The sequence below is a fragment of the Oncorhynchus tshawytscha genome, linkage group LG07 (assembly GCF_018296145.1).
Source record: "Oncorhynchus tshawytscha isolate Ot180627B linkage group LG07, Otsh_v2.0, whole genome shotgun sequence".
NCBI lineage: Eukaryota > Metazoa > Chordata > Actinopteri > Salmoniformes > Salmonidae > Oncorhynchus > Oncorhynchus tshawytscha.
The window spans coordinates 43644735-43702676 of record NC_056435.1 but is presented as its reverse complement, the minus strand read 5'-3'; the positions used below and the strand labels follow the sequence as shown (position 1 = coordinate 43702676).

The window sequence follows — 57942 nt, the reverse complement described above, 5'->3', positions numbered from 1 at the left end:
GAGGACTAGGAGCTTTCAGGGTGTCTGAAAAAGCATAAAACGAACACATTGAAAATTACAGCAGCTAGACTAAAAGGTGGTCCCCAGATTGTTTGAGAGCGTTTCAAAGATTTTACTGAGTTACGGTTCATATAAGGAAATCGGTCAATTTAAAAAAAAGAATTAGTCCCTAATTTATGGATTTCACATTTTTATTTTATTTCACCTTTATTTAACCAGGTAGGCTAGTTGAGAAGTTCTCATTTGCAACTGCGACCTGGCCAAGATAAAGCATAGTAATTCGACACATACAACAACACAGAGTTACACATGGAATAAACAAAACATTGTCAATAATACAGTAGAACAAAATAAAACAAAAGGTCTATATAATTTTGGATTGGAGATGCTTAATGTGAGTGTGGAAGGAGAGTTTACAGTCGAACCAGACACCTAGGTATTTGTAGTTGTCCACGTATTCTAAGTCAGAGCCGTCCAGAGTAGTAATGCTGGACTGGCGAGCAGGTGCAGGCAGTGATCGGTTGAAAAGCATGCATTTAGTTTTACTTGCATTTAAGAGCAGTTGGAGGCATGACTGGGAATATATTGTAGATATGCATCTGTTGGTAAAATAAAAAGGCAAGGGCGTGGATCCGTTTCTGATGTGACCACCGTTTGTTTGATGCAGCATTGAGTTTATCAGGTTGTTGATTGTGTTGTCCCACTCCTCTTCAATGGCTGTGCGATGTTGCTGGATATTGGCGGGAACTGGAACACACTGTCGTACACGTAGATCCATAGCATCCCAAACATGCTCAATGGGTGACATGTCTGGTGAGTATGCAGGCCACGGAAGAACTGGGACATTTTCAGTTTCCAGGAATTGTGTACAGATCCGCAAATCCTTGCAATGGGGCCGTGCATTAAAATAGCTGAAAATCAAAATCTTGCTGAAATATGAGGTAATTGCGGCAGATGAATGGAACGAAAATGGTACAGCTTATGGTACAGAAATTAACATGCAAATCTCTGGCAACAGCTCTGATGAGCATTCCTGCAGTCCGCATGATAATTACATGCTCCCTCAAACCTTGAGACATCTGTGGCATTGTGTTGTGTGACAAAACCTTTTATTGTCCCCAGCACAAGACTCACCCGTGTAATGAGTATGCTGTTTAATCAGCTTCTTGATATGCCACACCTGTCAGGTGGATGGATTATCTTTGCAAATGAGAAATGCTCACTAACAGGGATGTAAACAAAATTGTTTACAAAATTTGAGAGAAATAAGCGTTCTGTGCGCATGGAAAATTTCTGTCAGGTTGCGTGTTTGAATCGCATCACAAACAACTTTAGCATTTTAGCAACTTTGCAACTATTTACTACTTTTTAGGTACTTTGAAACTACTTAGCTAACCCTTAACATGTTAGCTAACCCTTCCACACACCTTAACCCTTTAACATAACTCCAAAACTTAACCCTAACCTTAATCCTAATCTTAACTCCTAAACCCTAGCCCAGCTAATGCTAGCCACAACAAATAGGAATACGTAACATATCATACAAAATGTCAGTGGTTATATGTTGCCATGGGAATAGCAGAGCCTGGAGAAGCTGGGGGCTGGTTTACTGAGGGGTCTTTGCTGAGGAGGAGGTGTGAAGGGAGGCCTGTTGAGTTTCAACATAAATGTAACTGTACTAGGTCAGCAACAAGATCGTGGTAAAAAAAACGACAGGGCATTTCATGCATAGTATTACACTTATTGAACAGTCAGAATTATTTGTTTGAATTTAGGGGTAGGAGTTTGCTTGTGCATTTACTCTAGTGAATTCCAACTGAAAAATAATACATTATTGTCCTACACTGTAAATTGTGTCACTGCTGATTATTTCAACAGTATCTATTTGTCCTAAGCTGGTAAACCCTGTCCTACATCTACACTCTCTTCTCTTTCTGTCTATCCACTACTCTCATAATATAATGAGTGAAATGTGAAAGTGTCCATCGTGCCCTTTGTTGTGACTGTTTTTCTCTTTTCTTTTACCTGAAGGTCAGATCACCGACTCCGACTTTGAAGTTAAAATGTCACCCCGAGGTTAGAGTATTTGAACTGCATCTTTCCCCCTCTTTCAATGGTATATCAAAGCAATGAGGGGCACCGACCACATACAGTGAACTACAATACTGCTCCACCCACCAGCTAATGGAAATAGAGATGAGCCACCCAAATAACCTCCATTAAGAAAGTTAACATCAATCCTGCACACAAACAAATATATTCATCAATCCTCAACATAATGCTAATTACCTTTTTGGAGGATCAAAACATTCTGGTGGAAGAACAAAATGGTTTTCCTAAATCCAGAGCCTACATACTGTAGATCATATATTTTCGGTCTGTACAATAATTGGAAATTGATCACACGAAGAGAAGCCTACTTTTGCATGTTTCATTGATTTCCAGAAAGCTTTTGATTTTGTAAATAGGGATCTTTTAGCATATAGTTTGTTAAAGACAGGGGTTGAAGGGAAATTTTATCACGCAATCCAGTCTCTTTACAAAGTATCATTTGCTTGTGTGCGTGTTAATGAATATCGTACAGATTGGTTTCCAACACCCTCAGGTGTAAAACAAGAAGACGGCATATCACCGACTTTGTTTGCTATGTTTATAAATTATTTGCCAAAATAAATTAAACAGTTAAATATTGGAGTAAGATATTATGATGAAATGCTGATGATATTATTTTGATGGCAGAAAATGAACAAAACCTGCAGAACATGTTATTATGTGCACACAATTGGTGTAAAAGATGGAGACTCATGATCAACCAGACAAATACACAGATAATGCATTTTAGAAAACCAGGTACTAAGATAAGTGTTTTTCTGTTTTCTTTTTGTGAAGACATTCTTGAGCCTACTAGCAATTATAAATATTTGGCTATTTTTATTGATTAACATACTACTTTTCTATACGGAACATCTGCCCTGGCCAACTCAGCAAGTAGAGCGCTTGGGGGAGTCAGGAAAAACTATAACACTCAACAATACTGGTTATGCTACGTATTCCAAACGGTATCAGACATGTGTGTGTCCTGTTCTGGACTAATCAGCAGTAGTGTGTGGTGCTAAGAGGTATTTTAAAAATGAACTTGTCCATAATAGAGCAGTACGTTACTTTTTAGGAGTCCACAAGTTTGCACTGATTCAATAACTGGGGGCATGGCCTGGGAACCCTGTGAGGTGAGATTGAAGGCATATCCCAGACTGGCCAATAAAAATAAAAGATTAAGATGGGAAAAATAACACAGACACTGGACAGAGATTTGTTTTTTTCATTGCAACTCTGCCTAGAAGGCCAGCATCTCAGAGTTGCCTATTCACTGTTGACATTGAGACTGGTGTATTGCGGGTACTATTTAATGAAGCTGCCAGTTGAGGACTTGTGAGGCACCTGTTTCTCAAACTAGACATTCTAATGTACTTGTCCTCTTGCTCAGTTGTGCAGCGGGGCCTCCCACTCCTCTTTCTATTCTGGTTAGAGCCAGTTTGCGCTGTTCTGTGAAGGGAGTAGTACAGAGCATTGTACGAGATCTTCAGTTTCTTTGCAATTTCTCGCTTGGAATAGCTTTCATTTCTCAGAACAAGAATAGACTGACGAGTTTCAGAAGAAAGTTCTTTGTTTCTGGCAATTTTTAGCCTGTAATCGAACCCACACATGTCGATGCTCCATGTACTCAACTAGTCTAAAGAAGGGCAGTTTAATTGCTTCTTTAATCAGCACAACAGTTTTCAGCTGTGCTAACATAATTGCAAAAGGGTTTTATAATGATCTATTAGCCTTTTAAAATGATAAACTTGGATTAGCTGACACAACGTGCATTTGGAACACAGGAGTGATGGTTGCTGATAATGCGCCTCTGTACACCTATGTAGATATTCCATTCAAAATCTGCCGTTTCCAGCTACAATAGTCATTTACAACATTAAGAATGTCTACGCTGTATTTCTGATCAATTCAATGTTATTTTAATGGACAAAAAAATGTGTTTTTCTTTCAAAAACAAGGACATTTCTAATTGACCCCAAACCTTTGAATGGCAATTGTTTGGATAACCTTATTTACTATTATGTATTGATTTTTAGCTTACATTTTTTCACACTTCATGCGATGCACAATGCAGAGAACATCGGAAGAAGAATTATCATTTAATTATCATAGTGAATTATTGTAATGTTTGTTCATGTGTCAATTAATTCCATAAGGGATGGCTTGCCAATTGGCAAATTTGACACAAAAATAACATTTCATTCATTCATTCATATTTGTTAAACCAATCAATAAACGATTAAGAAGCCAGAAACTAAATAAATAACTTTTATTCTGTACTCTTGCATAAACCATATGTTTTAACAAGGCTGATACCTCAAATTGGCCAGTACTGTTTTGGACAGCTCAAACCATTCTAAATCCCCTCACAATGTGACACCAGAGATAGCAGACGTGAAGGCGTTGTATCAAGTCTCTCAGACAAAGCCACGAGGACAGCTTTTGTCAGTCTGTCCTTGTCCTGCTGCAGAAGGAAAGCAACCCAGGGAGCATAGAGTTAAAAATATGTGGCATGACTTACACCATATCTTTTCTATGTGTACATTGTGTGCTGGACCTGCAAATTAAGTCAATATTGTATCTGAGGTAGAGAACTCTGAGGAGCTGCACTGTAAAATATAATTGGTTTATTACATTCTCCAACCCGCTGCTCCACACCTAATCAACACACATTGTTACTGTATTCCATTTGAAAACACCATTGTATTTTGTTAATTAATCGCAAAAGATACAGTAATCAATAATACCTAATAATCTGTCAGGTTTTATCAAACATAAAACACAGCTACATTTGTAAAACAGCAAATGTAAAAATCTAATTGTATAGAAATGTAATGTAGTGCATCAATTAACAAAAATACTCCTGCCTTAGTTAACTGAACATCTGCCCGTGTCAATTTGAGGGGCACTGTACTATCTAAACGGTAGATAGATGAAAATAAATGTACTTTTCTGACAGGCCAGAAGTAGTTCAGGATTAGTAAGGAAAAGATTGCCTACATCCTAACTGTGGTCACAATAAACCTGGCCTGCTTATGGGAAAACACAGATGATGTGTTCAGGAAAAGCACCAGTGAGAGGGTGTATCTGCCCAGAGGTTTACCTATCAACAACAGGTGGCTGCCCCATAGTGCTTCTTACTTCCTCCGTGCCTCAACCTCACAACCAGGGCACAATTAAAGTACTGTAGCTCATTTATCATCTCTAAAAGTCCCAACTTTCAGTAGTTATATAGTGACCATTCACTCACTGTGTACTATACATCCGTTTAATTATATTTTACAGAGGTGAAGGGGTCAGGAATACTTACATATTTTCAGGCATGTCTTCCTGCACTCCAATATTGGTTTCTATATTCAACAGCTTATGTAAATAAGCTGTCATACATCAATTCTTCAAAAGTAATTGATCTACCAGTATCAGATATTGGACAAGTGTTTGGCTCAATGATTACTTCTGAAAGTCATAAAACCTGATATAGTTTAAAGTAGGCTGAACGAAAGAAAGACGGCTGACAGACTCTAACATCCCCTTTGCTCAAGGGCTTGTTTGGTTTGAAATCCAAAAAGGAAAATCTCAGAATATATAATACATCTGTATTAATAACATACTGACACTATCAATGCATTGTGAAGTAAAAAAAGTAAAGAATTAAATCTCTAAAACGAATTCCCTAACAAACAACCCCAATATCGGCATCACTGACCATATTAACCTGTCAGATACACTGCAGCTACAGTTGTGCCATTTGTCTTTCTCCCCAAAATGCCACAATCCACAGCAAATTATTTGTTGTATACTCTAATAGGAACATGATACAAATAATATAAATTCCATAGCATTGCAGCCTTTACAGAATGGAAAGTGAAGCTGCAAAATGCGATTCCCATTGCACAGCTTTTGATTGTTAAGAATAAAATAATTATGTTAATAGTCCGTGACGTACTGTATACCAGTGTGGTTATGTTACTGTGGTAATTGTTATCCTGGTAACTTTTTGTGTTGATTTTTTACATAAAATAAATCCATAACCTAACTGTCCGATATGATATGGTTGTTTTTAATCTGGTGATGCTCAAGGAACTCTGAGGTCTCCTCTGCAATCTGTCCTGGGATGCGGAAGTCAATGGGTATAGGCTGTGGGGGCTGGGCCCGGGACCGGCAGGCCTCTCCCTTGGGGCTAGAGGTGCTGTGGGAGTCCTGGGGATCCAGGTTGCAGCCAGTGCCCTGGAGGAACTGCAGGAAATTCTCCTCTATGGATCCCTCACGGCTGGGCAGTCGGTCCTCCTCTCCCGTTGCCTGGCGAAACAGGCAAGGCACATGCTTGCCCAGCTCCTCGCGGATCTGCCGGTTCAGACAGCCGTAGAAGAAGGGGTTGGAAGTGAAGCAAAAGTAGCCGATCCAGGTGACGACCTCCTCCAGGGGGACCAGCGTGGCTGGAGGGCTAGAGGCCAGAGCTGAGTACAGGTGAAAGGAGAAGTAGGGCAGCCAACAGCACAGGAACTGTCCTCCCACTGCTGCTAACACCGCTGCCGCCTTACCCCCTCCGAAGGCGCGGTGAGGAGTGTCGCGCCCCGCCCCTGTCCCCGAGTTGGTCACCATGGTGGAGCGGCTGCTGAGCGACTCAGAGCGATGGCGGCGTGGCGTGTCCATCCAGGTCGGCAGGGGCCCATGGTGCATAGCCGCCACTCGCGCCACCTTGAACATGCTGCAGTACACTACCAGGATGACCATCAGTGGACACAGGAAGTACACCAGCGTGAACAGGACCATGAAGGCAACACGGTTTGACCCGCCCCCTGTCCAGTGCAAGGAGCATCGCCTGTGACCCTGAGCAGCAGAGGGTGAGGGTACACCTCCACCCCCTCCCCCAACTCCAGCACCCTCCAGAAGAGGAGTCCTTTCGCCCTGTAAGGCCCAGGCCAGCAGCGGCAGGACAGACATGGACAAAGCTTTGACCCATATCCCCACCAGCACTGAGGCCACCAGGCCCAGGGTCATCTTCACCTCGTAGCGCATGGGGTGGATGATGTAGTAGTAGCGCTCCACGTTGATGGCTGAGATGGAGAGGATGGCGGCGCTGACCAGGCACACACTGAGGAAGAGGTAGCTCCGACACAGGGCCTCGCCAAAGAAGGCCCGGCCTGAGAGCATGCCCAGGGGCATCAGAACCAGGGCCGCCAGCAGGTCCACCAGGCACAGGTGGAAGACAAAGGCAAACTTACGTAGCTGTGGGGCTTTGGCGATGACAGCCATTATGGCCCCGTTGCCCACCACGGCCAGCAGGTCCATGAGCAGCATGGCGAGTAGAGCTATTGACTGGGACAGAGCTCCTCTCTCGGGTGACTCAGAGGACGAGGTGTTGGGTATGGGCAGTGGGAAGGGGAGGGAGGAGTTCCACAATGGCTCCATCGAATGGCGGGACAAGGCGGGCGGGGGGTGTCAATCACAGGCCCATCACCCATCCTTCACAGCCTGGGGCGGGGCCAGGAACCAGAGGCCCAGTCTGGGAGGAGGTCAGACAGCAGCAGCTCTATAGACAGGGGGTGAGATCCTGCGTCACCCTACGAAAAGTCAACTCCCCTCAACCTCCTCAGCAATGCAGGCCTTTTCCTAGGAACAGAGAAAAATAGGATGAAGGACATTAGCTACTGCAGTTTGATTAAGCTGAACCGCGGTGCACCAGGCTATGGCCCGTGACGTGAATGGGCAAAGCACTGACGAAGGAGAGGCGTTTTCAAATCGAACAGTAATCCGTGCTGCTCGTCATGTTGTCAAAAAAGCAGCAGGATGCATCGTTCGGAAACATACAACATCTCTTTCCCATTAAATATATTTTCAATTTTCATTTGGAAGGCAGGTAAAGGGTTTTTATCAAAAGCAGTCACTTTTGCATGTGAAAACACATGAATCCTCTCAGACTCAACTCGAGCACACTCTCAGTCAACCTTAGCCACAAACACAGCCCTCAGCTGTGAAACCTGCTACTAAAACCTGGGGTGTTATCTTTAATCCAAACAGCTGCAAAATGTTCTGTTTTGCAACAAAAACTAGAGTTTCCATTGGACAAGTTTAGGTAGGTCCCCCCTGGTTTCGGGGGGGGACCTACCCCGAAACCAGGGCACAGGAGCTGGCACAGGAGCTCGTGTCTCCATTTGTGATGCTGTTTCTCAGCTGTCCCAATATGCACATTATGCATTTTAAGAGTACACAACACTGAATAAATGTCTTTAGAATTACACTCTATCCTATGTATTCCTGCCCTTTTTCCTTTTTCCTCTTCATCCTCTTCCTTCCCATCTTCCTCACCCCCCGCTCCAATACAATGAGCAGTATGTTAGCATTGCTTTTCTTCCAGACTCTGTGATTCTCTTTTGTCAACAATATCACATTCAGTATAAGCCTGTATGTCTGCTCGTGAGCCACAGCAAACGCCAACACCTCCTTGAAAAGAAAAGGGGCGTAAGATAATGCCATTAGATCTGCCTGGCCTAGTCATTGTGGATTTGCCTCTGCCTGTACCGGGTTAGCCACTATGCTAACCTATTAGACACCAATTCTAGCCTCATTAGTCTCCCACACCAACTCTTCTCTGACTGCACTTATGCCCCTATGCAGCCCCTTAACACACACAACACATACTTCCATTCCACCCTGCCCCTCCTGCTTCTTTCATCCAAATTGAAAGCTATCCACAGGTCACTGTGACTGTCCCTATCTCCTGTCTCAGCACCCAGTCTTTCACCCATCAATCAGAACAAATCAATTACATTCACAGTCTACAGGGACCAACCCCATGCCCAACATTACATAACAACCCCATGTTAATAACCCCATGTAACAACACCATGTTAACAACACCATGTTACAAGACTTGATCACATCATGTATTCTACATGCAAGGAGGATTAGAGAGAACTACAAGTAAAAAGACAGGAAGAGACAGACAGAGACAGAGACATAGACATAGAGATCTATATTGATAGGGAGAGAGACAGACAAAGACAGAGAGGGAGACTGAGAGAGACGTAGCGATATATATTTATAGGGAGAGAGACAAAGAGGGAGACTGACAGAGACAGAAAGAGACACGGAGGGAGACAGAGAGTCAGAGAGAGACATAGAGACAGAAAGAGACATACAGAGATGCATAATGTACCTGGTTTTGGGCAGGTTTTGTGATGCTGTAGCCTGCTGTCTGTCCTACTTTTGAGAATATAAAGCTGGCTGGTTAGTTCCCAGTTCTGGGTTGCATGGTAGACATCAGTCAGCAGCATGTATTGTGTATGATGCTGACTGCTGTTGAGGCACTCCCCTTCTTTATCAGAATGCTCCACTTCCCCTCCTCTGCCTTTGCCTCTTCCTTCTGTTATTTTCTGGATGGCTGTATCTGTTTTCAGAGTGATAGATTTATGGAGATGAAAGAGAAAAAAAGAGAGAGTAAATGGTGTCTCCCTCCTCTTGCTGATGTAAACCGCGCATGCACACATACACACACACAGGCTCACTCTCTCCCTCTGTATCAACACTCACACACAGTGACTGCAGAGCTGGAGAGTGAGGCAGAGGCATAGGATCAGAGCCACTCTCTCTGCTGTGTCTTAGTGCCCCGGTTGTCTTGGCTTTTGTTGTGTTACCTCTCTCTTGGTTTATTGATTCCATTCAAACACATCATTATAGCACAAACCCACACGCACCATAGATATTTAATCAACCTGTCTTGTGAAGTATTTGTTCAATATTTACAAAGGGTAAGGGATTCTGTGTGGAGGTTGCTGTGTCCTTTCACATGGTGGTTTCAACTGAGACAAAGAGACATTGATTAGCTTCGGTCCTCAAGCTTAAGGCATCAGCAGCCATTTCATCCAGACCATCATACTGGTATAACACAGCAGCATTTGTCTCCTGTTGCCACAGTGATCTTCACTGAAATGAGGAAAAGTGGCTGATGAATGTTTTCATATACACTCCTTCTCATTGCACTACCAAATCATCTCCACTCCAGTGTCTATGGGAGACAATGACATGGAAACCATGGAAGGCAATGCTTCTCATTGCACTACCAAATCATCCCCACTCAAGTGTCTATGGGAGACAATGACATGGAAACCATGGAAGGCAATGCTTCTCATTGCACTACCAAATCATCTCCACTCAAGTGTCTATGGGAGACGATGACATGGAAACCATGGAAGGCATTGCTTCTCATTGCACTACCGAATCATCTCCACTCCAGTGTCTATGGGAGACGATGACATGGAAACCATGGAAGGCAATGCTTCTCATTGCACTACCAAATCATCTCCACTCCAGTGTCTATGGGAGACGATGACATGGAAACCATGGAAGGCAATGCTTCTCATTGCACTACCAAATCATCTCCACTCCAGTGTCTATGGGAGACGATGACATGGAAACCATGGAAGGCAATGCTTCTCATTGCACTACCAAATCATCTCCACTCCAGTGTCTATGGGAGACAATGACATGGAAACCATGGAAGGCAATGCTTCTCATTGCACTACCAAATCATCTCCACTCCAGTGTCTATGGGAGACGATGACATGGAAACCATGGAAGGCAATGCTTCTCATTGCACTACCAAATCATCTCCACTCCAGTGTCTATGGGAGACAACATGAAACATGGAAGGCAATGCTTCTCATTGCACTACCAAATCATCTCCACTCCAGTGTCTATGGGAGACGATGACATGGAAACCATGGAAGGCAATTTCTCATTGCACTACCAAATCATCTCCACTCCAGTGTCTATGGGAGACGATGACATGGAAACCATGGAAACCATGGAAGGCAATGCTTCTCATTGCACTACCAAATCATCTCCACTCCAGTGTCTATGGGAGACGATGACATGGAAACCATGGAAGGCAATGCTTCTCATTGCACTACCAAATCATCTCCACTCCAGTGTCTATGGGAGACGATGACATGGATACCATGGAAGGCAATGCTTCTCATTGCACTACCAAATCATCTCCACTCCAGTGTCTATGGGAGACAATGACATGGATACCATGGAAGGCAATGCTTCTCATTGCACTACCAAATCATCTCCACTCCAGTGTCTATGGGAGACAATGACATGGAAACCATGGAAGGCAATGCTTCTCATTGCACTACCAAATCATCTCCACTCCAGTGTCTATGGGAGACAATGACATGGAAACCATGGAAGGCAATGCTTCTCAATGCTGTGAGTCTACAGCTGCTGCTATTGTTTTCTAAGTGCTTTTTATTTGTGTTTAAAAGGATGCAGAGAATTATTCACATGCATTTGCATTGTATGGAAGTCACATCCCAGATTTCAACTCCCGTTAATTTGAATTTGCTAATTGAATTTGACTGGTATAATCATGGCCAGTCCGTTGGTTAGATCATAATGAAATACATTGATATTATTTATGATTGCGCTTGTGTAAAGATTATGTGCTGCTGGGTTCAGAGTTTAGCTGCATTTCGTATGGGCCTACTTGAAAAGGCCCATATGCTGTGTCAGACGATGAAGAGAGATTTCAAAATAAGGCTGTGCTAGAAAAGTGTGTGAAGAAGAGAAAGTGTGCATATGTGTATGTGTGTGTGTGCGTGCCTGCTTGAGTGCATGCGTGTGTGCGGTGTGTACATGGCTGTGCTTTTGTGCATGTGTGTGCACGTTTACATGCATGTGTGTGTACCTTTGTGCATTCTTGTGTGTGTTTGTTTTGTGCGTGTGTCAGGTGTTGACTCATGACAGAAATAACTGATTATTGCTAGCCCAGGAGCACCAATCACTGCCACTGAAAATACAATGGTTTCCACGGCAACATTGAAAATAGACTCCACATTCCCACTCAGAAGTAGCAATGGGCAGCGCGCTAACCCCACAGCGCCCACAGACAATAATAACCATCCATAAATACACCCATACAAATATCAACTGCGCTCATACAGTAAATACAATCTTGCAATCATATTTACCAAAACACAATTAGGGGAGAGTGGGGTACGTTAAGCCATGTAATTTTCATTCAGCATCACTCCATCAAGGGAAATATAGTATTATTTCTAACAAAAATATCTAGATATATTTCAAGACGTTGTGTATCCCTGGACATAATCAGAATTAATGTAAACGTTAACGTTTTGAAAACATAACTTTGAAAACAACTTACGGGGGGGTGGGGGGGGTTAAGTTGAGCCGCGTGACTGGGTAAGTTAAGTCCCCTGCAAATTTCTGTACTGAAATAAATATTACCAGTACTTTTTAAAACCATGTCTATCTTTATTTCCCAAACACAATTCAACACAATCTCAATCTCACTTTTTTGTCTTTTAATAATTTTAAGTACCTTTTAACACTGGCTTAACACCTAACACCTTTTTTAACGCTTCTAAAATAAGCAAGGCCCTGTTGTTACTTCATATCCCAGAGATAATGCCTTGCATTACACCTGGGAAGAAAACACTTCAATTTGCTCAACATGCCATTGGCTCAACCATTGGCTCAACATACTCCATGGCCATTGGCTCAACCATTGGCTCAACCATTGGCTCAACATACTCCATGGCCATTGGCTCAACCATTGGCTCAACATACTCCATGGCCATTGGCTCAACCATTGGCTCAACCATTGGCTCAACATACTCCATGGCCATTGGCTCAACCATTGGCTCAACCATTGGCTCAACATACTCCATGGCCATTGGTTCAACTTATCCCAAGGCAAACATTTAGACTATATTGGCCCACACAGCTACAACAATGCACTTTCAAATCAAATCAAACTTTATTAGTCCCATGCGCCAAATACAACCTTACAGTGAAATGCTTACTTACAAGCCCCTAACCAACAATGCAGTTTAAAATAAATATGGATAAGAATAAGAAATAAAAGTAACAAGTAATTAAAGAGCACCAGTAAAATAACAACAGCGAGACTATTTATTTAACCAGGTAGGCAAGTTGAGAACAAGTTCTCATTTACAATTGCGACCTGGCAAAAGCAAAGCAGTTCGACACATACAACAACACAGAGTTACACATGGAGTAAAACAAACTTACAGTCAATAATACAGTAGAAAAATAAGTCTATGTACAATGTGAGCAAGTGAGGTGAGATAAGGAAGGTAAAGGCAAAAAAGGCCATGGTGGCGAAGTAAATACAATATACAGTAGCAAGTAAAACACTGGAATGGTAGATTTGCAGTGGAAGAATGTGCAAAGTAGAAGTAAAAAATAATGGGGTGCAAAGGAGCTAAATAAATAAATAATAAAATACAGTAGGGAAATAGGAGGTTGTTTGGGCTAAATTATAGATGGGCTATGTACAGGTGCAGTAATCTGTGAGCTGCTCTGACAGCTGGTGCTTAAAGCTAGTGAGGGAGATAAGTGTTTCCAGTTTCAGAGATTTTTGTAGTTCGTTCCAGTCATTGGCAGCAGAGAACAGCAGAGGCGGCCAAAGGAAGAATTGGTTTTGGGGGTGACCCGAGAGATATACCTGCTGGAGTGCGTGCTACAGGTGGGTGCTGCTATGGTGACCAACGCGCTGAGATAAGGGGGGACTTTACCTAGCTGGGTCTTGTTGATGACCTGGAGCCAGTGGGTTTAGCGACGAGTATGAAGCGAGGGCCAGCCAACAAGAGAGTACAGGTCGCAGTGGTGGGTAGTATATGGGGCTTTGGTGACAAAACGGATGGCACTGTGATAGACTGCATCCAATTTATTAAGTAGGGTATTGGAGGCTATTTTGTAAATGACATCGCAGATGTCGAGGATTGGTAGGATGGTCAGTTTTACAAGGGTATGTTTGGCAGCATGAGTGAAGGAGGCTTTGTTATGAAATAGGAAGCCAATTCTAGATGTAACTTTGGATTGGAGATGTTTGATGTGAGTCTGGAAGGAGAGTTTACAGTCTAACCAGACACCTAGGTATTTGTAGTTGTCCACATATTCTAAGTCAGAACCATCCAGAGTAGTGATGCTAGAAGGGCGGGCAGGTGCAGGCAGCGATCGGTTGAAGAGCATGCATTTAGTTTTACTTGTATTTAAGAGCAGTTGGACGCCACGGAAGGAGAGTTGTATTGACTTGACGCTCATCTGGAGGTTTGTTAATACAGTGTCCAAAGAAGGGCCAGAAGTATACGGAATGGTGTCGTCTGTGTAGAGGTGGATCAGAGACTCACCAGCAGCAAGAGCGACATCATTGATGTATACAGAGAAGAGAGTCGGTCCAAGAATTGAACCCTGTGGCACCCCCATAGAGACTGCCAGAGGCCCGGACAACAGAACCTCCGATTTGACACACTGAACTCTATCAGAGAAGTAGTTGGTGAACCAGGCGAGGCAATCATTTGAGAAACCAATGCTGTCGAGTCTGCCTGATGAGGATGTGGTGATTGACAGAGTCGAAAGCCTTGGCCAGGTCAATGAATACGGCTGCACAGTATTGTTTTTTATTGATGGCGGTTATGATATAGTTTAGGACCTTGAGCGTGGCTGAGGTGCACCCATAACAGGCTCTGAAACCAGATTGCATAGGTATGGTGGGATTCGAAATGGTCGGTAATCTGTTTGTTGACTTGGCTTTCGAAGATCTGAGAAAGGCAGGGTAGGATAGATATAGGTCTGTAGCAGTTTGGATCAAGAGTGTATGCCGCCTAGTGGAGGGTAAATGCCGTTTACCCACCTTTTTAAGAAAAATGCGACCGATAAACAGAATTTACCTACCTTTTTTCTTTTTTTACCACTACATCACTGGCTACCGGTAGGCCTATTAGAAGTTCATGGTTATACACATTGTAGCGTGTGTGTTAGGGTGAGCATCCTGTTTTTGCTATTGAGCAACAATCACTGATTAACATAAAGATTGCATGCTAAACGGATGGATGCTAGAATATCGGGTTGAGGCACCTTGAACTTTGTGTTGAATTCCACTGCATGTGTTCTGCTAACATAAGATTTCTGGCCTTTCTGTCCTACTGAAATCCTGGTTTTTGGAAACACAACAATAATTTACTTATAGAATCCTTATTCATTAAAATAGTCTAGATGTAGTGTATAATGTACATTTCAAGTCTTTATGTGAATGACCAGGTGGTGGCAGTGTCTTATAACTCTACAGAAGCTGTTCACTTATTACAGGAGAATGTTATTACAGTCTTATAGAAGATCCAAAGGTCCGATAATGCAGATATTTACACATTTATGACACTCATATGGCGCATACAGTCAGTTATTTTATACTATGTGTGTGTGTGTGTGTGTGTGTGTGTGTGTGTGTGTGTGTGTGTGTGTGTGTGTGTATATATATATATATATATATATATATATATATATATATATATATATATATAATATATAGCTGGTAATGTTATCAGTCAGGAAAACCAATCATTGCACTGAACATAATCTTACAAATGATCAAAAAGCACTCGATGAGTAATTTCATTTCTGTCTCATCTGCCATAAATTATTTTGTCTTTTCCAATAACATTAGCGTGATTCTGTGAACAACAGACACAGAGAGGGGCCAGCGGACCGTATTAATGAATGCATTAAACCTTTAAAGAAAGACAGCTTCCTGGATTGTTGGTAAGATATGTTTTATGAGTGATAACAAACCACGAAACAATTAAAGTGGATTCTATGACACCAATTGTGATACAGGATGCTGTGTGATTTGTTTGTTTGTTGTTGTATGCCCTTCGTATTACAAAGATTGTCATTTCGTTTTTGGTTTGTTTTTTTAGCATATTGTGATGCCATTTAAGAGAGAAAATTCATCTTGGCGTTTGTAGAAGAGCACTCTTACCAACCCAGTTATTCACTCTGTGTCACATTCTGACCTTTATTTCCTTTGTTTTGTATTTAGTTAGTATGGTCAGGGCGTGAGTTGGGTGGGCAGTCTATGTTTGATTTTCTATGATTTGGGGATTTCTATGTTTCGGCCTAGTATGGTTCTCAATCAGAGGCAGGTGTCATTAGTTGTCTCTGATTGAGAATCATACTTAGGTAGCCTGGGTTGCACTGTTTGTTTGTGGGTGATTGTCTATGTTAGTGGCTTGTGTCAGCACAGGTGTCATTTGTAGCTTCACGGTCGTATTTGGGTTATTGTTTTTTTTGTTACTCTTTTGTATAGTGTTCAGTGCTCTCTTTATTAAAATTCACTATGAACACATACCACACCGCATATTGGTCCTCTGATCCTTCTCGCCTCTCCTCTTCAGATGAAGAGGAGGAAGACCGTGACACTCTGCCACGCTGATCCTCAACACGGGGGCCCCCTCAGGGGTGGGTGCTTAGTCCCCTCCTGTATTCCCTGTCCACCCCAATACTGCATGGCCAAGCACGACTCCAACACCATCAAGGTTGCAGACACTACAACGGTGGTAGGCCTGATCACAGACAACGATGAGACAGCCTTTAGGGAGGAGGTCAGAGACCTGCCAATGTGGTGCCGAGACAACAAGCTCTCTCTCAACGTGATCAAGACAAAGGAGATGATCGTGGACTACCGGAAAAGGAGGACCAAGCACGCCCCCATTCTCAATGACTGGGCTGTAGTGGAGCAGGTTGAGAGCTTCAAGTTCCTTGGTGTCCATATCACTAACAAACTATTATGGTCCAAACACACCTCAGATCCTCAAAGTTCTACAGCTGCACCATCGAGAGCATCTGACTGGTTGCATCACCTCCTGGTATAGCAACTGCTCAGCCTCCGACTGCAAAGGTGCTACAGAGGGTAGTGCGTACGGCCCAGTACATCACTGGGGCTAAGCTTCATGTCATCCTGGACCTCTATACTAGGTGGTGGCAGAGGAAGGCCCTAAAAATTGCCAAAGACTCCAGCCATCCTAGTCATAGACTGTTCCCTCTGCTTCCGCAACATTAAGTGGTACCGGAGCGCCAAGTCTAGGTCCAAAAGGCTTCTGAACAGCTTCTACCCCCAAGCCATAAGACTCCTGAACAGCTAATCCAATGGCTACCTGGACTATTTGCATTGAACCCCCCCCCCCCCCCACCACCACCCTTTTTTACACTGCTGCTACTCGCTGTTTATTATCTATTATCTAGAGTTGGGGCTGGGTAAGCAGGTCCGGAGAGGAATCCAATGAAGCAGTAAGAGTGGGGGTCCAGGAAAGGGTAGCAGCGTGAGATTGGTGATAGGGACCAGAGTGGACAGAAATGTAGCGGAGAGGAAAACAGTGTCAGGCAAGGGAAAACAGGCACAACACGAAAACACAATCTATGCAGGAACAAACAGCTAAAAACGCAGATTGACTGAGCAGAGGTCACAAACTGTCAGGGCTGAGTATTTGTAGATGTCTTGATTATGGAACAGGTTGCAGCTGGTGGGGATCTGCTCTGCCTCCAGCACACCTGTCTCCGCCCACAGAATCACACACACACACACACACACACACACCGAACGAAAGAGGGAGAGAGCACTGTGGGAGTAGCGGCAGGTTAGCGAGACACAGGATGAGCAGTAGAGAGTGTGGCAGGCGTAGATGTAACACTTTACTCAGTACTTTGTTGAAGCACCTTTGGCAGCGATTACAGTGTCGAGTCTTCTTGGGTATGGCGATACAAGCTTGAAACGCCTGTATTTGGGGAGTTCCTCTCATTCTTCTCTGCAGATTATCTCAAGCTCTGTCAGGTTGGACAGGGAGCGTCGCTGCACAGCTATTTTCAGGTCTCTCCAGAAATGTTCGATCGGGTTCAAGTCCGGGCTCTGGCTGGGCCACTCCTGTTGGAAGGTGAACCTTCGCCCCAGTCTGAGGACCTGAGCACTCTGGAGCAGGTTTTCATCAAGGATCTCTCTGTACTTTTCTTCATTGGGAGGCTGACAGGGATTTTGGTATCCAGAGTACTCCACCAGTTATATACAGTATTTTTCAACTCAATACTTCTTGTATTCGCCTCACACATTTTTTAAAAACATAAACATCTCTCTGCCTCATGACAAAATGTGTATAATTGCAGGCAACTTGCTTGAAAACTGCAAAATGTTCTCTCTGATGCCAAGAGATAGGCCTTTAAAATGTTATTTGCCAGGGCTCAGGACTTGGTTCGTCGAGCCATGCACTGCTAAAGTCATAGTAGAACTCTTTATATGCTATTTTTTATCACATTTGAGTTGTGTTCTGATTGAGGGGGTCCCTGATGAATTTGCTATCACAAAAGGGGTCCCCAGCCTGAAAAAGTTTGAGGACTCCTAAACTAGATAATAAACTGATGACCCTTCTTAGGACTCAATTAAATCAAGCTCGTAATGCAGTAGTTACCTGGATATAAAAATATGATCAAATTGGATATAATACAATTATATAACACCATAAAATCATTTATATATATATATTTCATAACGGAAGGGGTACTGTAGAAATAGTACATACAGTGCCTTGCAAAAGCACTCATCCCCCTTGGTGTTTTTCCTATTTTGTTGCATTACAACCTGTAATTTAAATGTATTTTTGTTTGGATATCATGTATTGAACATATATTAAAGAGTCCAAATTGGTGAAGTGAAATTTTTAAAAAACAACTTGTTTTCAATTATTTATTTTTTTTAAACACAGAAAAGTGGTGCGTGCGTATATATATATATGCAACCAGGTAAGGTTGGGCAGGCTCGGTGCTCAAGAGCTCCAGTGCGCCTGCACGGTCCGGTCTACCCAGTGCCACCTCCATGCGCCAGCCCTCCGGTGGCAGCCCCCGCACCAGGCTGTCTCTCCGTTTTCTGCCTACAGGGTCTCCCGCCTGTCCAGCGCTGCCAGAGCCTTCCTCCTCTCCAGTGCTGCCAGAGCCTCCCGTCTGTCCAGTGCTGCCAGAGTCTCCCGTCTGTCCTGAGCTGCAAGAGTCTCCCGTCTGTCCTGAGCTGCTAGAGTCTCCAGGCTGTCCTGAGCTGCTAGAGTCTCCCGTCTGTCCTGAGCTGCTAGAGACTCCCGTCTGTCCTGAGCTGCTAGAGTCTCCCTTCTGTCCTGAGTTGCCAGAGCCGTCAGTCAGCCAGGAGCTGCCAGAGCCGTCAGTCAGCCAGGAGATGCCAGAGCCGCCAGCCAGCCAGGAGCTGCCAGAGCCGTCAGCCAACCAGGAGCTGCCAGAGCCGCCAGCCAGCCAGAAGCTGCCAGAGCCGCCAGCCAGCCAGAAGCTGCCAGAGCCGTCAGCCAGCCAGGAGCTGCCAGAGCCGTCAGCCAGCCAGGAGCTGCCAGAGCCGCCAGCCAGCCAGAAGCTGCCAGAGCCGTCAGCCAGCCAGGAGCTGCCAGAGCCGTCAGCCAGCCAGGAGCTGCCAGAGCCGCCTGCCAGCCAGGAGCTGCCAGAGCCGTCAGTCAGCCAGGCGATGCCAGAATCGCCCTTCACTCCGGAGCTGCGCCTGTCCGGCGGTGCCGGAGTCTCCCACCTGTCCGGCGCTGCCAGAGTCTCCCGCCTATTCGGGACCCATTTCTAGGGTCCCCAGTCCAAGGTCGCTGGCGAGGGTCGCCGCTTTAAAGAGGCCACGGAGGTGGGCGAAGAGGCGCACTAGAACTGTGGTGAAGTGGAGTCCACGTCCCACGCCAGAACCACCACCGCTTACAGACACCCACCCAGACCCTCCCCTATAGGTTCAGGTTTTGCGGCCAGAGTTCGCACCTTGGGGGGTGGGGGTACTGTCACGTTCTGACCTTTATTTCCTTTGTTTTGTCTTTATTTAGTATGGTCAGGGCGTGAGTTGGGGTGGGCAGTCTATGTTTGTGTTTCTATGTTTTTTCTATTTCTGTGTTTGGCCTGATATGGTTCTCAATCAGATGCAGCTGTTTATCGTTGTCCCTGATTGAGAACCATATTTAGGTAGCCTGGGTTTCACTGTTGGTTTGTGGGTGTTTGTTTCTCGTATGAGTGTTTTTCGCCACACGGTACTGTTTCGGTTTGGTTTATTTCACGTTATCATTTATTGTTTTGTATTTCATAGTGTTCAATGCTTTTCTTATTAAAATCGTCATGAACACTTACCACACTGCATCTTGGTCCGATCCTTACTCCTCTTCAGACGAGGAGGAGGAAATCTGCCGTTACAATGGCCTAGTCAAAGCCCAGACCTCAATCCAATTGAGAATCTGTGGTATGACTTAAAGATTGCTGTACATCAGTAGAACCCATCCAACTTGAAGGAGCTGGAGCAGTTTTACCTTGAAGAATGGGCAAAAATCCCAGTGGCTAGATGTGCCAAGCTTATAGAGACATACCCCAAGAGACTTGCAGCTGTGATTGCTGCAAAAGGTGGCTCTACAAAGTATTGAATTTGGGGGGGAGTAGTTATGCACACTCAAGTTTTCTGTTCTTTGTCTTATTTCTTGTTTGTTTCACAATAAAAAATATTTTGCATCTTCAAAGTGGTAGGCATGTTGTGTAAATCAAATTATACAAACCCCCCAAAAATCTATTTTAATTCTAGGTTGTAAGAAAACAAAATAGGAAAAATGCCAAGGTGGTGAATACTTTCACACGGCACTGTAAATCTAAAATAGTACCTAAAAACTGCTAAAACACCTTGATACCCTTGAACAATGATGAGTGTTAGCAGCAGAGCAGTGTTCTCAGACTTCTCATTTGGCTGATGGGAGTACTGGGCAGGGAGATGCATTTCCCTGCTCACCTGCCCTCCATCCCCGCCACCAACCCAGCCAGCCTCATTCATCAGGACTCCAGGACTCGTGTGACTTGTGCGCCCCTCCCTCCGCCATGCTGCTGCCAATACAAACCACAGGACAGGGTCAACACTCTGACACCCCTACCTGACACACCTTATATCCCTCCAAAATAACGCACCCCCATGTCCCATTGGGTGACTGACTGTTGTTCAAAATCAAATTTATTTATATAGCCCTTCGTACATCCGCTATCTCAAAGTGCTGTACAGAAACCCAGCCTAAAACCCCAAACAGCAAGCAATGCAGGTGTAGAAGCACGGTGGCTAGGAAAAGCCCCCTTGAAAGGCCAAAACCTAGGAAGAAACCTCGAGAGGAACCAGGCTATGAGGGGTGGCCAGTCCTCTTCTGGCTGTGCCGGGTGGAGATTATAACAGAACATGGCCAAGATGTTCAAATGTTCATAAATGACCAGCATGGTCAAATAATAATAATCACAGGCAGAACAGTTGAAACTGGAGTAGCAGCACGGCCAGGTGGACTGGGGACAGCAAGGAGTCATCATGCCAGGTAGTCCTGAGGCATGGTCCTAGGGCTCAGGTCCTCCGAGAGAGAGAAAGAAAGAGAGAAAGAGAGAATTAGAGAGAGCATACTTAAATTCACACAGGACACCGGATAGGACAGGAGAAGTACTCCAGATATAACAAACTGACCCTAGCCCCCCGACACACAAACTACTGCAGCATAAATACTGGAGGCTGAGACAGGAGGGTCAGGAGACAGTAAGAGGTGTGACAGTAAAAGGTGTGTTTCATTACCAGGGTAACGCTATGGCTCCAAACCACAGCCTTGGTCACAGAATCCTTAACTAGCCGACTGATGTTCAATCTGACGCCCAATCACATTCTTTCTACATAGCTTTAATGTGGTTTTATTCAAATGTATTGTGTTTAATTAACCGGTTAAGAATATGTCATTCGCAGCGTAGAGGTTCCTAGGGGTCCCAGAGGTTATTGATAGATTTACCTTTCCCTTGTCATCCAGTTAATGACTGTTATCAGTACAATAACTCAATGTATTGTGACTGCCATGTGACAGTGAGACGGAAAGAGAGAATGTCATTTTGTGTCCCGGTCTCTGGTCCTACTATTACTCTGACAGTCAGTCAGAGTTAATTACTGCTATTAGAGGAGCCATACATGTTACAGTTTCATCCAGGGAGCTGCAGCTGCACCCGGGTTGTATCGCAGTAATGGGATGGGCAAGGTCAGGGTTTCATGTCAAATTGATACACTGCACATATTAGACAGCAATGGGAGAGGATTAGGCTGTAAACCTTTTACAGTATCTGCCGTAATCAGATGTGTGCTCTCATAAAGCTGTGTGAGAAGAGAGGCTACTGCATAGACTTGTAAAACCAGAGTGACCTAAACCTTCCTTTAAAATTGACTGAACAATCAATGTAGCACTCCTCCTTCCCACAATGCAATGCAGTCCTTGTGTAATGTGAGTCAGGGTGACCAATCATTCCTCCTTGAGCTCAGAACAGTGTGTCATAAACACACATGTGACCAAATAATTATTTTCCACCATAATTTGAAAATAAATTCATAAAAAATCCTACAATGTGATTTTCTTGATTTTTTTCTAATTTTGTCTGTCATAGTTGAAGTGTACCTATGATGAAAATTACAGGCCTCTCTCATCTTTTTAAGTGGGAGAACTTGCACAATTGGTGGCTGACGAAATACTTTTTTGCCCCACTGTACCTCCCACATGTGAAGACTCACAAAGTACCCACTGGGCACAGATGTCACATCAACATCTAGTTTTTATTTACATTTGGTTGGGTTGTCAACTAACGTGAATTCAACCTGAAATCAACAAAACATTTCACCATGTGATTGGATTAGGTTAAAAGCTGGGTGAAAAAAATACTAAATTCCTTTACGTTGATGACTTTAAAGAAAAATCCAAGCAGTTTTCCACGTTGATTCAATGTCATCACATTACATTTTTGTTGTTGAAATGATGTGGAAACAATATTGATTCAATATGTTTTTGCCCACTGGGTATACACAATGTGGGCATTCAAACACATGCAAAGCAAAATTAAACAACAGAGAAAAAACAATATTCATCAAACAAAAACCAAAAAACATTATTCCAGGGGGAATATCTCTAGCAAAATTCTAGTTGCAGATTCAGTTGCAATATATTCTATATTTCGAGACCTTGGGACTATATGGTTCTATCTGAAATATTTGTAAAATAAATTAGTTAGTCATAGTGTATCTTTATTTTAGGTGGTTCTTCATATGTCTGTGAGTTAGACTTTTGAAAAAATAAATTACTAGAAAGTTCTATCTCCATAAATCCGTTTAAACTTGGCGCTAAAAGGTTCTATCTGCAATCCAATCACAAGCCTGAACAAATACAGACCGACCAATCAGAACCAGTCTTTGCCATCTCCCTCTAAGTATGGTCTAGGCTAGTCTAGCCAGCAATATTGGCACGCAAGCAAAAAACAACACTGTCAGAAATGTTTTAATAAATTATGTTGTCACATCGTTGTTCAGGGATGACAGTAATTTGTCTGATGATCATAATACATTTCCCCTCTAGAGTCTAAGCCCTGTCTAACCTTATTTTAGGCACTAAACTACTTTCATGCAGTTTAAGTCGGAAGTTTACATACACCTTAGCCAAATACATTTAAACTCAGTTTTTCACAATTCCTGACTTGAATCCTGGTAAAGATTCCCTGTCTTAGTTCAGTTAGGATCACCACTTTATTTCAAGAATGTGAAATGTCAGAATAATAGTAGAGAGAATGATTTATTTCAGCTTTTATTTCTTTCAACACATTCCCAGTGGGTCAGAAGTTTACATACACTCAATTAGTATTTGGCAGCATTGCCTTTAAATTGTTTAACATGGGTCAACATTTTTGGGTAGCCTTCCACCAGCTTCCCACATAAAGTTGGGTGAATGTTGGCCCATTCCTCCTGACAGAGCTGGTGCAACTGAATCAGGTTTGTAGGCCTCCTTGCTCGCACATGCTTTTTCAGTTCTGCCCACAAATCTTCTATGGGATTGAGGTAAGGGCTTTGTGATGGCCTCTCCAATACTTGTGGAGCTCTACAATTTATTTTCTGAGGTCTTAGCTGATTTCTTTTGATTTTCCCATGACGTCAAGCATAGAGGCACTGAGTTTGAAGGTAGGCCTTGAAATACATCCACAGGTACACCTCCAGTTGACTCAAATTATGTCAATTAGCCTATCAGAAGCTTCTAAAGCCATGACATCATTTTCTGGAATTTTCCAAACTGTTTAAAGGCACAGTCAACTTAGTGTATGTAAACTTCTGACCCATTGGAATTGTGATACAGTGAATGATAAGTGAAATAATGTGTATGTAAACAATTGTTGGAAAAATGACATGTGTCATGCACAAAGCAGATATCCTACCCGACTTGCCAAAACTATAGTCTGTTAACAAGAAATTTGTGGAGTGGTTGAAAAATTAGATTTAATGACTCCAACCTAAGTATATGTAAACTTCCAACTTCAACTGTATGTACTACCATACATTTTTTCAACTTGTACTGAGGTACCTTCAGACAAGTCTTGTGAGGTCAACATGTACGTATTCGTGAGAGACTCACCTTTCTATAGAGGGGTCATATTTGTATGTAGCCCAAACTGATCGAACGCTACAGACAGAAGTTGGCAGATCTGCAGTGCCAACTTCAGATGAGTCCCGTGACCCTTGTGGCGGTCATAGAACAAAATGGAGAACACCATCGTGCGAGTCTCTTTTTTCCATAGAGGTGTCATGTTTTGTAGGCCAAATTGCTACAGACGTTTTTGCAAGAACCGCTGAGAACCTTTCACTGCAAATGTGGAAGGGTGGAATGCAAAAAAATAAGAAATCTCTATCTTAAACAGACAGACTTTTATGGGGATTTTTTGTATTATGCTAATTAGAATTCCGCCGAGCTGCAGACTCTAGTTAATGTAGTTGATGATGTACTATGACTCTATCTCGTTAAATAGTGTTATTCTATAATTTATTCAAATAGCTACAGTTTTCTTAAAAACTGAACATGTCTAATTCAGAAGTGTCAGGTAGAACCTCTTGTGCTGAAGCCAGATTGACATACATGTAGATGCGGTAAAATGGTCAATCGAACTTGACCAAAACAATTGAATTGCCATGGAAACACATGGGGGAAAGGGCCTTGGGGAAAGATTCCGAATCTCCTCGTTTTCCCCCAGAAAAATGTGCCTACATTAAACTATTGTTTATATGTGTGTTTCACACTATGTTGAAGTAAAATTGGAGTAATGCTTGTATTGATGTCAACCCCAATGTCTATGTCATCATCACTAATCAACTGCATTACAGTTAAAAACGACTTTGACTACCACCACTATTTTCTTTATGCTAGCTATGCTATCCAGTTTATGTGAATGGGATCTAGCGTTTAGCAGTTACTTCTTCTAAACCTGAAAGGGGACAACGTCCAAATGTTATGCAGCAAAACAGCCAAATATATCCAAATCGGACTTAAGTAATCACATCGTGGGCCTGTTACAACACATAAATCATGACAAATTGCCGAATATCCACTTTGTAGGACAGATTTGTTTAATGTTCCCCAATCTGGGCAATGGAACTCTCTGCATTCCATTGACTCCTTTAAAGAATCTATTTCAGAGCCATGCGGTTCTATCTGTGACTGCACCCCCCTAAAAAAACTGATTTACAAATGTCTTAGGATTTTGTTACTCTTCACTTTTGGTACATTTAAGGTGAGCACCCTAATGTGTTATGAAAGAAGAATTCACTACAAAATAGCTCTGAGATCTGGGATGTGAAAATATTGATGCTCAATATCTCAGAACTATGCTTTGCACAGATAGAACCTTATATTACCAAGGTCGGGATTTGTGTAAGCACAGGTGCTTGGCAGAGAGGAAGTGAAATGGGTCGCTACCTCCTCTGTCTTACCTCACTCCACCCTGAGGGTTCAGTGAGAGCAGAGGGAACCACTGGCCTTGCAGAGTATGTCTGTCGTAACACACTAACCTACCCACAATCTTCACTCAAGAGCAGAGACAGACACCCTAACTGAGGTGGTCCATAGTGACCATAGCTATGTCAGTGGGATATACAAGGACAACTACTCTACTCTACTACTCTACTATGACTGAAATATACTCCTCATTAAGAACGCATCCCAGAATACATGAGTCATATGTGGTTGTAATGTGGTGCAAACTGTAATGTGTGAAAGGAGATAAGGAATCAAGCTTCCTGTAGAGGGAGGGAGGGAGTAAGCACCAGGGTTGCTCTCTTTCCATCTGTGTCATGCATTCACACACATACACAAATGTACATGTGTTTCGAACACAGAGGAAGGCGGAAGAAGAAGCGCCATGGTCTATTTTAGGATACCTCCCCACCCCAGCCCACCCCTACACCCCAAAAAAGGTATGAGACTGGGAGTGGGAGGGTGCTCTGTTCTTATCCAACAGTTGCTAGTGGACTGAGAATGGAACGCGAGAGCTTGGCATTCCTTTTGTTTCACAACACATACTGTAGGGATGACTTCATCCAATGACCTGATCCCTGATCCTGACCCCACCCTGGTTCTTTGTCACGCTGTTGTTTCAAACAGAACTGAGAGGTATGCTAGATATTAAACATGTCAAACCTTTCATGTATCCTTCATGTATTTACTTCAGGTTTCATCATGTTTTGTCAATACTGTCCATGTAATGTCATCTCAACCATCTGCATGGAGTGTGTGAGTGGAAATGGGGAAGCTTTTGATTAAAGGCCATGGAGTTATGCAGCTGCCTGACAGTTTTAATTTCCTCATGATTATTGTCATTATACTCCCCCTTAACAATCAATAACACACACACACACACACACACACACACACACACACACACACGTCATTGGTGTGACTATTTTGCATATGTACAATCAAGTATTCCTATTGGAGGATTCATGTATCATGTGATTTTGAATTGCGTATTTAAACCCCCTGTTTTTGTGCTCCAGACTGCCGGCCACAGGAGGCAATGTTGTCCAAAGGCATGGTGGAGCGTTGTTGCAACAGAGCTTAAAGGTCCAATGCAGGCATTTTTATCTCAATGTCAGATCATTTCTGGGTAACAATGAAGTACCTTACTGGGATTGTTTTCAATTAATACGGTCAAAAAGAAACAAAAATAACTTCTTAGCAAAGAGAAATTTCTCAACCAATAATTTTGCTAGGACTGTCTGGGAATGGTCTGAGTGGAGATGGGAAAACTGAAAACTAGCTGCTATTGGCAGGTAGGCTTTTAACTTTCTTTCTTATTGGTCTATTAACTTATTTACCACCTGGTGATGTCACCAGACACGCCTAAACTCCATCCCACCAAAACAGGTGGTCTTTTCAAACAGGTCTTACACTAGAAGCACATTATCATCGTTTTCACAATTCCAGCCTCATAGTGTGGAAATAAATATAAATCACAGGAATATCACATTTTTTACTACACTGGACCTTTAAGGCTGAAATGATTGATGAGTGGACATGGCAAATCGACTTTATGCTGTACTGTATGACTAAGTCTGAGTTCATTAAAAGATGGAGTTCATTCAAATGGAAATGAAGAAGGAAGCATTTTAACTGTATTGTGAAAACAAATTGAGAATGTGTTGAAACTTGATTACTGAAACAGTGACTATTGAAAACCATGCCTTGTGAAAATAAATGTGGAAAACGATCCTTTTTGTTGTCTGCCTCTGCTTCCGTCTGCCTGCTCAACCCAGACTCTAGAATCTGTCACCCTGTGACACACACGTTTCTGCTCTCCCTCCTCAATGCCTCTGCAGCAGAAACCTGTCACTGACCTTGGCTTCCATGGCAACCAGCCCTGTAGATGGTTCCCATCATTCTTCACTCTGAAAGCTCAAGTGACATCTTTTGTGCCATGTGATCTGAGAGTTAACAGAGAGGTGGGGTCAACTCATCTCAAGTGAGACCTTTCTCACCAGCAAGATGAAAAAAAAATCCCCACTATGGTATAAATGATCAAAGTCAGGGCAATGTAAAGGATAATGCTACTTAGTGTGCCACCTGCATGCAATCTAAACTAGGGCTGTTCAGTAAGGTCACACATTTCTGCATCTGCTAATCAATGAAGAATCTCGTAATTCCTCTGTATGCAACATTCCACTCCTTACAATCCTAAATCAACATATTGATCCACCAACACATATTAATATGCACATCACACACTCTGATAAGGAGCATCTACAGTTCAAACGGATCATGATGCTTCTTGCCAGCAGCTCCTATACAGACAGTGAGGTCTCATCTCTCAATGGAAGCACATGTGACTCTATTTGAGGTGTTCTTCACTGAGAAGGACAAACTGTCATGTCCTCCACTGCACAACGGGGATAAGATAAACCTCCTCCAAGGACCCCTTCTGTCTAGAAACTGCACAGAATGTGAAAACCCCCATTTGATGATCAAATTAGCACTGGTCTGTGGACAGATATGACAGTAATTGTCCTTCAGGCTTTGAACTGAACAGCACAATCCTCTTATTAACGCTCCTCCTCAGTTATAATGAAGACAACTCATCTACCACGGTTGAACACAGAAGCCACCACTGTTAGCAATAGAACAACACTATAATGACATTAATTCATGGAAATATAAGATTCTCACATCCATACAGCAACCAGACATATAAAAAAGGAGGGAGAAAATGTGAAATATGAAATGTGGTGGCTGTGTTTAGTCTAGACTAGAGGGTAGCCCCAGGTAACTCATCACTTTGATTCAGGTGGCATTTTCCTTTTTTCACATCATATTGTATGACCTATTTTCGAAATGAAGAAACCAAAATAGGCTGAATTATACAATGGGCCACATTAACATACACCTGTGTAAAGTTTTCACCTGTTATTAGACCTACAGAAGAAAAGAAAATAACCTAGTAACTAAAATAAATAGGCTACCCCTTAAAACCCCTTTCTCCTAATCTGTATTCCCTATTTAATCGTTTTTTTTCTACCTTCCATGATAATAATCCGTAAAACTGTTGCATTGGGATACTGGGTTGAAAACTAATGGACTTGGCTCGAGGTCGGTGCTGTGTTTGTTAAAGCGCATCTCATGAGCGCCCTCCCAGTAATCAATCAGAAGGCTGTTGCGTCTCTCTCTTTGTTACGGTATAGAAAGCTTGACATCATTCGGCTGTGGTCTACTCTGCTAGAAGCACTTCCGAATTCGCTTTGTTTATATGAATTATAGCCTATTGTTAGGCTACTATTTTGCATCGACGTCGTGGATCCATTTGCTGTTCAACCTGCGACATTTCTCAATATCGCCTTTGATCTTCTTCAGTTTACGCCTTGAGAGGGAGCACAAGGTAAAATAAAGCTTGTGTATACGCAGTGTTCTTCTGGATGTTGTAAAGGTTTCTATAGGTTTTTGAAAATGAAACAATGTTTCATTTATTATCTTAAATATGCAAGTTTGTAAATGTATCTTATTGAGTCAGATTGTGGCATCAGCAGATAAAAAAGTACTCAGCTTTTTTTATGTAGCCATAGACTATGGTACATTATGCAGTGCTTTCTGTGACTGATGTGGCGAGAGGTGTAGGCTGTAGGCAGCGTGTCCAATGTTTAACATGTGTTAGTGAATGAAACAAGCATGGAGATGAAGGACAGATTTGTACAGAGATGCATGAAGTTCAACTGATGATGGGAATAATTGTAGATGTCCTGTGGTGCAATGCACCCAGGTAAGTGTACCAAGTGTGTATGGGTAAATTACATTACTGTTTGTAGTGCATCTACTCTGCTTGACAGCCCACATGTGTGAGTTATGATCAAGTCATATGGTTGTTAATGTTATAGCTAGGTGTTGGTATAATTTTTTGCCAGGGGACACTACAAATATCAAGGTGAGTGTAAACAATGTGCTGCTGACCTCTCATAAAAGATGTGATGAATAACATTACAATACTTTATTTCAGCACATGGTCGTTTGGCGGTGTATGTCATATGCAGCCTAAATGCTGCATTTTGAAAACAAAGATTCCCTATCAAAAAATACATCCAACATCCTCCACCATGCTTGCACCAGACATGGTGGATGGGCTACTCTCTGGTTCCCATTGTGCCATAGCAGGAGTGTCTATTAAGGGGCTCTTTGCCCTTCTGGTCCTGACTCTCCTACTGCCTCCAGGAGCAATGACCAGCTCCAAACCTATCACCTGCCACAAAACCTGTTTGTGTGCTAGCAACATCGTCAGCTGCTCCAAGATGAACCTGACCGGAATCCCCATGGCTCTGCCTCGCTACACCGCTGTGCTGGACCTTAGCTTCAACCAAATCAGTAAACTGAAAGCTGAATGGACCCCGGTCAAGCTCAGCAAGCTGCACAGTCTCCTGCTCAGCCACAACGGCCTCACCTTTCTCTCCTCTGAGGCTTTTCTGTACGTCACATGGCTGCGTTACCTGGATCTGTCCTCAAACGGCCTGAAAATCTTGGAAGAGTTCATTTTCGAGCCCCTGGAGCACCTGGAGGTGCTGCTGCTTTACAACAACCACATCTCCCAGATCGACCGCACCGCCTTCTCGGGCCTCAATAGCCTGCAGAAGCTCTACCTCAGCCAGAACCAGGTGAAACGCTTCCCCTTGGAGCTGGTTAAGGAGAGGAACCGGCTTGAGAAGCTCACACTACTGGATGTGTCCACCAACCGGGTTAAACTCCTGCCCATACAGGAGCTCCAGGTCCTGCCTGCTTGGATCAAGAACGGTCTCTACTTCCACAACAACCCGCTGCCCTGCAGCTGTGAGCTGTACAGCATGCTGGCCCGCTGGCACCTCCTGGAGCTCAGCTCCGCCACTGACTTCAGGGACGACCACACCTGTCTACTCCCAGGCACGCAGAAGGAGAAGGTGCTTACCTTGGAGCTTAACAAGGTCCATCTAAATTGCAGCGCTGTGACCATCATAGGTGAGGAGGCCTATCTAGAGCAGGTTTTAAACCTGGGCTGTGACACCAGGCAGAGGGACGTGCTGAAGAGCTGGGTCTTGCCCGGCAATGTGCAGGTGTCCTCTGGGAACCAAAGTGCTAGGGTCCTCGGCGACGGCAGTCTGCAGATCGGCCCCCTCACGCTAGAGGACTCTGGGGTCTACACCTGTTACGCAGTGGGGGACTCCCTCAACGAGACTCTGTATGTGACTGTGGAGGTGCACAACACCACTCAGGCTGGAGGGCATGAGGGCATGAAGACTGCTTACACCACACTGGTGGGCTGTCTGGCCAGTGCGGTGATGGTGCTCATCTACCTCTACCTCACACCCTGTCGCTGCTTCTGCTGCTCAAGCCAGGGCCTGGACAAGAGGGCTCTGGGGGACAGCCTCCACTCCTCCACTGTCAGCGTTTCTCCCACCCATGAGGACACAGGCCCAGAGGGAGGTGGAGGAGGGGGGGCCTTCGATAAGCCTCCCTTCAACAGGCATGTGGCCTTCCCGGACCCAAAGGGCCTGATCGAGCAGAATGGGCGACTGAGCCCATGTGGGGAGGAGGAGGAGGAGTGGCAGGAGGAGGACAGAGGAAAGCAGGGACAGAGAAGAAAGTCAGATGTGGAGTCTCTGAGCTCTGTGTGCTCGGACACCCCTATTGTGGTGTGAGAGGGTGTTTCGCTTCAACTAGAAGATCTTTCACATCAAAACATTTGGGGGAGGGGGGAGGATGGGCGACTCTGCTGCCTCAGTAGGACTGTGACTTGATTATTAAGCAGAAAGAGGCTATCCACTTCCCATATGCATCAGTTCAGTAGGGCAAGTAGCTTTACATAGTGGTATTACACTATCGTGTCTTTTTTATAAGACAAGAACTTTCAACCAAATGAGGATTCATTCTCACTAATTTATTCTGTAGCAATCTGTGTTCATCAAATGCTTCAATCTCTATGTTTTAAAATAACAATATTGTTAATGCTTTCCAGTGATAGGGGGCACAAAAACATTACGAGTTGTAGCTGAATTCATATAACCAATAGAAGCAGCATTAAAATCTATTTAATGCAATAGACACAACATTGCTCCAATACATCTGTGCTGCTGTGAAGCCTGGATCACCAGGCTAAGAATAGTTTCTGTCACTTAATCACTATAAGGTGGGGAATGCTGGTGGGACAGTGTGTGCCTGGGACAGAAAGGATATTTGTTAGCAGCCAAGCCCAGTCCTACCAAAGGGAGTTGTTGTGACAATCCACTGAGTACTTCTGGTTATGGGTTCAAGTCCCTAACCAAATGGACAAATGCCTACTGGGCGATCGTCTCAAAAACACGGTAAGAAATAGCTGCCAGTAGTACAGCTAATATGCTAGCCCACTTAGCGCCCCTGCCACAGCTGAGCATTGGATGTAAACACAACTCTAGCACTGGAACAACAGATACTGTGTCATCGTGTCATTTACTTGTATTGCTAAACAGACACAACTGCACCTAGAAGATTATGGACGGATGTAGGTGGTATAATACAAAGGTCATTGATATTATGCCAGCAAGATGAGCTCTGGAAAAATGGTCAACAGTCAGATGTTAATTTTACCCATCTGTTTATCAAGGTGGTTTGAGCTCTTGTTTTGAAGCTGAACCTTATGATGTAGCTCTGCTCAGTCATCCAGTTGTAGGCTATGGGGGTTTCTTAACGTGCTTCATTAGATATTACCTAACCTTGACTGACAGCTTTTCAACCTGAGTATCTCTGTCCCTCTTAACTTGAAATCAGGTGCCATTGTAATTGAAGTACCTTGATAGAGGCACTAACTGTGGTGCTGTTTTAGAGGGACCTCTTTGAAGACAGACTCCCACCTCTTGTGACCATGTACTCAAACCTATAGTATAAGCTGAAAGGCACTTTATTAACTCACAGTAAAGCAGTTACTGAACACAAATAACAAAATATGTGCCACTAACATTTTCAGAGAAGACTTTCTTATGCTATCCATTCAGCCTACTCAGGGTCATATAGTTTCATATGTATGCGTACTACACATTATCCAACTATCACATACTATATATTAATCAGATGTTTAATATTATGTATCTCTACAGTATTAATAATTATGTAAAGATGTTGCAAGATACTGTGGGTGAGTATTTGCATACTAGCCAGATAATGTTATATGAGAATATTATCTTAACCTATTCTCTTGTTATGCTTTGAAGACCCTTAAATTGGACAATTTTCTGGCATTGTATGATTGACATGGTCATTTCTGGTAGAGGCTATTGGACCTCTGGCTCTTCTGTTTAAAGACTTATTTTTTCCAGGTGAAGAATATGTATCATTTTGGACCAAGCAATGAATTATTTTAAATATGCAAAGAGTAACGTGCGTAGTCTCCTATGATACTCAAAAAGGGAATCAGCTGAGTAATTGTTATTTGTATGTATATGTAAAAGTATTGTCTTTGTTGTAGTCATTTCTCGTGATGTTCTGTGTTTACCTACTGTACGTCTGTGTTACTTACTATATTAAGAATACTTCAATGTCTCAACTCAACTGCATATTGATGGGTCAAGTACAAATGCATTAATCTGTAATGACAGTCTTTTGTCAGAATCTCTCTCCTATGCTCTCAAATGTCTTCCTGTTCATCCTCTGTACCTGTAGCTGTCAACTGTATTCACAACCTTATAAAGATCCAAGACAAGAAGTGTGATGATGCTGTGTTTTCTAGGAAAGGGGCACTCAAGACAAACATAACAGGAAGTTGAAACATCTCAATATCTGAATTGATGCTTTATAACAGCCCTCCTTGCGATTTTGTGTTTTCTGTTCCTCTGTGATGTGAGCCTGAATATCAGGCTTTGCTGAGCCAAATGGCATGCCACTCCACCGGCTTCTGTTTCTATAATACCCTAATGACATGCACTGTGGTCACTGGGGGATGTAATGCTAGAGCTCACAGATCACTGAGGTGGAAACTCAGCTTGATCGGGAAGCAGTGTGTATTGCACTCATCTGTCCATTTACTTTCTTCAGGCACTGTTTGATGCAAGCTCTTTATTCTTCCTATGTGCACACCATCACGTCCCATATGTCATTTACAGGTAACTCAATAACAGGTAGACTGAAGGAAGGACCGTGTGCATTTGTGTTTATCACCAATCTGAACTAATGTACTCAATGTCATTATGAATTAAGTGTCAATCTCTGCAGAAGAAAGTGTAAATGAAGACTTCTACTAGATTAATCAAGAGGACTGGAGAGGGATGTTCAAAAACCCTGTGCGTCCCAAATGGCACCCTATTCCTTATATAGTACACTACTTTGGACCAGGGTCCATAGGGCTCTGGCCAGGGAATAGGGTGCCATTGGGATGCAATCCCTGATTCAGTCACGCCAGATGTCTTCTATTACTATATTGACCCTCACCAGCAGCAAAACCATCCAGGTTTTTGTAATGAAGTGACAAGTATGATTAAACTGGGTGATTTAAAGCAGCAGATGTTCTGAATGAACAACAATACATTGGTATCCCCCTCTCTGTAAAAAGGACTGGATCATACAGGGTTTATAGTGGATAGATGCTAGGATTACTGCACATTAATTACCAGGTCGCAATTGTAAATGAGAACTTGTTCTCAACTTGCCTACCTGGTTAAATAAAGGTAAAATAAATAAATAAATAAAAATTAATGAATGCATGGTCTTTTCACTGCAAGAGGTCTATGGCCTTGCTGTAACATACTGTACAATATGTATTATCGTCACATATAGTGGTAAAAATTATACATTTCCATCTTGTAGATATTCAAGCATAGTTTATAATTAGAACCGTTTGATCTGCAGAGGAAATGTAAAAACGACCTGAATCCATCTAAGATGACGTGGTTAATGCCAGTCAGTGGCTGCTCATGATGAATGATTGGCATGTGGTTGTGTGTGTGTGTGTGTGTGTGAGTGTGTGTGTGTGGACTGAATTCAAAGAGGATGACTCATCCTTTCTCTGTAAGCCCCCTCCTGACTCAATTAAATGAATAGCTAAATATATAGTGTCTATTTGAGTCTCTAGGGGTTGTTATGCCATCTAGTGGGCAGCATTGTGAATTATTAAGCTGAACATACAGTCTGACACCAGAGGAGAACACTCAAATTTATATGGAGGATGGGACAATCTGATTAATCTGAATGAAAATCCATTTCAAGTGTCAAACAGACAACACATTTTAAAAACATCATAATAGACTTAATCAATCATTAATCGGATACAGGTTAACTTTGTTTTATTTGCATAATTGGAACAATTGCATAGTAGTGGAGATTTTTTCATTTTCCATTACCCATGTCTATTGTTCACTTCAGATGTAAACATAAGTGGAGTGAAGATGGTTGGGATGGCGAATCTCTCTCAGTCTGAGATGCAGACGGGTATGGTGTCAGGGCACCAGCAGGGGTGTCAGTGTCAGTCTGACTCTGGACTCTTTTTAGCCTGGGCCAAGCCCACCGAGTTCTGTTCTCTGTTGAAGACCGTGTAGAACTGCCTCATGAAGACCTCACCCAGAATCCACTGATCATTGTCCCAGGTGCCAAAACCAGTAGTACAGCTGGAGCCATACTGGAGGGAGAAGAGAGGGAGTATGACTTCCAGGTGGAAAGGTTTCTCAACATTGTTGATTTCCTTACATTGCAGCAATTATTAAATTACCGTAATAGCATTGGCACATCTGTGGTTATTTTAACTGGCATGATCCTTTAAATATCACTAAAATAGTATGATTTTGCACTCAAATACATGCTCAAATGGAACATTAGACTACATTTTAGAGATACTTACTGGGAAAACATAGGTTGATGCTGGGAGAGTGAAGCCGAATCCATTGATGTTGAAGATAATCTCAGGCATGCGCTTTATGTTACTGCAACTCACAAGACCCTGTAAAGAAGTGAGGAATGTTTATTTTTTTTATTTTATCCTGAAAACTTTTACAGAGCCACATCCATTAGTAACATAAATAATTTCCACCTCAGTTATTAGAAATCTGAAAAACTTAACAAATATCCATTACAAAACTGTGTTCATAAGACTGAGATCCAGTGAAACCCACCTCTTCACTGTAGGCTCCCACCCAGCCATTGATGTTATTGACGTCCCTGGTAGGCCCTAGGATCTCAGTGGTGCCAGAGTCTACTACAGCTTGGCAGCCCGCTGCACACGCCACAGTATTCCCATTGATAGTAATACTGCAACAAGCAGAGCACATTCAGCAGAGCATCACTATTCTGCAGAGTCATCGACAACAAAAGTTGGCATAACACCAGTGACTTATCATCCTTAATGAGTTTGAACTTGGCTGGTGTCTTGTGTGGGAAAATTAACACCTTCAATTCTGTTACACATACACTCACAAACACTAGCCGTCCATAATATTACCTGTCTACATTAATCTGCCAGTAGCCAGTAGGTTGAGAGATGGGAATCCATTGGATGCTTCCTGTGAAGTAGGAGGGGTCAGTTCCTCCCAGGATTAACATACTGCCATCTACAGAGCTGGGAAGAAGAATTTACATGTTCATCACATAGAAGGACTTAGTAAACATTAGCAGATCGTCCCCGTCTCCTCCTCCCAACCCTGTCTACTTATTCCTCCAATGAAATCTCACCTGGTCAGATAGATGGAGAACAGGTCTTGAGGGATCTTTCCTTGTTTCCAAATGTTGTCAAATACAGGAGTACCTCCGTTAATTGACTGCTGGTCGGGGAAGGCCAGGCCCAGAATCCCATCCCATGGTAAGTTATCCAGGAAAGCATCCTCCACCAGACTCAGGCCAAAGATCTGGTGTGTCACATACAAGTCACCGAACTGAGGGGAAAAAACAGTCACACACACACATCCTCTCAAAATGCTGGTGGTGACACATTTCAAAGGCCTAGTGAAGAAAAATATGTTATTTCCCTATGTTTTATATACACTGAGTGTACAAACATTAACAACACCTGCTCTTTCCATGACATAGACTGACCAGGTGAAGGTTATGATCCCTTATTGTATTGATGTCTGTTGATAAATCCACTTCAATTAGTGTAGATGAAGGGAAGAGACAAGTTAAAGAAGGATTTGTAATCCTTGAGACAATATTGAGACATGGATTGTGTATGTGTGCAATTCAGAGGGTTAATGGGCAAGACAAAATATTTAAGTAATTTTGAATAGGGTATGGTAGTAGGTGCCAGGCGCACCGGTTTGTGTCAAGAACTGCAACGCTGCTGGGTTTTTCACGCTCAACAGTTTTCCGTGTATATCAGGAATGGTCCACCACCCAAAAGACATCTAGCCAACTTGACACAACTGTGACACACTTTGAGGTTGGAATAATCCTGTTAAAAATGATGATAATGCCCTTTTAGTGTAAGAGCTGTTTGAAAATACATTTCTGCCTGTTTTGTTGGGATGGAGTTATGGCCTGCCTGGTGATGTCACCAGGCATTAAATTAGTTAATGGGCCAATAAGAAAGAGTCCCAAATAACAGCTAGTTTTCAGTTTTCCCCTCCCTACTCAGACCAATATCAGAAAGTCCTAGCAAAAGTCTTGCTTGAGAAATTGCTCTTTGTTAAGAAGCTATTTTTGTTTCTTTTTGACCATTTTAATTGAAAACAATCACAGTAAGGTACTTAATTGTTACATAGAAATGATTTGATATTGAGATAAAAATGGCTGCATTGGACCATTAAGAATGAGAAGTTGTAGGGGAGAGTGGGGTAAGTTGAGCCAAAGGGGTAAATTGAGAAACCCTTGTTTCTAGGAAACCATACACAAAATGTTTAATTTGACCAAATATTTAAGAAGTTAGGTCCAAAAAACAGATTTTCATCCAAGTCTAATTAATTGATTGTGTTAGAGGTTTCATGATGCTTGTAACTAAACCAAAGTAGATATTTTTTTACGATTGTTCTATACATCAGTCTCTATAAGCTTCAATGTGAGGTCCTAAACTTAGCATGAAAGTGCAGTGTAGCTGTGTGGACTAATATAGTCTAAATGTTTGCCTTGGGGTAAGTTGAGCCAATGGCCATGGAGTATGTTGAGCCAATGGCAAGTTCAGAAAATTGAAGTATTTTCTTCCCAGTGTTAAAAAACTACAAAGTGTTTGTTAGGTCTTAAGACAGTGTTAAAATATGCTTAAAATAATAAAAAGTCAAAAAAGCGATTGTGATTGTGTTGAATTGTGTTTGGGAAATAAAGTTAAACTTGGTTTTAAAAAGGTAGTGGTAATATTTAATTTAGCCCAGAAATGTGAGTGTCATACTAAGAGTACATATAGTGTTACATTACCAATGTGGGAGAAAGTAAATAGATATTTCTGTTTCTCACTGTTACGGTGTCATATCCCACATCCCCTGTCATGTAACCAGTGACATATTGGATGGAGAAAGTCTCTGAGCTGGGCTGGAATGTGGAGGATGCTGTAGTGTTGAACCTGGCATGGTTGTCTGGTGAGGGTGGGAGTGAGAGAGGAGTAGACATGATTTAAATGAACATTTTCAACAAAGAATCAAAGAATAAAATGTCATGTTTAGATACAGTTTCATTGTTTCACGGTTGTGTATCTTAGCATCCCTGTCATCAATGTGTGTCCATACTCACTGCAGGCCTGGCTGCTGCTGCAATGGAGAGAGGGCACCCACAGGTCAGCAGATCCCGTGTCAAAGAGAACCTTGAACGACTGAGGGGGAGTACCGATGTCAATGACTCCGTAGTATGTCGACTGTGTGAGACAGTCAAGAGAGAACGACAGAGAGAGATTCATGAGATGATATGAAGAATGTTTCAGCCAGACACTTGAGTAAGCCTAAGCAGTCACCAATGGAGACAGTCTGGGCTATAGCTAGGTGCACTCACCTCTGGATAGTAGATCATGGGCACCATGGCACCACCCGCCCTGCTGTTAAACTTGGCTCTGGGGTTGTAGCGATACTTCCTCTTGTACTCTTCATACAGACCCTTCTCCTCCAGAGTCTGCCTGGCTGACTTCCCCTTTATCAGAGGAATCCTGGGCCACAGAATGGACATCTCTAGTTTAGCATCAGATAATATAACACTACTGAAATCTCTGTGGCTCAGAGGAACAGAGCCTCAAAACGGTCTGATGCTGCAGTTAGAAAACTGATTTCCTTTCACTTTTGTTTCAGCATTTTTAAAAGCTACCCTCATGTTTCTCTCAACACAATACCCTACAGAAATCTGTGATGATATAAGGTGCAAGAAATTAAATACATTATACATTTTATTTAAGGAATGATGGTACTTACTTGAGAAGGCACTCAGAAAGGGTCACTAAGGCAAACAGCACAACAGCCAACTTCATCTTGTCTGATCAGTTACCTGGGAGTACAGTACATTGGACTGGCTATACCCTGGCCTTTTTATACACTGTAGTGTGTTTGGACAGTGTTCATTATTCCCAGTATTTACCACTCGTATACTTCTGCCATATACTGTACAATGCAGTGATAAGAAACCACTTAATGGCTATAAGAACAGACTTAAATAGGTAAATAAATCAGATAAGGGGAACAAAAAAGATTTGACACAAGTTCACCCGAAACCTTTCAAACAAAAACACAACATATACAATCATTTTATATTTATTGTTCATTATCAATCATTCGATAAGAAAACATTTCATCAGTGTTTGTCCTCGAGATTGAATAGAAATTGATCTTGTATCCATTCCTCAAATGACAAAATAATTTCAAATAAAAGGGTTGAAAAACAGTATCAATTATATAATTTCAATAGTATCTTTTTTAAATAGAATAAGTATTGATTTATGATCCTGCCTTTAGACAGGGCAAACAAAGGTAGAAGCAGTGCGTGCCCACTTCAATGCTTTATGCCAGAGGCATATCAGTTCTTAGTGCGTATACATGTAGCCTAGGTCTTGTTACAGGTTATTAACTAGCCCACATATGACGTACTGCATCAGTTTGTCTGACTCAGCCTTTCTCACAAAGATTTCTGTAAAAGCTATGGCGTTATGTTGACTTTTTAGAATAATAGCATGTAACATATTGTAACGTCTGTACCAATGCTGTGACAGTCATGAAATGACATCAGCAATAACAGCCAGTCTCATGGTAATTGACAGTTAATTAACATAAACACATTTAGCATCTCCTGGCTTCCAGGCACAGCCTACAAGCCACTAATACAGACCTTTGGAACACCTACATTTGAAAAAGTCTAATAAATCCATGTAATATAGTCTATACCAACACAATAAATCCATTATTTATTTTAGACAGGTCTAAAGAAACATGATATGAAGAAAATGTAGTCTATTTCAGAAGAACAGAATAGCACACTGAGTTGTCCTTATGTTAGGCAATGATCTGGCTATGCCATATGGCTGTGGGCTACACTAGTTAATTTGGCAGACAAGATTTGCTTAGTATTCCGTGGCATTATTTTATATTAGTTTGTAGTATGAAGAATACAATTGAACAAAGCTGAATAAAATAGAAAGGATATTTTCTCCAAACAATTTGAGGGAGTTCGCACATGCAGCTATTCTGTGTTGAGCGTTAATAAAGAAACAGGTACTCCTATATGCTTAATTTAGAGTTATGTATGTAACTTTAGTTGTGATACAAACGTTGGGCTATATGTTTTGATTTTTAATACATTCCAAGGCTGACTCTAGTGATGATTTGAAAAAAGTAGCATGAAAGGCATGAGCTCTAATTAGTTTTTTTTTGCGCAGGCTGTACACACTTCTTACTCACAGGCTACAAGTGAAGACAGACATCGGGGACGCAACTGCACGCAATCCTTGTCCAATTACGAGGCGCATATCGAAGATATTGTAAGAAATGTCCACATTTACTTTTCATCAGCCAAACAAGATGAGTAGGCCTAACAAACAGCAAAAGCACGAGCCTATGTCAATCTACTATCCCCCATAGTACAAAAGTTGACCTATTCTATTCTGTGCGAGAAATACATATTCCAAACATAGTCTGGGAAAGTTGTGGGATGCAAAAGATCCCAAATGAATACAACCACTAGAATCAACAAAACTATTTTAACTGTTAGGGCGCATGAACCGCTAGCCTACCACAACATCCGGTGAAATTGCAGAGCACGAAATTCCGAACAATAACCAGTATGCTAAAGAAGTTAAGCAATGAGGCTAACGTAAGAAATGTTGATAAACTATTAGGCTATTTCTTCACATTTTAAGCGCAGTAATGCGTACATGGCAGTTGGCTATAAGCGTGAATGTTCCATTCTCAAATCTGACTGACCACAAATGTGATTATGCATGTAATGCTCTTATTATAAAGGTGCATTTTTATGGTGAAAATTATCTTCCCCAAACTTGAAACACACATGCTGCGTATGTATGCCAGTTAGGCTCTACCCCTGTCGTAAAGCAGACTATTGTGCTTAATTTTAAGAAGTTATTTGGCTACATTAGTTGTGATACAAACCTTATAGGCGTATGGGCTAGGTTACATGAGTTGTGCAACTATCATTTCAAAAAGTCACCCAAAAAAAGCATGCGCTGTTTCTTGCCTTTACTGCACAAGCTGGCCATCATTCACAGGTTAGAATATATAATTCACAGGTTATAGGCTAATATTGTCACCCATCATACTATTCTTGATTTAAACATGTCTTTACACACAGTACCAGTCAAGTTTGGACACACCTACTCATTCAAGGGTTTTTCTTTATTTGTACTATTTCTACATTGTATAATAATAGTGAAGACATCAAAACATGAAATAACACATATAGAATAATGTAGTAACCAAAACAAAGATATATTTGAGATTTTTCAAAGTAGCCACCCTTTGCCTTGATGACAGCTTGCTCACTCTTGGCATTCTCTCAACCAGCTTCATGAGGAATGCTTTTCCAACAGTCTTGAAGGAGTTCCCACATATGCTGAGCACTTGTTGGCTGCTTTTCCTTCACTCTGCGGTCCAACTCATCCTAAGCCATCTCAATTGGGTTGAGGTCGGGTGATTGTAGAGGCCAGGTCATCTGATGCAGCACTACATCACTCTCCTACTTGGTCAAATAGCCCTTACACAGCCTGAAGGTGTGTTTTGGGTCATTGTCCTGTTGAAAAACTAATTATAGTCCCACTAAGCACAAACCAGATGGGATGGCGTATCGCTGCAGAATGCTGTGGTAGCCATGCTGGTTAAGTGTGCCTTGAATTCTAAATAAATCACTGATAGTGTCACCAGCAAAGCACCCCCACATCATGACACCTCCATGTTTCACGGTGGGAACCACACGTGGAGGTCATCTGTTCACCTACTCTGCGTCTCACAAAGACACGGCGGTTGGAACCAAAAATCTCAAATCTGGACTCATCAGAACAAAGGACTGATTTCCACCGGTCTAATGTCCATTGATCGTGTTATTTGGCCCAAGCAAGTCTCTTATTGGTGTCCTTTAGTAGTCCTTTGCAGCAATTCAACCATGAAGGCCTGATTTCACACAGTCCCCACTGAAAAGTTGATGTTGAGATGTGTCTGTTCCTTGAACTCTGTGAAGCATTTATTTCGGCTGCAATCTGAGGTGCAGTTAACTCGAATGAATTTATCCTCTGCAGCAGAGTTAACTCTGGGTCTTCCTTTCCTGTGGCTGTCCTCATGAGAGCCAGTTTCATCATAGCGCTTGATGATTTTTTCGACTGCACTTGAAGAAACTTTCAAAGTTCTTGAAATGTTCCGGATTGACTGACCTTCATGTCTTAAAGTAATGATGGACTGTCGTTTCTCTTTGCTTATTTGAGCTGTTCTTGCCAATATGGACTTGGTCCTTTACAAAATAGGGCTATCTTTTGTATACCTTGTCACAACACAACTGATTGGTTCAAACAAATTAAGGAAAGAAATTCAACAAATTTATAAGGCACACCTGTTAATTGAAATGCTATCTGGGTGACTACCTCATGAAGCTGGTTGAGAGAATGTCAAGAGTGTGCAAAGCTGTCATCAAGGCAAAGGGTGGCTACTTTGAAGAATCTCATAAAAACATATATTTCGATTTGTTTAACACTTTTTTTTATTGCTACATGATTCCATATGTGTTTTTTCATAGTTTGGATGTCTTCACTATTATTCTACAATGTAGAAAATAGTAAAAAATAAAGAGAAACCCTGGAATGAGTAGGTGTGTAAACGTTTGACTGGTACTGTATACTAAATAATGTGTGAAATTGGTTTTGATTTAGAATGGACCATTATCATGCACTGGCCTCGAAACGGGGGAAAAAAATACATGCACTCTATGCACATGTAATCAATGCACTTAAATAGTGAATGGAGGATGCTTTTCCTGTGGTTAATTTTCATGCCAGGCAGGTAGGCTATACTCTTGTTGTAAAGATAAGCAATGTGCTTAATATTAGGAAAGTTGAGAAATAAATATAGAAGGCCTAGCCTATATAAAGCTGATGGGATCCTCCTCTTTTTAATCAAGGCCATCCCCCTGTTTTGTCACGCAATTGCATAGCCTATAGAAATATTGCACAACTTGAGCTCATGGGCTCTCATGAAGTGTTTGATTAGATTTTCGATTATATTTGAAATGATGTCAGAGTGATTAGAGGGACAATAGAGTGCTGAGTACCAGGCAGTTAGCACGTTTGGTAGGCTACTAATGACCATCAGCAGAATTAGAGCTTGGAGAAGCCTAATTACCATGACTAAAAGGTCACATGGAATTTGACTCTCGTCATGACTCGTGACCCACGGTGTGGTGGTAATATGGTCACTGTAACAGCCCTAGTCTGTACCCTTGGTTAATTTTTAGATTAGTGGCTTCAAATACCCAGATTAATGGCCTTTTGAAACAAGGAATATAGACAGAGTGACTAATGACTGCAAATAAAGGTCTGAAAGTACTTTCCAAATACCTCAGCCTGATGGGAATTTTTTCAATTGTTGGCAGTACACCAATTTGATTAGATAACCATTTGATTAGTGTTTTCAAATAAGATAACATCAGTAATAACATATTAGCTGATATTTCATATGCCTCCACAAAGATCTAAATGACGTTATCATCCAACTTCTTTAGGCAACTCTGCCCTCTAGAGGACAAAGTCAGACAACATAATTTACAGCTGAATGAACGTGTCTTATCATTTGGTAAAATTGTAATTAATGCCGTCAGGTTTGAACCCTAAACCCTGAATTGCTGATGCTATGTATTGGCCAATGAGAGGCTTTGAAGCCTCTAGTCCGCGTATTGGCACTCCTCAGAAGAAGCATGTAGACATTAATAATAAAAGCATTTCTATAACTTCCAAAATATATTTTAACAATGGTAGTTGAGTGCCAAGATGGAGGTCCGGTGGCTTGTAAACAGCGCACCCTGTCAGTCATCTAAGTGAATATAAATCACTGGTTTGAACCCTGCAAAACTAATGACTCCAACATTCAACTTCATTTGCAAATAGACTACAAACTAATAAAAGAGAACACACGAAAAATGACATGTTTAAATACAACTCTTTATTAAAAAATAACATTATAGCAATTGTTATGATTGAAATCTAATATGGTATGTACAAATTACAATTAGTTCCCATAGTAAATAATGACTCTGGCTAAATGCAATGAAGATTTTTTTTTAAATGGTAACCACTGAGAGCATGAGAAAATGTACTAACCAAGGTGTCTATCCCTTGTCAGATGAATTCCTTGTTTACTACGGTATCAACCAGATGTTTGTTAATGACATAAAACATCTTCAGGTAAAACTCTGCACATTGTACAGTTTTACAGTTCTGACTCTTCCACTTTTTCAATGGCGCAAGCCTATCCTTCTTTCCTCCTTTTCCAGCATGAAGTGTTGTTCTTTCCCAAGCCCCCGTGACACTCAAACATGTGAATAATCCCTTTTCACTCCTTTCATGTGGAACACAAAGGGAGGTCATAATACACTAGTATGGGATGTTAATGTGCATTTACTACAGTGCATGATGGGGTACAACCTACTGCAAAATGCTTCCTGGAGGATTAATCAATAAGCTGACGACTGACGAGAACGTGACACATCCTTAACACAAAGACAAGACTGGCCAGAGAAACAACAAACACATGCAGCACAGTAAAAATACACATTTCATACAAACATCCAATCTCCTGAAATAGTACTGGTGACAATTTTAGGCTCATTCATCCTCCTGTAACTATTCCCCAGGTCGTTGCTGTAAATGAGAATGTGTTCTCAGTCAATTTCCCTGGTAAAATAATAATAATTAAAAAAAATGTATCCAAAGCTTTCAGTATCAAATAAAATAACTAAGCGTTATAATCTATATTTTGTGAATGGTGAAACGACAGCACGTACTGCTCACAATGCCACCTGGGGGGGGGGGGATACGCTTACCATGCTGCACCTTGGTCCAGTCATGCAGCCAGCAATGACAACAACCTTTGTCCCCATTTGCAGTTGCTAAAAGTAGTCTGGCTTTTTTATGGCGGTTTTGAAGCAGTGTCTTCTTCTTTGCTGAGCGGCCTTTAAGGTTATGTCGATAAAGGACTTGTTTTACTGTGGATATAGATACTTTTGTATCGGTTTCCTCTAGCATCTTCACAGGGTCCTTTGCTGTTGTTCTGGGATTGATTTGCACTTTTCACACAAGTCAAATCAAATCAAATGTATTTATATAGCCCTTCGTACATCAGCTGATATCTCAAAGTGCTGTACAGAAACCCAGCCTAAAACCCCAAACAGCAAGCAATGCAGGTGTAGAAGCACGGTGGCTAGGAAAAACTCCCTTGAAAGGCCAAAACCTAGGAAGAAACCTAGAGAGGAACCAGGCTATATGGGGTGGCCAGTCCTCTTCTGGCTGTGCCGGGTGGAGATTATAACAGAACATGGCCAAGATGTTCAAATGTTCATAAATGACCAGCATGGTCAAATAATAATAATCACAGGCAGAACAGTTGAAACTGGAGCAGCAGCACGGCCAGGTGGACTGGAGACAGCAAGGAGTCATCATGCCAGGTAGTCCTGAGGCATGGTCCTAGGGCTCAGGTCCTCAGAGAGAGAGAAAGAAAGAGAGAATTAGAGAGAGCATACTTAAATTCACACAGGACACCGGATAAGACAGGAGAAGTAGTCCAGATATAACAAACTGACCCTAGCCCCCCAACACATAAACTACTGCAGCATAAATACTGGAGGCTGAGACAGGAGGGGTCAGGAGACACTGTGGCCCCATCCGATGATACCCCCGGACAGGGCCAAACAGGAAGGATGTAACCCCACCCACTTTGCCAAAGCACAGCCCCCACACCACTAGAGGGATATCTTCAACCACCAACTTACCATCCTGAGACAAGGCCGAGTATAGCCCACAAAGATCTCCGCCACGGCACAACCCAAGGGGGGCGCCAACCCAGACAGGAAGATGACATCAGTGACTCAACCCACTCAAGTGACGCACCCCTCCTAGGGACGGTATGAAAGAGCACCAGGAAGCCAGTGACTCAGACCCTGTAATAGGGTTAGAGGCAGAGAATCCCAGTGGAAAGAGGGGAACCGGCCAGGCAGAGACAGCAAGGGCGGTTTGTTGCTCCAGAGCCTTTCCGTTCACCTTTACACTCCTGGGCTAGACTACACTCAATCATGTGACCCACTGAAGAGATGAGTCTTCAGTAAAGACTTAAAGGTTGAGACCGAGTTTGCGTCTCTCACATGGGTAGGCAGACCATTCCATAAAAATGGAGCTCTGTAGGAGAAAGCCCTGCCTCCAGCTGTTTGCTTAGAAATTCTAGGGACAATTAGGAGGCCTGCGTCTTGTGACCATAGCGTACGTGTAGGTATGTACGTCAGGACCAAATCAGAGAGATAGGTAGGAGCAAGCCCATGTAATGCTTTGTAGGTTACCAGTAAAACCTTGAAACATGTTCGACAGAAACATTTGTTTGAATGGTAACAGCTCTTCCATTCCTGTTTCAGTGAGTTGGCCAAAGCAAGCTGAACGAAGCCTATGATAGTTAGCTTGTGGGTGTTCATTCTGAGCTTGTTTGACAGTGTTAGCCAGTGAGCTATCGTGTTTGCGAGTTGCAGAACCACTGAATTCTAATTTCAAAGCTGTGTCTAGTTGAGCGTAGTCGTTTAGCACGTGTTGCTGTTATAGACGAATGAACCTCGTCATATGTCTATTCAACGTTCGCTTCAACAGGTAAACCCTGTCAGAACCCTTAGAGTTCGGGTAGCCATCCAATGTGTCCTCTATGTCAGCTAGGAACGTCTCAGTATCGTTTGGCTGACCTAGAACAGTGTCAAAGGTGGGGACATTCTTGATAGGTTTGTCAGAGGTATTCCGCACCAAACGGGTAGAGAGGGTTGGCTTCATCCTGTGGGGATATTGGGGCCGAAAGGCCAAGAGGAGAAGTCAAGCTTTGGCTTTGTTGGCAAAGAGGCGCCATATTACTCAGTGCCGAATGGCCAAAAGGAGAAGACTGAGGGACACATGAGGGAAGTCTGAAACCTTCTATCGTCTTCACTTCTTTGAGGACCGGACTCCGGTTGCTTGTTTGGGTAGTCACGCTGTAGCACGTGACCATTCTGGAATTCCACCATATTGTACCTAAGGGTGGTATTCTGCTGCATTGCAGAGTCCACCTGAGCGCTTAGAGTACAGATTTTGGACACGTGAGTGTCGCACTTGCTCCTTTCGGTCTCAAACTTATCTGTCATTGTTTGCAAATAGAGGTCTTGAGTATGGAGCGAGAGATTCAGTGATGAGATTTCCACCGTTTGCTTAGAAATCAATATTTACATCTTCATCACCTGAGTTCTCTCATCATTAATTTGGTCAGAGACTTCAATGTCTTCTACTGATTTGTCATCCAACTTAGTCATTGTGTTCATTAACTGATCGTCTCTGGTCTGCAGTATTTAGAGTAGAACATTGTTTCTTTGAGTAACGTTCAACAAAACTGCCTGCATGTTATCAAATTGTGCGCCCCTTTTTTTAGATAACTCGACAGATTTATCTAGTTCGGAGTGGACTACATCCTATTTAGTTTTGGCTAAATCGATTTGTTCCTGGAGACAACGATTTTGTTGAAGAGTTTGTGCTCGTTCATCATCATAATTATTTGCAATTACTTTTAATTGTTCAGATTTCAAACGCAGTTCCTCGGCTAGCAGAATGTTTTCATTTCCTGCTTTTGTCAATAGTTGCTCGGTTCTCTCCACCTATCCCCTCATGTCAGCCATGTCTTACACGTGCTTCAGCTGTGCACTGCAGTATTGGACCCATGCCAATCTTTGATGGCGATACATAAGGGCTAAAGTAGAGAGAACCGTTACAAAGCCTGCGTTTGATGGTTGATTTTGGAGAGCATTGTTCGCAATTTCTGCAGTTTTTCCGCTAATGGCATGTTTGGTATCGCTGCTGAGATCAATGCTTTTATGGGTGGAGGTGTCACGTTCATCGTAACGATGAGACCAAGGCGCAGCATGATTTGAATACATTCTTCTTTAATTACGAAGAACACAAAGAACACTAAACAAAACGAACGTGCCGCTAATGCTAACGAGTGCTGACATGCAACTACACATAGACAATAACCCACAAAAACAAAATGGAAAAATGACAACCTAAATAGGATCCCCAATCAGAGACAAGGATAAACAGCTGTCTCTGATTGGGAACCAATTCAGGCCACCATAGACCTACATTTACCTAGACAATTCCAAAACCCCATAGATATACAGAAAACCCTAGACAAGGTGAAACACACATACCACCCTCGTCACACCCTGACCTAACCAAAATAATAAAGAAAACTAAGATAACTAAGGTCAGGGCGTGACAGGAGGTTCACTAATTAGAGTAGGAGTGGTGACCACCTCTGATAGCTTGCACATTATTTGAAAAATGTAGAGAACAAATAAATCCTATTTTTTTTCAATATTTGTTTTTGGAATTCGTTGGAAGCTGCAAAGACGATTTTAATTGATTTATAGACGTTAATGAACTATCAGTACTGTATCAGTAATGTGGGAGTTGGACATGAATGAATTTTGCAAAAGCAAATTGATTAATCAATGATAATGATTAATCATACCTGGATAGGCTATCTGGGAATTCAACTTTAATTAACCTGAGAAGTTGGTTCATCTAGGTTAATATGGGAATGTTTAAGATGTCTAATTTACTTGGAAGAACCTGAAAAGAGAACAACACGGAGGCAGCCTCCAGAACACATACATGGCTCACCACTTCCTGTCTACCACTCCAATAATGTATTTAATAAACTGGTTGTATTATGTAATCTGCTTTTCAATTTTATATAGGCTGAATCAAAATGAAAGCGTCATTCTATTTTAGATTCCTCGTACGCGGCGTCAATAATGTTGTGTCTCTGACTGATTAAATTATATGACAGGCTATTTTATCAAACCGATCACCTAATGCTTGATTGATTACATGATTAAATTAAGCCATGCAACAATTAACTCGTTAATAACCTGGGGCACCATGGAAGAGTGTTTATAGAGCTGCTGTTTTCCAAATAAACTCTTAAAGATCTGAAGATCTTTTATATCAATAGTAGTCAATTATTAATCGTCACCTTATTCAGTCTCATCTGAACGCCGTAAAATTATTGGTTATCTTCATGAACCCTGGATAACAAGTTGAATCAGAAATGCAAAAATTGGCTTAATTATTGATTTACTAAATACCTAAATAATCACACAGAATTACATATACACAGGATGGATCATACATTGATTACTAATCATGTAATAAAAGAAAACATCCCTAGCGGACGAAACCGATATGACAACTGGTTACACAAAAGAAGGGGGTTGGGTTTGAATGAAAGAGCGGGAAGACTGAGGGACAAAGGAGATTTCATCTCTATCGGACCTTGAGAAGCTATGCTACCATAAATACAAAATCTTATGGTAGCATACCTTAGAACTCAACTTTTAGGATGTATCACTTCTTCTTTAGTGAATAAGAGTTCAAAGTTTATACCATTTTGCCATAATCAGCTTGCGCCTTATTCTAGCTGGTCTAGTAGAAATTCATCCTTCCAGCATGGTGATCGTCACCTCCACGTGATCTGGTCTTATGTAAATCTTGTTATGTAGAGTGGATATTCATCCATTCGCAACCACAGCTCACGCTGGGGTTTGCTTAGTCTGACGTGACTTGGGTTACGTGGGCTTTTATACTTGTCACGTCCTGACCTTAGTTCCTTTTTTATGTCTCTGTTTTAGTTTGGTCAGGGTGTGAGTTGGGGTGGGTATTCTATGTTGTGTATTCGAGGTTTTGTATTTCTGTGTTTGGCCTGGTATGGTTCCCAATCAGAGGCAGCTGTCGATCGTTGTCTCTGATTGAGAACCATACAGTGGGGTAAAAAAGTATTTAGTCAGCCACCAATTGTGCAAGTTCTCCCACTTAAAAAGATGAGAGAGGCCTGTAATTTTCATCATAGGTACACTTCAACTGTGACAGACAAAATGAGAAAAGAATATCCAGAAAATCACATTGTAGGATTTTTAATGAATTTATTTGCAAATTATGGTGGAAAATAAATATTTGGTCAATAACAAAAGTTTATCTCAATACTTTGTTATATACCCTTTGTTGGCAATGACAGAGGTCAAACGTTTTCTGTAAGTCTTCACAAGGTTTTCACACACTGTTGTAGATCCATGCAGATCCATGCAGATCTCCTCTAGAGCAGTGATGTTTTGGGGCTGTTGCTGGGCAACACGGACTTTCAACTCCCTCCAAAGATTGTCTATGGGGTTGAGATCTGGAGACTGGCTAGGCCACTCCAGGACCTTGAAATGCTTCTTACGAAGCCACTCCTTCGTTGCCCGGGCGGTGTGTTTGGGATTATTGTCATGCTGAAAGACCCAGCCACGTTTCATATTAAATGCCCTTGCTGATGGAAGGAGGTTTTCACTCAAAATCTCACGATACATGGCCCCATTCATTCTTTCCTTTACACGGATCAGTCGTCCTGGTCCCTTTGCAGAAAAACAGCCCCAAAGCATGATGTTTCCACCCCCATGCTTCACAGAAGGTATGGTGTTCTTTGGATGCAACTCAGCATTCTTTGTCCTCCAAACACAACGAGTTGAGTTTTTACCAAAAAGTTATATTTTGGTTTCATCTGACCATATGACATTCTCCCAATCTTCTTCTGGATCATCCAAATGCTCTCTAGCAAACTTCAGACGGGCCTGAACATGTACTGGCTTAAGCAGGGGGACACGTCTGGCACTGCAGGATTTGAGTCCCTGGCGTCGTAGTGTGTTACTGATGGTAGGCTTTGTTACTTTGGTCCCAGCTCTCAACAGGTCATTCACTAGGTCCCCCCGTGTGGTTCTGGGATTTTTGCTCACCGTTCTTGTGATCATTTTGACCCCACGGGGTGAGATCTTGCATGGAGCCCCAGATCGAGGGAGATTATCAGTGGTCTTGTATGTCTTCCATTTCCTAATAATTGCTCCCACAGTTGATTTCTTCAAACCAAGCTGCTTACCTATTGCAGACTCAGTCTTCCCAGCCTGGTGCAGGTCTACAATTTTGTTTCTGGTGTCCTTTGACAGCTCTTTGGTCTCGGCCATAGGAGTTTGGAGTGTGACTGTTTGAGGTTGTGGACAGGTGTCTTTTATACTGATAACAAGTTCAAACAGGTGCCATTAATACAGGTAACGAGTGGAGGACAGAGGAGCCTCTTAAAGAAGAAGTTACAGGTCTGTGAGAGCCAGAAATCTTGCTTGTTTGTAGGTGACCATACTTATTTCCACCATAATTTGCAAATAAATTCATTAAAAATCCTACAATGTGATTTTCTGGATTTTTTTTCTTATTTTGTCTGCCATAGTTGAAGTGTACCTATGATGAACATTACAGGCCTCTCATCTTTTTAAGTGGGAGAACTTGCACAATTGGTGGCTGACTAAATACTTTTTTGCCCCACTGTACTTAGGCAGCCTGTTTTCCCACTATGGGTTGTGGGTAGTTGTTTCCTGTTTTGTGTTGCTGCACCTTACAGGACTGTTTAGTTTTCGTTTCACTCTCTTTGTTATTTTGTTTTTGTTCTAATAAATTAACATGAACATTTACCCCGCTGTGCATTGGTCCCGTCCATCGTATTCCTCATCAGAAGAGGAAGACAATCGTTACAATACTGGAGAAGAGAAGGGCTTGTTTCATCCCTCTCCAACCAATGTCTGTTCACTTGGGCGTGGCCACTGAGTGAGCATAGTTTACTTATGAAAACAATTCTCTCATTTAGAAGGCTAAAATTAAATTGAATCTTTTCACAAATAGTTTCATATTTAAACATTTAAATTGCACAACAATTCCATGTGAATCTGATAACTAGAATGTGTAGACTTTCCAAGATACAATTTATGTTGTCCTGTCATCAGTAATAATGTCTAAGACAACTGATCTGACATCATATTCTTTAAAAAAAAATTTTTTATTTTTTATAATTATTTATTTCAAAAACACAAGGGGTAACATTAAAGTATTAGAACATGAAGGACAAACAATACAGCATCATGACACTATCAAACATGTATCAGTCTTTCCGCAACAGAGCCATCCTTATGTGTGAGGGTGCGTGTGCATGATAGTGACATAAAATATATGTCATAGTTTCCTTTTTCATGATCACAATCTTGTGAAACCCAAACCCTCCAAGATCCCCCCCACAGTTCCCCAATAGCTGCCCCTCAACCATTCGAGAGCCCTCCCACAGACCCCCCCCACAAAGACAAATAAATAAAAAATACAATTAATTCCATTCCCCACCCCCAAGAACCCCCAACGCACCAATAACCAAGAGAATGAACTACAGAGAAAAAAGGAAAAGACAGAAGAAAACAGCAAACAACAATGAAAAAATATATACTACAAAATAATACATTTAAAACAAAGGACATCAAGAACAACTGAAATCATAACAGCAATGCCTACTTTATGTTTGTGTGCATGTCTGGCACTATTACATGTATTACTTTATCAAATGCCTTTTCAAAATCCGCTATAAATACCGTTCCTGGCTTTTTATGTGTCTTGATGTTTTATTATTTCTAGCAGTTGTTGTATTTTATCTCCAATGTATCATCCATATAAAAAACCTGTCTGATCAGGATGAACAATACCTGGTGAAACCCTTTTAATTCTGAGTGCTATGCATTTTGCTAGTATTTTTGCATCACAACATTGAAGTGTAAGGGGCCTCCAGTTTTTTTAGATCGACCGGGTCTTTATATTTGCCATCTGGGTCTTGTTTTAATAATAGAGAAATCAGAGCTTCCTGCTGAGTACCTGACAGACTACCATTTCTATAGGAGTAGTTAAAACAATCTAACAATGGAGCTTTTAGTATAAAAAAACAAACATAATATACCTCTACCGGTATGCCATCAAGCCCTGGGGTTTTTCCAGACTGAAAGGATTTAATAGCCTCAAAAAGTTCTCCCTCTAATTGGGCCTTCGTACTGATCTTTCTGTACATTTGTTAATTTTCAATTTTTGATATTATTTGGAAAGAATTCCTTACTGTAATCTTCATTCAGTGAGAGAGAATGAGATGGAAAAGAGAACATCTGCCTAAAATAATTAGCTTCCTCTTTTAAAACATCATTCAGAGAATCATAGATGACTCCGTCTTCAGTAACAAGTTTCTGCAAATTATTTTTGTTAGCGTTCTTGTATTGACGATTCAGGAAGAATGTTGTGCATTTTTCTCCATATTCCATCCAGTTTGCTTGATTTTGTAGTAGATTACATTAGATCGTTCTTGAATAAGTTCCTCAAGTTTGTTGTTTTTCCTCTAACTTATTTTGTAGTATCGTTTTTATTGGTAGCTACCTGTACTTTTAGTTCATGGATTTCCCTTGTTTCTTTAGCCAGAAACTGCTTTTTTAAAATGATTTATGAATATTGAATTGAATGACCCCTGAAGGTACATTTAAAGGTATTCCAAACATGAAGGGGATTTTCTGAACCTATATTATACTGGAAAAATTCAGTTATAAATAATTTTGTCTTAGTTAATATTGTAACGGCAGATTTCCTCCTCCTTGCCTGAAGAGGTGTAGCAAGGATCGGACCAATATGCAGCGTGGTAAGTGTCCATGACGATTTTAATAAGAAAAGCCTGAACACTATGAAATACAAAACAATAAACGATCACATGAACTAAACCAAACCGAAACAGTCCAGTGTGGCACTGACACAGGAAACAAACACCCACAAACCAATAGTGAAACCCAGGCTACCTAAATATGGTTCTCAATCAGGGACAACGATAAACAGCTGCCTCTGATTGAGAACCATATCAGGCCAAACACAGAAATAGAAAAACATAGAAACACGAACATAGAGTGCCCACCCCAACTCACGCCCTGACCATACTAAATAAAGACAAAACAAAGGAAATAAAGGTCAGAACGTGACAAATATTCTTTAATATTAATGTTTTAAGTACCAACGGATACTTTCAACTGGTTGGATTACAGAAATATTGTTCCATACCCAACCTTTTGATGTTACTGTATTGCAAACTCTCTCTGGAAACAATAGATTTTCATAAGTCCATTTTTGTAGAGTGGAGAGAGAAGGGGGAAAGGTATTTATGGGGGTGGGGGCATCATAAACCTGTGGGGGAAAGAGGGAAAGTTTTTTTAATGAACTTTACCCAACAGGGCAAAGTCATGACAAAACTATGTATATCCAATAGTAAAAACAGATTAACAGTTCTACAACTGAACATCAAGAATCAACAAAGTGCGTGCCCTGCCACAAAATGCTGAGTGATATGGCTTACTTGTTATTATAGTTCAGGGCTCTACGCTGACATTTTTTAAAAGAGGTACATGAAGTGTTTCTAAGTAGAACTGTAGAAGAACAAATATAAATCATATTTTTGGGTATTGCCCTGCTGAAAGGTGAAATCATCTCCCAGTGTCTGGTGGAAAGCAGACTGAGCCAAGTTTTCCTCTAGGATTTTACCTGTGCTCAGTGTTTACTCACCTGGCTACTCAGTGACCCAGACTGAAAGAACAACATGACAGCTACACTTGCCAGCCATCACAGTCAGACTGGGCTGCCAAGAGGGGAGCACAGCTCCACAAACACCACTCTAAATATACAGTGCATTCGGAAAGTATTCAGACCCCTTGACTTTTTACACATTTTGTTACGTTACAGCCTTATTCTAAAATTGATTCAATTATGTTTTTTCCTCCTCAATCTACACACAATACCCCCTAATGACAAAGCAATAGTGGGTTTTTAAAATGAAAAAAACTGAAATATCACATTTTCAGAAATATTCAGACACTTAGGTTGGAGTCATTAAAACTCGTTTTGCAACTGGTCCACAAATTTCTTGTTAATGAACTACAGTTTTGACAAATCGGTTAGGACATCTACTGTGTGCATGACAAAGGTAATTTCTCTAACAATTGTTTACAAACAGATTATTTCACTTATTATTTCACTGAATCACAATTCGAGTGGGTCAGAAGTTTGCATACACTTAGTTGTCTGTGCCTTTAAAACTGCTTGGAAAATTCCAGATAATGATGTCATGGTTTTAGAAGCTTCTGATAGGCTAATTGACATCATTTGAGTCAATTGGAGATGTACCTTTGGGTGTATTTCAAGGCCTACCTTCAAACTCAGTGCCTCTTTGCTTGACGTCATGGGAAAATCAAAATAAATCAGCCAAGACCTCAGGAAAAATGGTAGACCTCCACAAGTCTGGTTCATCCTTGGGAGCAATTTCCAAACGTCTGAAGGAACTATGTTCATCTGTACAAACATCTCCTGGAGAGGAATGTACTTTGGTGTGAAAAGTGCAAATCAATCCCAGAACAACAGCAAATGACCTTATGAAGATGCTGGAGGAAACAAGTACAAAAGTATCTATAGCCATAGTAAAACGAGTCCTATATCGACATAACCTGAAAGGCCGCACAACGAGGAAGAAGTCACTGCTTCAAAACCGCCATAAAAAAGCCATACTACGGTTTGTACTGCACATGGGGACAAAGATTGTACTTTTTGGAGCAATGTCCTCTGGTCTGAGGAAACAAATATAGAACTGTTTGACCATAATGACCATTATTGTGTTTGGAGAAAAAAAAGGGGAGGCTTGCAAGCCAAAGAACACCATCCCAACCGTGAGTCGTTTCCCCTGCCCCGTCACAAAGTTTCTCCTTATAAGACACATCACTGCACTCTATATTCTTCTGTAAACTGGTCATCTCTGTATACCCGTCGCAAGACCAACTGGTTGTTACTTATTTATAAAACCCTCTTAGGCCTCACTCCGCCCTATCTGAGATATTAACTGCAGCCCTCATCCTCCACATACTACACCCGTTCTGCCAGTCACATTCTGTTAAAGGTCCCCAAAGCACACACATCCCTGGGTCGCTCCTCTTTTCAGTTTGTTGCAGTTAGCGACTGGAACGAGCTGCAACAAACACTCAAACTGGACAGTTTTAACTCAATTTCTTCATTCAATGACTCAATCATGGACACTTTTACTGACAGTTGTGGCTGCTAATGTGTGATGTATTGTTGTTTCTACCTTCTTTGAGCTTTGTGCTGTTGCCTGTGCCCAATAATATTTGTACCCTGTTTTGTGCTGCTACCACGTTGTGCTGCTGCCATGTTGTGTTGCTACCATGTTGTTATGTTGTGTTTCTACCATGCTGTGTTGTCATGTGTTGCTGCAATACTATGTTGTTGTCTTAGGTCTCTCTTTATGTAGTGTTGTGTTGTCTCTCTTGTCGTGATGTGTGTTTTGTCCTATATTTTATTAAATGTATTTTTACAGCCCTCGTCCCCGCAGGACGCCTTTTGCCTTTTGGTAGGCAGTCATTGTCAATACGAATTTGTTCTTAACTGAGTTGCCTAGTTAAATATAGGTTAAATAATATCTTTTTTTAAATATGGTTTATCTAGCTTAGTTGAATGCACTGAATGTAAATTGCTCTGGATAAGAATGTCTGCTAAAACCCTAAAATGTAAATGTAAAAAGGAACACTTGCGAAGCATGCTGGGTATTACTCTAATGAGCTCCGCCCCCAAACAATACCAAATTTGGTCGGTCCAGACCGGAAGTCAATGTCTCCCAAGTTTGGGCAGCACAGTACAGCACAGTACAGTACAGTACATTAAAGCACAGTAGAGTTTAGTACAGTAGACTACAGTACAGTACAGGACAATAGATAAGAGTAAAGTCCAGTAGGGTACAGTACAATATAGTACATTTTGTGGTTTTTTACTCTTCTGTGCCCCACTGTACTGTATTGTAGTGTACTGAATTATACTATACTCTACTTTACATTACTCTAGAACTGTACTGTACTCTGCTGTGCTCTACTGTACTATACTCTGCTGCACTGTACTCTACTGTATTGTACTGAAATATACATTACTGTACTATACTTCATTGTACTGTACTGAACTATACTCTACTTTACTGTACTGAACTGTACTGTACTGTCCAAACTTGTGAAACAGACTTCTATGATTGAACCAATCATAGCCTACTGGGTAAAAATCAGTCAACATTGTTTCCATGTGATTTTAACAACAAAAATCTGTGAGTGATGTTGAGTCAACTTGAAAAACTGATTGGATTTGCAAAAAGTAATCAATGGGGGAATGTTTTGTTGATTTCATGTTGAATTCATGGGAGGCTGACAACTTAACCAAATGTAAATCAAAACTAAATGTTGAACTGATGCCTGTGCCCAGTGGAAGACTTCTATGTTCAGCCAAATCACTTCCGGTCCGGACCAAATCTGAACCATCATAGACGTCTATGTCTGGGCTAAATCTAGTCTGGTCCAAAAAAAACATCCATGGACATTGGCATGGATAGTGCTCACTGGGTTGTCTTTCACATGCCCTCTCTTCCGGATATATTGCTAATAGGAAGGATTTAAAGACTCCTGTAACCAAGCAGCCTGGTCGTGTCCCCAGAAGGACAGCCATCTTTCAACCCCTAATTTGCCTCCTGACAGCCATTTACAGCCACATTAAATGGTGTTGAGTGGTTAACGCCTGGGCCTCCTGCCCTTTTCCTCTCTCTCCTTATTTACCTCTCTC

At 41.8% G+C, this 57942-nt stretch overlaps 3 protein-coding genes across 3 annotated transcripts; 1 reads left to right on the top strand and 2 right to left on the bottom strand.

Moving 5' to 3' along the window:
- Window positions 1–4348: 4348 nt before the first annotated feature.
- LOC112254577 (G-protein coupled receptor 61-like) lies at window positions 4349–9620 on the bottom strand. Its single transcript, XM_024427280.2, has 2 exons — window positions 9254–9620; window positions 4349–7707 (listed from the first exon to the last, which is right to left on the bottom strand). Exon 2 carries the CDS (start codon window positions 7504–7506, stop codon window positions 6127–6129), a length of 1380 nt encoding a protein of 459 aa, XP_024283048.1. The 5' UTR covers window positions 7507–7707; window positions 9254–9620; the 3' UTR covers window positions 4349–6126.
- A 19204-nt stretch (window positions 9621–28824) lies between these two features.
- On the top strand, window positions 28825–33483 carry LOC112254575 (amphoterin-induced protein 1). The gene is made up of 2 exons (XM_024427277.2): window positions 28825–29169; window positions 29782–33483. Exon 2 carries the CDS (start codon window positions 29810–29812, stop codon window positions 31445–31447), a length of 1638 nt encoding a protein of 545 aa, XP_024283045.1. The 5' UTR covers window positions 28825–29169; window positions 29782–29809; the 3' UTR covers window positions 31448–33483.
- A 1556-nt stretch (window positions 33484–35039) lies between these two features.
- On the bottom strand, window positions 35040–39194 carry LOC112254576 (pepsin A). Its single transcript, XM_024427278.1, has 9 exons — window positions 39083–39194; window positions 38673–38823; window positions 38418–38538; window positions 38145–38263; window positions 36435–36634; window positions 36205–36321; window positions 35879–36014; window positions 35608–35706; window positions 35040–35388 (listed from the first exon to the last, which is right to left on the bottom strand). The coding sequence occupies exons 1-9, from the start codon at window positions 39136–39138 to the stop codon at window positions 35236–35238; spliced, it is 1152 nt and encodes a 383-aa protein (XP_024283046.1). The 5' UTR covers window positions 39139–39194; the 3' UTR covers window positions 35040–35235.
- Window positions 39195–57942: the final 18748 nt, after the last annotated feature.

Excerpts from the sequence above, each read along its gene's own strand:
- LOC112254575 (XM_024427277.2), top strand. The coding sequence starts at position 29,810 with ATGCAGCCTAAATGCTGCATTTTGAAAACAAAGATTCCCTATCAAAAA.
- LOC112254576 (XM_024427278.1), bottom strand. The coding sequence starts at position 39,138 with ATGAAGTTGGCTGTTGTGCTGTTTGCCTTAGTGACCCTTTCTGAGTGC. Across the intron at positions 38,264-38,417 it reads CAGCAGCAGCCAGGCCTGCA|ACAACCATGCCAGGTTCAAC; the intron begins GTGAGTATGGAC and ends CACCCTCACCAG. Across the intron at positions 36,322-36,434 it reads TTCTCCATCTATCTGACCAG|CTCTGTAGATGGCAGTATGT; the intron begins GTGAGATTTCAT and ends TCTTCTTCCCAG.
- LOC112254577 (XM_024427280.2), bottom strand. The coding sequence starts at position 7,506 with ATGGAGCCATTGTGGAACTCCTCCCTCCCCTTCCCACTGCCCATACCC.